The sequence below is a fragment of the Amblyraja radiata genome, chromosome 20, assembly GCF_010909765.2.
Source record: "Amblyraja radiata isolate CabotCenter1 chromosome 20, sAmbRad1.1.pri, whole genome shotgun sequence".
Lineage (NCBI taxonomy): Eukaryota > Metazoa > Chordata > Chondrichthyes > Rajiformes > Rajidae > Amblyraja > Amblyraja radiata.
The window spans coordinates 17,624,926-17,685,873 of record NC_045975.1 but is presented as its reverse complement, the minus strand read 5'-3'; the positions used below and the strand labels follow the sequence as shown (position 1 = coordinate 17,685,873).

General features: G+C 40.7%; 2 protein-coding genes across 2 annotated transcripts; one reads left to right on the top strand and one right to left on the bottom strand.

Moving 5' to 3' along the window:
• Positions 1 to 15,236: 15,236 nt before the first annotated feature.
• rag2 (recombination activating 2) lies at positions 15,237 to 16,951 on the bottom strand. Its single transcript, XM_033038586.1, has one exon. It carries the CDS (start codon positions 16,928 to 16,930, stop codon positions 15,371 to 15,373), a length of 1,560 nt encoding a protein of 519 aa, XP_032894477.1. The 5' UTR covers positions 16,931 to 16,951; the 3' UTR covers positions 15,237 to 15,370.
• A 1,212-nt stretch (positions 16,952 to 18,163) lies between these two features.
• Positions 18,164 to 53,649, top strand: LOC116984637 (intraflagellar transport associated protein). Its single transcript, XM_033038894.1, has 6 exons — positions 18,164 to 18,224; positions 38,901 to 39,045; positions 40,652 to 40,788; positions 46,203 to 46,269; positions 51,902 to 52,035; positions 53,276 to 53,649. The coding sequence occupies exons 2-6, from the start codon at positions 38,916 to 38,918 to the stop codon at positions 53,447 to 53,449; spliced, it is 642 nt and encodes a 213-aa protein (XP_032894785.1). The 5' UTR covers positions 18,164 to 18,224; positions 38,901 to 38,915; the 3' UTR covers positions 53,450 to 53,649.
• The last annotated feature ends 7,299 nt before the right edge of the window (positions 53,650 to 60,948 follow it).

Genomic DNA, 60,948 nt, shown 5'->3' with positions numbered 1-60,948 from the left:
ATTCATAGCTGCGCTGTACATTCATGGTTTTCTACAGACAAAATAAATTGCTGTCAACATATACCACTGGTTTCTTGGGTGATTTGGAAAGCTTTAAAACAAATTGGCCAGGTGTAATTTATTTCCCAAATCAAAATACAAAAAAAAATCACAGGTTGCAATGTCACCAAAATGAGATTAGGCTGCATGGACTTGATTTTGATTCAGAATGCCGTTAAATTGAGCCACAAATGACCACAATTTACATGGTAGAGATTTATTTTTTCAATGCCAGTTCATTTTTCTTAGTTCTGTCAGAAATGAAATATAAGATCCCAAAGAGTAGACACCAGTGCATTCATTTTTTTAATTTGGTGCTACAAAGTAAAGACAGAAGCTGGCTAAATGCAACTACTTCAGTCTGTATGTGTAGTGTTTGTTTATCATCTGTACTATATTGGCAACAAAAAGATGGACGCATACCATTACAAGTAATGTTATTGCTCTGGCTATTGAAGGATAGAAAAAAAATGTTTAAGGAAGAACCAAGTTTCCTTGATTGCATGAGAGCAAGGATTTAAATTGTCTTTAACTGAAATATGGTAATTTGGTGATGGGCAGAATACTTGGGGGGTTATCTGATAATTTGTATTTTTAAGCTAAATTTAATGTTATTTTGTTAAAGTGATGGATAATCATGTATTGATAATATTTTTTATTCAGACATATGTAGAATTTAATGAATTGTGTTGGTGTTAATTTCTGATATTACAGAACTCACAACAGTAGATAGACACAAAATGCTGGAGTAACTCAGCAGGACAGGCGACATCTCAAGAGAGAAGGAATGGGTGATGTTTTGGGTCAAGACCCTTCTTCGGACTGAGTCACCCATTCCTTCTCTCTAGAGATGCTGCCTGTCTCGCTGTGTTACTCCAACATTTTGTGTCTATCTTCGGTTTAAACTAGCATCTGCAGTTCTTTCCTACACAAGCTCATAACAGTCACGGGATTTGGATGCAATTACATTGCGAACCGCAATTTTACACAGTTGACTCTGTACAAAGCAAATTTTGAAGTTAAACAAATTCAATGGTTTCAATGAGAATGATTAAAGACAGTATTCTCCATGAGGTTTATGCTTGATCACAACACCTATTTATTTAAAGGTCATGTCAAGATGTTAAGCAGCTAATAAAATACAGGAAATTCTGGACGTAATCAGCTCTTCAAACAGAATATATGGAGAGAGAAATAGAGATAAAGCATGTAGCCAAAAGCACTTGATTATAATCCTGTTGAATTTTGCAGTAGGGGAGGATGTTGTGGTTAAACAATCATATGCCATAGAATACATTGTGAGGACTCTGTGTATTGAAAATGCATTTTCTTAAATTTGTTTCTGCTTTTTAACAAGAAATAAAGATCACAAGATTTCTGAACACTGGTTATGTGAATTTATTATTTGTAATATTAGTGGATGCATTAGTAATAATCTTTCAAAACTCTTTAGATTCTGGAGTAGTTCCTGAGGATTGGCGGGTAGCAAATGTAACCCCACTTTTTAAGAAGGGAGGGAGAGAGAAAACGGGGAATTACAGACCAGTTAGTCTAACATCGGTAGTGGGGAAACTGCTAGAGTCAGTTATTAAAGATGGGATAGCAGCACATTTGGAAAGTGGTGAAATCATTGGACAAAGTCAGCATGGATTTACAAAAGGTAAATCATGTCTGACGAATCTTATAGAATTTTTCGAGGATGTAACTAGTAGCGTGGATAGGGGAGAACCAGTGGATGTGGTGTATCTGGACTTCCAGAAGGCTTTCGACAAGGTCCCACATAAGAGATTAGTTTACAAACTTAAAGCACACGGCATTGGGGGTTCAGTATTGATGTGGATAGAGAACTGGCTGGCAAACAGGAAGCAAAGAGTAGGAGTAAACGGGTCCTTTTCACAATGGCAGGCAGTGACTAGTGGGGTACCGCAAGGCTCAGTGCTGGGACCCCAGCTATTTACAATATATATTAATGATCTGGATGAGGGAATTGAAGGCAATATCTCCAAGTTTGCGGATGACACTAAGCTGGGGGGCAGTGTTAGCTGTGAGGAGGATGCTAGGAGACTGCAAGGTGACTTGGATAGGCTGGGTGAGTGGGCAAATGTTTGGCAGATGCAGTATAATGTGGATAAATGTGACGTTATCCATTTTGGTGGCAAAAACAGGAAAGCAGACTATTATCTAAATGGTGGCCGACTAGGAAAAGGGGAGATGCAGCGAGACCTCGGTGTCATGGTACACCAGTCATTGAAAGTGGGCATGCAGGTGCAGCAGGCAGTGAAGAAAGCGAATGGTATGTTAGCTTTCATAGCAAAAGGATTTGAGTATAGGAGCAGGGAGGTTCTACTGCAGTTGTACAGGGTCTTGGTGAGACCACACCTGGAGTATTGCGTACAGTTTTGGTCTCCAAATCTGAGGAAGGACATTATTGCCATAGAGGGAGTGCAGAGAAGGTTCACCAGACTGATTCCTGGGATGTCAGGACTGTCTTATGAAGAAAGACTGGATAGACTTGGTTTATACTCTCTAGAATTTAGGAGATTGAGAGGGGATCTTATAGAAACTTACAAAATTCTTAAGGGGTTGGACAGGCTAGATGCAGGAAGATTGCTCCCGATGTTGGGGAAGTCCAGGACAAGGGGTCACAGCTTAAGGATAAGGGGGAAATCCTTTAAAACCGAGATGAGAAGAACTTTTTTCACACAGAGAGTGGTGAATCTCTGGAACTCCCTGCCACAGAGGGTAGTCGAGGCCAGTTCATTGGCTATATTTAAGAGGGAGTTAGATGTGGCCCTTGTGGCTAAGGGGATCAGAGGGTGTGGAGAGAAGGCAGGTACGGGATACTGAGTTGGATGGTCAGCCATGATCATATTGAATGGCGGTGCAGGCTCGAAGGGCCAAATGGCCTACTCCTGCACCTAATTTCTATGTTCTATGTTTTCTATGTAATACTCACCATTATTTTATTACTGAAATTCAAATGATGTTTTGTGATATAGAAATTTGATTTTTAAAACCAGTGGGAGGTCTTTACATCAGTCTACTGGAACTGGCTGAGGGCTTACATCTCATGTCCTGCATAGAGCCTCATTTAGCTGACACCGATGAGAGATAATTGCCGTTCAACCACCTTCCTGCTGCTTTCTGGCTCTGACGACAAGAAATTGGTTCGATCCAACACCAGAGTTTGGGAAAGAAGACAACTATACGGCGGCGGGTGCAAGAGACATGAGAAGCTTCCAGGAGGGCAGTGATTTGTCCATAAATCCTGTAAGAATGCTCCTCCCATGCCAATGGGCACAAAAGCTGAGCGCTTGCACTAATGTTTTTTGAGTGTCTTCGAGCATTCATTTTGAACATCACAGTTTAGATTGTTTGACACTGACTACAAGTGGGAGGAACATGAAGGATGTATGTTCTCCCTCTTTGTTCCTTTGAGTCAAAATTCTGCAGTTAGGATTGGGAGTGTGCTAATTAAATTACTGGTCCTGCAATTCAGACAATTGCATTAAAAAAAGATTGACCTCAATAGTGAAAGCCTTGAAACTATTAGATTAGAAAGTTGGAAAAACTCATATGTTTCACTCATGCCTGGTCTACATAGAAACATAAAAAATAGGTGTAGGAGGAGGCCATTCGGCCCTTCGAGCCAGCACCGCCATTCATTGTGATCATGGCTGATCTTCCCCAATCAATAACCCGTGCCTGCCTTCTCCCCATATCCCTTGATTCCACTAGCCCCTAGAGCTCTATCTAACTCTCTCTTAAATCCATCCAGTGACTTGGCCTCCACTGCCCTCTGTGGCAGGGAATTCCACAAATTCACAACTCTCTGGGTGAAAAAGTTTTTTCTCACCTCAGTCTTAAATGGCTTCCCCTTTATTCTAAGACTGTGGCCCCTGGTTCTGGACTCGCCCAACATTGGGAACATTTTTCCTGCATCTAGCTTGTCCAGTCCTTTTATAATTTTATATGTTTCTATAAGATCCCCTTCATCCTTCTAAACTCCAGTGAATACAAGCCTAGTCTTTTCAATCTTTCCTCATATGACAGTCCCGCCATCCCAGGGATCAATCTCGTGAACCTACGCTGCACTGCCTCAATCACAAGGATGTCCTTCCTCAAATTCGGAGACCAAAACTGTATACAATACTCCAGATGTGGTCTCACCAGAGCCCTATACAACTTCAGAAGAACCTCTTTACTCCTATACTGAAATCCTCTTGTTATGAAGGCCAACATTCCATTAGCTTTCTTCACTGCCAGCTGTACCTGCACGCCAACTTTCAGTGACTGGTGTACAAGGACTCCCAGGACTCGCTGCACCTCCCCCTTGCCTAACCTAACCCCATTGAGATAACAATCTGCCCCTTTATTTTTGCCGCCAAAGTGGATAACCTCACATTTATCTATATTATACTGCATCTGCCACGTATCTGCCCACTCACTCAACCTGTCCTGGTCACCCTGCCACCTCCGAACATCCTCTTCACAGTTCACACTGCCACCCAGTTTTGTGTCATCCGCAAACATGCTAGTGTTTCTGCTAATTCCTTCTTCCAAATCATTAATATATATGGTAAACAGTTGCGGCCCCAACACCAAGCCTTGCGGCACTCCACTCGCCACTGCCTGCCATTCTGAAAATGACCCATTCACTCCTATTCTTAGCTTCCTGTCTGCCGACAAATTTTCTCTCCATGTCCCTACCTCCAATACCATGTGCTCTAATTTTAGTTACCAGTCTCCTGTGTGGTACCTTATCAAAGGCTTTCTGAAAGTCTAGATACACTACATCCACTGGCACCCCTTCATCCATTTTGCTTGTCACATCCTCAGAAAATTCCAGAAGATTAGTTAAGCATGATTTCCCTTTCATAAATCCATGTTGCTTTGGACTAATCCTTTTAATGCTATCCAAATGCCCCATGATTACCTCTTTAATAATGGACTCCAGCGTCTTTCCCACCACCGAAGTCAGGCTAGCTGGTCTGTAATTCCCCGTTTTCTCTCTTGCTCCTTTCTTGAAAAGTGGGATAACATTAGCTATCCTCCAATCCACAGAAACTGATCCTGAATCGATTGAACATTGGAAAATAATCACCAATGCATCCACCATTTCTAGAGCCACCTCCCTGAGAATCCAATACTATTTCTCGCATCATGAAAATTTATTTCAGTTCTTCTACCCCCTTAGATCCTATGTCCTCCAGTACATCTGGGAGATTGTTTGTGTCTTCCTTAGTGAAGACAGATCCGAAGTATCTGTTCAACTCTTCTGCCATTTCCTTGTTGCCCATAATAATTTCACCCGTGTCTGCCTTCAAGGGACCCACATTTGAATTTGTTACTCTTTTTCCCTTAACATATCTAAAGAAGCTTTTACGGTCCTTCTTTATATTCCTGGCCAGCTTCCCTTCGTACTTCATCTTTTCAGCCCATATTGCCCGTTTTGTTTCCTTCAGTTGTCCTATGAAAGTTTCCCAATCCTCTGACTTCCGGCTACTCTTTGCTGTGTTATACATCTTTTCTTTTAGTTTTATTCTATCCCTAACTTCTCTTGTCAGCCACGGTTGCCTCCTACTCTCCTTAGAATCTTTCTTCCTTTTTGGAATGAAATGATCCTGCCTCGTCCGGATTATACCCAAAAATTACTGCCATTGCTGTTCCACCGTCATTCCTGCTCAGATCCCTTTCCAGTCTACCTTGGCCAGCTCCTCTCTCATGCCTTCATAGTCCCCTTTGTTCAACTGCATCACTGACATTTCCGATTTAACCTTCTCAAATTGCAGATTAAAACTAATCATATTATGATCACTACCTCCAGCGGTTCAACATAGAAAATAGGTGCAGGAGTAGGCCATTCGGCCCTTCGAGCCTGCACCGCCATTCGATATGATCATGGCTGATCATCCAACTCAGTATCCCGTACCTGCCTTCTCTCCATACCCCCTGATCCCTTTAGCCACAAGGGCCACATCCAACTCCCTCTTAAATATAGCCAATGAACTGGCCTCAACTACCTTCTGTGGCAGAGAATTCCAGAGATTCACCACTCTTTGTGTGAAAAATGTTTTCTTCATCTCGGTCCTAAAAGATTTCCCCCTTATCCTTAAAGCGCTTTCTCACGGAGCGACTTGACGCAAGATGTAACCAGAGTGAAGTGGTCGTGGTCTAGCACGATATCACACTATATAACGGGGGGTAGATAAAGAGTTCCCACGGTACTCGGCATTTCAGTTATTTGTGCGAGTGACTTGTCCGTCTCCCGAGCTTTCCCGTTAAATCTTGAATCAACATTGTGAACTACACGTGGCACAAATGATGTCACTTTTTTTTCACACACTATAAATATCCTCCCTTGGTTGAATTGGCTCATTTGGAGACAAGCCTATACTAAGTAGTTTCGAGTACAGGATGGTGGTTTTTTTCATTGACGCGCTGTATGCAGCAGCCCACTATGTGCATCGAGGACGCTTGCGTGAAGGCAGAAGGGAGAGATTAATTAAAATGAGAATTAAGAGGAAGTCTCACTGGGTGTGAAAGAGCAAAGAGGCCATCTCTGCGCTTACTACAATTCACAATTGGGGAGTGTGCCGTGGCAGGACAGCTATATTGATGGGTAGCCAACCACAGGAACACTACTGCATGTTAGCAGAAATGCATAGCAAATAAGGTGACTTTCTAGTGTTGTCCTCTGAAAAGTGCTTCCTATAAGATGTTCGTCCGCAAAACCTGCCATTTAGCACATTGCATTGTCCCTTTTAATGCCTGAGTTTAGGCTTGTTGCGGAGGTTAATGAATATAATGTGTTTAAAATAATCTAGCGTGCCTCATTTGTTGATTTTCGTGTTTGCGAGGCCCTTTTATAGACAAATGTTTGGTGTGATGCACCTTCTCTCAATATGTGCAAGAAGTCGTCTTTTTATATTGTCAAATAGGAATAAAGACTTTGTCTCACATTTACCGTGCTGATTGGCTTATTTTATTTTCTACCGAGAGGTGAAACTTTCAAACGTTTAAATAGCTCAGCAATTGATGGACCTGAACACTCAAAAATGAAACTTAATGAAAATGTGATTATATCACCTCCCTTCAACTATTTTGTGTTTCAGCATGAGAGGGATTATAACATTAGAGACATTCATCTTGTAGTGATGTGTTAATGAAGAATTGCAGACATCAAGCTGATAGTAAAAAATATATTTATTTAACAATGAGGTAAACAAGCACTGACAATCAAACTGCTGAGGTAAAAGCTTTATCACACTTCAGGCTATCATAAAATGTGGAGCCACCAACAGAAACAAAGTAATGCCCAAGAGGAAAAGACACACATATTAACATACAGACATTTATAAAGGATATTGAGAACACCTTTTTAACTCACCTTCTGCCCCCTCTGTCCAACTTCCGGGTTTACCGTTCGCAGGAGTTCCCACGGTAACCGCAAGAGTTATTACGGATATCGCACGGATATCGCACTGGTCACTACGTTTATATAATGTCGCAATGCTCAACCACAAGTGTACAAGTCACTCTTGGAGAAATTCAAGCTTGCTTGAATTTTCTCCCGAGTCACCAAGTTACACGATTACCTGCCGTTAGCGCCACGGTGGTCCACGGTGGTCCACGAATGCCGTACTGTTATCGCACGAGGTTCCCACGATGTTAAACTCTGGTTAACTCTTGCGTCAAGTCGCCCCGTGAGAAAGGCCTATTAAACTGTGACCCCTTGTTCTGGACTTCCCCAACATCGGGAACAATCTTCCTGCATCTAGCCTGTCCAACCCCTTAAGAATTTTGTAAGTTTCTATAAGATCCCCCCTCAATCTTCTAAATTCTAGCGAGTACAAACCAAGTCTATCCAGTCTTTCTTCATATGAAAGTCCTGACATCCCAGGAATCAGTCTGGTGAACCTTCTCTGTACTCCCTCTATGGCAAGAATGTCCTTCCTCAGATTAGGAGACCAAAACTGTACGCAATACTCCAGGTGTGGTCTCACCAAGACCCTGTACAACTGCAGTAGAACCTCCCTGCTCCTATACTCAAATCCTTTTGCTATGAATGCTAACATACCATTCGCCTTCTTCACTGCCTGCTGCACCTGCATGCCTACTTTTAATGACTGGTGTACCATGACACCCAGGTCTCATGGGCTACTGGGCTACTATTTGGGGGTCTGTAGATAACACCAAATAGTGTCTTATTGCCTTTACAATTCCTCAACTCTATCCACAGTGACTCTATTTCGTCAGTCTCTATGTCTTCCCTCGCACTGAATTCCACCCCTCACCAGCAGAGCTACCCCCCCACCTCCTCTGCCCACCTGCCCTGTCCTTTCTATAGGATGTATAATCCTGAATATTAAGTTCCCATCCCGATCCTCCTGCAGCCACGTCTCAGTAATCCCCACAATGTCAACCTCTAACTGAGCCTCAAGCTCATCCACCTTACTTCTTATACTTCGCGCATTCATATGCAATACTTTTAATTCCTTACGCATCTCACCTTTCACGACGATCCATATTACACTTGGTCATACCCTCCTATCCCTTTGTGAGCTTCCTTTCCCATTAATTCTGGGGTCATTAACAATCCCTTTACTCTCTTTCCCTTTAACTCCGTCCTTGACTATCCCATTTGACTCCCCTCCTACAGGGCAGTCACGGTGGCGCAGCGGGGGGGGGGGGGGGGGGGGGGGGGGGGGGGGGGGGGAGGAGGTGCTTGGGAAGCAGAAAGGGGATAAGTCACCTGAACCGGATGGACTTCACCGCAGTGTTCTGAAAGTGGTGGCTTTAGAGATTGTGGAGGCATTTGTTGTGATCTTTCAAGAATCACGAGTGGTTCCAGATGATTAGAAAATTGCAACTATTACTCTGCTGTTCAAGAATGAAGTGAAGCAGAAGACTGGAATCTATAGGCCGGTGAGCCTGAATTCAGTGGTTGGTAAGCTTTTAGAGTCCATTATAAAGGATGAGGCTTAGTTTAGTTTTGTTTAGGGAAACAGGCCCTTTGGCCCACCAGGTCCGTGCCGACTAGCGATCCCCGCACAGAAACACTACCCTACACACAATAGGGATCAGGCAGCAACTTTACCACTGCGCCACCGTGACTGCCCTGAGTACGTAGAAGCTCATAATAACATAGGACTAAGTCAGCATGGTTTTGTGAAAGGGATGAATTTGTTGGAATTTTTTGAGGAAGTAAATAGCAGGATAGACAAAGGAGAGTCAGTGGGTGTTATTTGCTTGGATTTTCAGAAGTCCTTTGATAAGGTGCTGCATGTGAGCCTGCTAAAGAAGATGAGAGCCCATGGTATCAGAGGGAAGATGATGGGTAACAGGTTGGCTGGATGGCAGAAGGCAAAGAATAGCAATAGAGGGGGCTTTTTCTGCTTGGCTGCTAGTAACTAGTGTTCCGCAGGAGTTGGTGCTAGGGCCACTTCTGTTCAGGTTCCATATCAATGATTTGGTGAATTTGTTGAATATCACTCATCTTAAGATATGGTTTGAATTTTTTTTATCAGTGTTCCAACATTATCTCTTTATTGATTCTAACTTTTGGGGATGCTGCTGTGTGGTGTGTACAGTAATACCTTGGCTTTCGAATCTTTATTTAGTATGCTTCCGAGAATAGTTTGTTGTTCAGCCAAATTACTGAATTTGTTATGACCTTGATATTACAATGCTGGAAACACTTAATAACCAGGAGACATCCATGGAAAGAGAAGCAGAGCTGATGTTTCAGGTTGGCGATACTTTATCACAGCAGGGCTTTCATCTGTTTGAAAGAGTTTGTTATTTTTCAACTTGTCAACCTCTGGTTGGGTTAACAATAATATTGAGATTGTAATAAATAACATTCTGTAGAATGAAGAGAAGGACATTCACATCAAAGGCTGTGAAGTCTTCAATGTTCTTCCAGCATTAGATGACTGCACTGTCCTTGTGCTCTCCTCTGTTCTTCGCTCCATTGGGGATTGGTTGTTAGGTCAAGGATGGTCTAGACATGCCATGGCATCAGCTAGTGACCTTCTATGCTTTTCCACGAACCTCCTGTTCACTGGCTTGCAAGATTTCTGTTGGACCTCTGGACCCAAGCCTGTCCAACATAATGTATATATGCGGAAATGTCTTCTCACTAAATATCGTGTAGTTTGAAGTTTGGTCTTTACAATATGCTCTAACCTCTGGCCATTGACCTTATCTCTCTCCTGGAATTTCTGCCCGCATGCCTGGTTCCTAATCTCAGTTAGCCTACCATTGAAACCCTTATTCATATGTCTCTTATGACCTGATCATTCCAATCCATTTGGCCAGCTTAGTATTTTTGATATGTTGTAAATTTGAAAACTTGCTGCTTTTGTCCTGAAATGTACCAAATCATCTTAATGCATCAGTTCTGTGTTCATTGAATGTCTCGATTAAAAAAAAATCATCCTTGCATTCAAACCTTCCAGACCTACAATGCTTTAAGATATCTGGTTCCTACAATTCCCGGCTCTTGCACATCCCAAATATGAATCTCATCCTAATTTGCAGTAATGCCTCTGCATCAAAATCTCTTGGCTCTGGAATTCGATCCCTAAACATCACCACCTCTTCTTGTTGTTGTCTACTTACCACCTTGCAAAATTCTACAGATTTTGAAATTGCTCAAACAAATAGGAATGCAGCAAATGTAACACAACGGCATTGTGGAAAAATGTGAAGTTATTCCCTTTGGTAGGAAAAAACATAAAGGCACTATATATATAGAGTACTATGTAAGTGTTGATGCGCAAAGGAATCTGGGTGATCTTGTACACCTGCCGATGAAAGCAAATAAGCAGGTGTAGCAAGCAGTTAAGACAAATGGTGAGTTGGCTTTCAATGGCTTTGAGGTTTTGTGTACAGGAACAAGGAGTCTAGCTACTATTATGTAGAACCTTACTGAGCACACACCTGGAGTACTGCATACAGTTCTGGTTTCTCGGTTTAGTTTTAGAGAAACCGAGCAGAAACAGGCCCTTCGGCCCATCGAGTCCACTCCGCACTATTAACACGATGCTACACACATTAGGGACAATTTACATTTATACAAAGCCAATTTACCTACATACCTGTACGTCTTTGGAGTGCACTCCACTCTTCAGAAACAATATTCTCACCATAAAGGCAGTGTAACAGAGGTTCACTAAACCTATTCCCGTGATATCAAGAAGGATTGGTTTAATTAGGCTTACATTTGCTGGCATTCAGTAGAATGAGAGAAGATCTTATTGAAATTAACTGGGCTTGACAGATGGGATTCAGTGTGGCTGTTTCCAATGGGTCAGTGGGAGACCAGGGGTCACAGACTCAAAATATGAGGTAAATGATTCAGGAATGCGATGAGAAAGTTCTTCACTCAGGTGGTATTTTCATCCACAGAAGGCATTGATATATCATGATATACTAAATATATGTAAGAAGATAGATTTATAGACACAAGACTGATCAAGATACAGGAATATGGTACTAAAATACAGAGTTGGGTACACAGGGTTAATGTAGATGGGCAAAAAGGTGAGTGTGGTTGTGGTAGGCTGAAAGGCCCATTTCTGTGCTGTACATCTCCATGATGGTGTCATCTTTATGATGGTTAATTTTCAAGGGAGAGTTATATTTGGCTCTTATGGCGAAAGGAATCAAGAGATATGTGGAAAAAGCAGGAACGGGGTACTGATTTTAGATGATCAGCCATGATCATATTGAATGGAGTACTGTAGTAATGTAGTAATGTAGTTGGCTCAAAGGGCCGAATGGCCTACTCCTGCACCTATATTTCTCTATTTCTGTTTCTATGTTTCCAATCACTTGTGCTTGTACTGATTGCTACAGAAGGCTGGATGAACCAAATATCCAACTCCTCCTCTTAAGGGGCTGTCCCACTGCGGCGACCTAATCTGCGAGTTTAGAAGAGTTTGCCCTCGAATCAAACTCGCAACATGGCCGATATGTGGTCCTAGGAGGTCCTCTGAGGTCATTGGAACTCTCCTTCATGCTCGAGGAAAGTTCCTGCAAACTTGCGGCCTCCGCTAGGTCGCGGAAAATATTTCAGCATGTTGAAAATTTTTCCACGATTAAAATTTGATCGGCATGGTTCTTTTTAACTAGTAGTGCAGTGGAGTGGGGTCGCTATTTAATTACAGGCAGTCAAGGGCAGCCGTAGGCAATCTCCTTCGCTGACCGGGCATTTTGATTGGCTCATTGGAGTTTTCAGGACCAAAGAAAACCGACCAGTAGGTTAAATGCCCGCTAAGCTTTATTATACTTCTTAAAAGTGTCTCCACTCCTTCTCTCCCCCTTCTCTCCCCTTCTCTCCCCTTCTCTCCCCTTCTCTCACCTTCTCTCGCCTTCTCTCGCCTTCTCTCCCCTTCCCTCCCCTTCCCTCCCCTTCTCTCTCCCCCCCCCCCCCCCCCCCCCCCCGCGCTCTCTAAAGGACTGTACACTGTGCAGCCGTCTTTTATCATCCTCTTCTTCGCAGGTGTGAATTTCAGACAGCGCCCTCCCGCTTTCCCTGGCCCCCGACTTTGCGATGTGTTTGTGTTTGTGTGTGTGTGTGTGTGCGGTCGGTCGATCCAGCTCGCGGTTTTCCAGGCGAGTGCCCTCGAGCTTGAAGGTCGAAGGCACTCTTCTTAACTCGTGGATTAGGTCGCCGCAGTGGGGCAGCCCCTTTATTTTTCTATGTTTTGATCTCTGTTTCTTCAAGCTGCTTGCTAAGACCAACCTTTTCGATCAAGCCTTTAGTCATCTTCCTTAACATTTCTTTCTGTGGCTCAGCATCAATATTTTTGGAATTGAACTGGTATGTCAATGGTGTTGTAATATTTCAAATTATTGTTATTAATGTAGAAGTAGAAATGGTACAGTGCAACAGGACAAATTTAATTGTCCGAAGAAGGGTCTCGACCGAAACATCACCCATTCCTTCTCTGCAGAGATGCTACATGTTCCGCTGAGTTACTCCAGCTTTTTGTGTCTATCTTTGGTCTAAACTAGCATCTGCAGCTCCTTCCTACACAACTTTAATTAAATTAACTATTCCAAACTCCTTTATAGAAAAGCTTCTACTAACACAAGCCATTATCTTGGGTGTCCAAAGCTTGGCAGATGTGTTCACGAGGGGATTCCAGATCTTAAAAGCAAGCCGTGAATGATGAAAGAATTAAAATCAGCGACGCTGGAGTTTTAAGCATGCACAAGCTTTTAGGTCACTTTGGGATATTGTTTTACTGGAGGGGTTGCAGGAATATGGAATGTGCAGCCAAGAAGGGATTTGGAAGATGGGATCAGAAATTTAAAATTGAGACATCGCTGGATCAGAAATCACATATATAGGATATATGTGTATATATATGTGAGCTGGATAGGTCACGTGCTGAATGTGAGTTTACCCAAATTAGGATTTGGCAGCAGAATTTGTTACTATGCCTGAATGATTTTGGTTTGCAGAGAATGTAAAACCTACATGCCCGTACTATGACTTGCATTACTAAACACATGAAAATACTTTGAGCAAAGTTAGAAAACTAAAACAACAACTAGAGCTGGAGACCATTACAAAATAATCTTCAGGACATATCTCCAAGGCAAGTGGGGCATCGGAATGAACACAAATGTTGAGATTCATTTATTAACTTATGTTGAGATATAATTTATTAACTTGCAAGTCTGAAGAAGGGTTTCGGCCCGAAATGTTGCCTATCTCCTTCGCTCCATAGATGCTGCTGCACCCGCTGAGTTTCTCCAGCATTTTTATGTACCTTCGATTTTCCAGCATCAGCAGTTCCTTCTTAAACAAATAATTTATTAACTTATATTTTGATGATCACTTCACTTTTGGACTTTTTGTTACCTTATACTTTTCATAGAATTGTACATATTAGTGCTCGTGATGAATTAAATTTATTGTGTAGATTTCAAAAAGTCGCAGTTCAAGCATGATTATCATATTTTTTTCTGTACCACATTAGCACCATTGATTTAATAATTGTTGTTTTACAAGCAGAGCACCAGAATTTATTTTGCTATCTGTTTCTTTAGTAATTCATCTGAGCGTCAAATATGTTCATAGGTTCAAAAGTCATAGGTGCAGAATTAGACCATTCAACCCAACGAGTCTACTCTACCATTCAATCATAGCTGATCTATCCCTCTCAACCCCATTCTCCTGCCTTCTCCCCATATCCCTTGGAATGCAGCATTCAAGGCACTAAAGCAAAGAAATAGTGACGGTAACCTTATGAAATTGTTCAAGATCAAATAATATTTAAATATCATTTAAACATGGGTTCCCATTGGTAATAAAGAAAGCAAACTCAATGCTTGCATTTATTTCAAGAGGGCTTGTATACAAAAACAGGGATGTAATGTTGAGGCTCTATAAGGCACTGGTAAGGCTGCATTTGGTATTTTGTGAGCAATTTTGGGCACCATATCTGAGGAAGGACGTGCTGACTCTTGAGAGGGTTCAGAGGAGGTTTACACGAATGATCCCAGGAATGAGTAGGTTAACCTATGATGAGCGTTTGTCGGCACTGGGACTGGACTCGCTGGAGTTTAGAAGAATGAGGGGGGGCCTAATTGGAACATACAGAATAGTGAAAGGGTTGGATAGAGTGGATGTGGAGAGGATGTTTCCATGAGTGGGAGAGTCTAGGACTAGAGGTCATAGCCTCAGAATTAAAGGGCGCTCTTTTAGGAAGGAGATGAGAAATGTATTTAGTCAGAGGGTGGTGAATCTGTGGAATTCTTTGTCACAGAAGGCTGTGGATGTCAAGTCTGTGGATATTTGTAAGGCAGAGATAAATAGATTCTTGATTAGTACAGGTGTCAGAGGTTATGGGGAGAAGGCATGAGAATGCGGTTGGGAGGGAGAGATAGATCAGCCATGATTGAATGACAGAATAGACTTGATGGGCCGAATGGCCTAATTCTACTCCTATTCCTTATGACCCATTATACAACAGGGTTTATTGCTTTTCAATGTGTTGTGTTTTATTGTATTCTGAGAAACTTGTGCAATTTACAATATAATAATAGTCACATTTGACCAAACGGCATCTTTTGTTAAATCAGTTTATTTAAACTTTTGTTCAATAAGAAAGAATTTCCACCTTGTTATCAGTAAATGACATTAACTAATCCAGAGATGGCCTTTAGCTGCCTGGTTGCTGCATTTATATTCCACAAAATAACGACTGATATCTTAATGCAGTAATAGGTCTGGAATATGCTAAAAGTCAGAACCCTGTACTGTTTATAATTATCTGCATGCAGTATTTTTGTTATAAGTTTTACAATTTCAATCAAACAGTCTCTTCAGGAAGCTTTTCTTCATTGGTGTCCTTTTCAGTGTTGCTGGTGACTTCTTACGTGGGGTTTTTATTGGTGTTCGCTTTATCTGCTTTATCTTTGGTGGAGTTTTAATGCTTCTCTCAATAAAGTGTTCATTGCAAAAGTACGTTATGTTCTCCTGAGAAAACTGGATTAGCTGTGATTCTGTGAGATTCATGCACTGAGCATGTACCCAGTGTCCATCATCACCTGCATTTGAACAGAAGATCATTGCTGGTTTATTGAGTTCTGTGGAATAATAGGGCACCCAGATCTTGATATTCATATTGCAGTTGGCACTGCATTTTATCCAATATCCTTCTTCATCACCTTCATTCAAGTTTTCCACATATTCAGAGGAATCTGGTTCCACTACAAAGTGAAATTCTTCTGAATCTTCAAATGCACTGCATTCCTCAGGATCAGTAAAGGATTCCTGGCTGGCAGACATTTGGCTCTCCTCTTTTGGCTGTCCAAAATGTGCTATATAGAAGTAGTTTGCTTCTGATGTATCCTGTTTTGTATTTCCAGGAATTCCTATTAACACTGCACCACTTCCCATATCGCTGCCAAACCAGGTTTTGCTTGTGTTTATATCACTAGTCCACATTGGGGGATCTTTATCCAATATCTGAATGCTATCATTCTCCAAAACGATGGTGTTACAAATGATTCGCTTCTTACTCTCAGATTCATAGCCGCCAACAATGATGAATTCATCTTTGCCAGCTTGGGTCACTATTGCACTTGATACAGAGATACCCCCATGCAGTACTGTACATTTAACACTGGGATGGATGCCTGAAAGATCTACTTTTAGACTAAGCAATCTTTCAGGGCGATGATTGTCTTTGATGGAGTGGCCACCTAATATATAGATGGTGTCAATTTTTGAAACAGCAACATGGAATGAAAATCCTTCTTCTATTTCTGGTAGCATGTGGGATGTGCAATGGCCGGTGTTCATATCAATCAGATAAACCTCAGGCAAACAATCGACTAAGCTGTTCCAGTTTTCTGTGGTTCTTTGCCCAGGAGGCTGGTAGGATCTACCCCCAAACAAGACACATATAGTTTGTCCCTTGCTCTGAATCACATTGATGGTGTGGCCATATCTTCCTGTGGGGACATCTCCTTTTAGATTTTTTTCACTGCAACAAAGAGATGTTCTCTTTTTGGCAGTATTGTCATAAACCCTCATGACGTAAAGTGAATTAGGCACTTCACTATTCGGAGTTCTCCCACCGTGAATGATATAATAAAGGCTTCCTGTTTCTGAGGGATCCGAGTAATGAGTTATTGCAGGCCGGCGCAGCGGTGGAAGGTAGCATGATTCCGATGAAAATGAAACGGGTTTAAGTTTCAGTAGATGGTCCTTGAGATGAAGAAGAAAAACGCCTGTGCTGCAGGATCGTTTAGGCCACCCTTTTTGCCCAAAAAGAAAGACTTCACCATGAAAATCGAGTAAGGAGAATCCTGGCTGTATTAGGTTGTTACTGCTGTTCACTGAAACCATTTGCAGGGACATTATTGCAGTCGATAGCTGGCTGGACCTTTGAAAGGAAACTGAATGTAACATTATGTTAGAAATGAAAAGAAAATCAAGACATATATTTTATTACAGACTATGATGATGTAAAACTGACCATTCTACAAGGCAATTTGCATAGTTGCTGCCATTTAGCATTATTTTAATGATAAGCCAATGATTAAGAAAACATATTTTTAAACGGAATTATTTGGGGTTCATGCTTTCCTCATGGTTTATTGATGAAAGCATTATATTCATTAATTTAAAGAAAAATTAACTGGCAAATTATTATTGCATCTCACATTGATACAGTAATTCAGTGTCAATAAATCTTCATTCAGCCAACTGTACGTTTTTGGAATTCTAGTTCAGGATAATTTTTTCTGTTTTTCAGTATTTGTTCTTTATTTGTAACATTGATGGGAAAAGATGCAAAGGAATTTTCAATCTTTCGAGAGCAGTATTGGTTGCATGTGCATCAGATGGAGATTATGACCTCAAAATGATGGTAGCAGTGAAGGCTGGAATAGGTAGGTGAAGATCATTGCTAGGCATTCCCAAATGTGTTCCTGAATTATAAAAAGCAGCCCTCAGGTAGGTCCTCGGAGGGGAGTAATGAGAATTAACGTTGGTTTGATCAAAGGAACGAATTGAGGGAGAAGGGTTTCGGCCCGAAACGTCGCCTATTTCCTTCGCTCCATAGATGCTGCTGCACCCGCTGAGTTTCCCCAGCAATTTTGTGTACCTTCGAATTGATTGTGGGATGGTTTGTAAAATAAATATTTGTGAAGGCTGGATAAACTAATCAGGAGAAAAAGGTTAAGTGGCGTCTGGCCTTAATCTACAGTTATCACTTTGTCTTAAACTGGTGCCAATTGGAGCTGAATATTTATATTTAGTTTAGTTTAGAGATACATAATGGAAACAGGAGGCAATATGCAAGAAATACTCCATAAGCCAGATGGCACTTCTGGTGAACGTTCAAAGTCGACTTCCAGCGGTTTCTATTCTTATTATTTTATTTAAATTGGTTTGAATGCAAATACAAATATTGGGATTTAAAAAATGATCTATGTTTTTCCCGCTCTTCCTTACATTTGTTTCAGGAACTAAGTTGAAGGTTTATTTTCCCAGGCGGACCCAATTCAAATGTACGTGGGTGACGCGGTACCTGATGGGATTTGTAGTTTAATCTGGGCGCAATGGACTCCATCTCCCGGCGGGCACCGCGTCACGGCGCGGCGTTGCCAGGGCCACGGGATGGGAGAGCGACGCCGAGATTGTCGGGCGAGTGAGTAAAGACCTGGCTGAAGTGAAGTGGCGGCTCTAAAGTTGGCCATCGCCTCTTTTGTAATGCTTAAACTGACCGTTTGATCTCCCCGCCCCAATAAACGCAGTGGTTGATTTTCTGGCGCAGCCCAGCCTCTTGCAGTGTTAAATCTACCCGGGGTTTAGTGAGTGAACCTTGGCCTATGATAATGATGCTCTTCATCATCTCGCCGCTCATTCACCTCTCCTCGTCCACTCCAGACCCACAAACACACACACTGACCCACCGAAAGTACCAGTGGCCTGTAGCGATAGCATGCACACTCTGCCCGGGGGGATGGGATTACAACAAAACGCACGACATCTTACATCTTGGTTCGCAGAAACTGTGGGTTTTCTATGGGCTTCAACTGGCCACTCAATGATTCAATGAAACCGATCTGCCAGATTATGTTTTCATTGTTTTGAACTAATTATCTATTTGACTTATATCCCATGTTATTTCCCTGTACTCTTTTAGCCCAAATATGTATATTTATACATCCATATTTCCCTACAATCCTTATCTTGTACCCATCATCATTGATCTGTACACTGTGGATAGCTTGATTGTAATCATGTATAGACTTTTCTTTGACTGTATTGCATGCAAACAAAAAATTTTCACTGTACCTCGGTACATAGAAAACGATAAACAAAACTAAGCTAAACCAATAGGCTTTTGAAATCTGTAACACTGTATTTGCATTATTAATATATTTATTTTTCACACCATTTTCTTGCAGTTGTCAGATATCTTTGCCCTTTGAGGTTTAGGATTATTTCCTTGCTTCACTGCCAGTAAAAAATTACACCATAATCTTAGAGAGAATGTCGATGTTATTTAATTTGTTAATCCATGTCCTTATGAAAATGTATGTCAGGGATGCTCCTGGCATTTGGACGGTGATTAAAACATGGTATTTTTCTCAGGAAACGTGCCAACAACGTGCACTAAATCTTTATATTACAGCTTCAATTTGTAAGCATGGTGTAGAAGGCAATATGTCTGAAAAAGTGATTTCCTGTAGTATGAATCTAAATTATTTGCGCAGTAAATGGGAGGGCATTGGAGAAGTATGAGACCTAGAAGTACTGGTACATAATCCCTGAAAGTGGTGACTCAGGTAGACAGGATGGTGAAGAAAGTATTTGGCACATTTGCCTTTGCATATTGAGAGAGTACAGGAGTTGCAACTATAGAAGCCATTGGTGAGACTGCACTTGGCATATTAGGCACAGTTCTGTTCGTCCAACTATAAATGGCTACTACAGGAACAATGTAATTAAGCTGGAAAGGTGCAAAATATATTCACAAGGATGTTACTGACATGGAGCCTAGGAGGCTGAGGGAATTACTTTATTGAGGTTTATAAAATCATGAGGGGCATAGATAAGGTGGATGGTAGGGGAGTCTAAAGTTAGAGGGCAGTGATAAAGAGAGAAAGAAAATATTTTAAAAGGACATGAGGGCAACTTTCTCCACACAGAGGACAGTAAGTACAGGTATACGGTATGAGCTGCCAGGGCAAGCTTTCGAAGCAGATGCAATTACAAAGATTAAAATCATTTGGATGGGTATCTGGATAGAAAAGATTTAGAGGGATAGAAGCTAAAATCATTGCAGCTATAATGATGTGAAGATGTTTTAATTTAAATTTCAATCTTTGGCATTTTGTCCTGTGGCTTTGGATGGGGGTTTCGGTCTTAATTGTGTCTATCTTGTTTAACATCAAAACATGAACAAAGTAGGAATCCACATAATCAGAAATATTGAAATTGATTTTGTCATTTTTATGGTTAATGATAAATGAGACAAATTTATTATCAATTTTATCCATTTAAAATTTCGTTCTTACTTTGATGTTAAAATATAATTTGACATTTAATCTTAACATTATTTATGCTTAGCATAGACAATACTTAAATTAAATTAATACAGTAATTAATTTGGCTTCTACTTACAAAGAATTTGGTTACTTTAAAAAAAAAATCAGCATCTTTGTTTTATTTTACGGAAAACCAACTGCTATTTAGTCTTTGTTAACTGTAGTGATACAAGCCATGTTAGTTTTGGGAACTATCTACCAATTCTTGCCCCATTTTGCTTTCATGTAGATTTGAATTAATGAACAGGTTGTCCATTAGTCCTTTGTACCCTTCATATTTCACAATTCTTTGTATATTTGAGATGGACAAGATGACAAGGGGCCAGGGTGAGAAGGAAGGTTAATTTTTGTTAGTGGACTGGTCAGGGAATTTGTCAAAGGATTAGAAATGAACTGAGGAAAGATTTTCCATTCAAAGAATTGTGGTGACAAAAACTTAAAACGCATTTTAAAACATTATCTGGTGGAGCACACAAAGCGCCTCAATTTGCAAGATTACAGATTAAATTGGAAAATTAGATTAAATTAATTATCTCTTTTTTGGCTGGCCTGCACACATTGAGTTGATCTGTTAATTTATGTGTTTCAATGAACAATTACTACATTTGTCCAAGGAGTACTCCAGATCACTAGGTGTAAGTAACTTCTGGACTTCATAACAGGAATGTGAAAAGCCTTGCACAAATGCAATTTATTCTTTTCATCTTTTCTCTGTTTCTTCTTTACCAGATGTATTTCAAGATAACTTTGCTTCTTATCAATAACACGATAATTAGGAATTACAGAATTTCATTTTAGCAACTTTTCCAATTTTGCACTTTCTTTCAATGAAACTACAATTGGTCCGTTAACTGAATTGGTCATTACAGTATAATCTGTTGTGTTTTAGCATATAGACTTCCATTGTCCTTAGACATAGTTATATTACAATTCTCAGCTACCATTGCCTACAGAAGGAAGTTACATTTTCACCACAATTATTATGATAATTATTAGAATGGTCTAATTTTCTTTTCAGTTTATTGCTTAGCAGATGTAATATAATGTTAGCACTGCCAATTAACCTTATAACCACTGGATAAACTTAATTAATACTTGTTAAAACAATTGTAGTAAGTTGACTACAAGTTTGGCTCTTTTTTTATTACACTGGGTATCACTTGACACCTTTTCTAAACTTTAAGTGGTTGTAATATAAACCTATTGTCCATACAAGACAGCTGTTAGTTAGATCAACTACTGTGACAATAGTTGTTGTCACAATAGTTCTTCTACTGCCTATAATTTGAGCATAATACCAAAACAAAATTACCTGTAAAGTGCAAGAAGTTGAAGAGACTGGAAATGCTTGCTGAAGTCGCAGAACACTTGGTAAATATGTAGTATGCAGGCAATGTAGGATATTTCTGAGAGCGTTTACAGCTGGTGCAGATGATACCAAGCACTTCCTTGATGAGACCAAATGCCGGTGCACAGCAGATGCATCAATGATGTGGTGTGTTTCAAATATGCAAGATAATAAATGTTTAGGTGTACATTACTATATGACTAATATCTTGTATATAATAAGTATATAAATAATAACATGTTATCTCCTGCATGTTTATTCTGCAAAGTAAATTCCCTTTTTAACTCTCTTAATGTTAAATCTCATTCTGAATTAAACAATGGGCTTTGATGTTCTATATGTTTGGACCCATAACATCAGCACAATCTGAACAATTTGTTAAATCAGCATGGAACAATTGATGAACTTTAAATAGGAATAACAACCATAAATGTTTATACTGGCTTAAGCTTAAATCTGCCCACTTTAGGTATCACCCACAACAATAGTCTTGACCCCTTCAAGGATTGTTCTGGTTTATCAGTCTATATCAAAAGAAAACATATTTTAAAGCTTATTTTAGTTTTAGAGGAATGCCTTATTAAATAATGCTTATATTTGGTAATAAAGCAGATTTGAGCAGAATTCTGCTCCGTGCTACCACTGCTGAAAAGATCAGGGAATACATTTTCTGGAAAAAAAATGCTGCATACTTGTGCTGGGATTTCTGATTATGCAATTTAATTAAGAATTATTTGAATTGGAAGGTAGATTGTACAGTTGGGAATAAATTGGGGACCAGTTTTTTGATTGTGGCACAGATGAATATGCCAATTTAAAATGATTTTTGCAAAATATTTCCAATTATGTTTACAGCAAACACTGCTAGTATGCTACTGATTTCAGTATTCCAAGTAACAAATATATTGTGGGTGATTCTCCCAGAATTGAACCGAATAAATTATTGGGGGGATAGTCTACATTCAAGACCTAATTGTTGAAGAGTTTTATGTGTCATAAACATCACTTGGGCTGTCCTAAGCAAGTTCTGCCTGAGTAATTCGTTAAACAAAACCAGCTTATGTCTCACCCCCAACCTTAGCCAGGGCTTTGATCTTTTAAAAACATCTTGAATGTCTTTAACACAATTTGTTATATTGAACTTCATGATGAATCATAATGGAACACAACCAATGGTCCAGAAGTGAATTGTTGATGGCACCTTTGGATTTCCACTTTTTCACATGATTTGTGTCAGTCCTGACATTCCTCTCAGTTAATGTCAAAAACTGATGATTTTGCTGTCATAATCCTTAACATTGAGGTCATGTTTTAAATGACAAAAATGTGCAGTAATCATTTTTACTATGTTTAGCATAAATCTTTTCCTCTTGATTGGTATTATAGACCTATAACGGCACCCAGTTTTAATTTGTTCAGGTAGGAACAGGTGAAATTTTGAAGAAGGAATGATGTGTGATTGACTTTGTAAAACACTTTTACTGAGGCCTTGCTCCGTTTTTACCGTTTGGATTATTGTTCTGCAACCCACCATTGTTCAAAGCTTTTGTAGTATTGTGAGTATCAGTTAATAGGTGCACTGTGGTTAATTATAATGGAATATTTAAAATATAGAATTCTTTCTCAACCAATCCTAAATTAGTATTTGCATGAGATCTAATGTGGATTCTTATAAAATTATCAAGCATTTGGATTAGAAAATATAAATAGCTATGGAGGAGGCTGCATGAGCCATGAGCATCATGAGCCCTCATTCTCTGCCATTCCATAAGATTATGGCTTATCTGCTTGTCAGCCACAACTCCACCTTCCTGTTTCATATCCCATGTGGTTAATAATACATCCATCTCAAACTGTGAATGTACTTAATAACTCAGTGTTCACAGTTCTCTGAGCTAAAGAATTGCAAAGACTTTAAGTTGTTGAAATTCTGTCTCATTTTAATCCTAAACAGGTTTCCCATTATCCTGAGAATTGTGAGCCGAACTCTCTAACTCTAGATTCCCTCTGTAGGGAAATCGACTATTCACCCTGTCATCCATCTCTACCACCCCTCCTCCTGGATTCCTATAATTCTATTATAAGGAAAAGGTAAAAATAATCATAATCATACTTTATTAGCCAAGTATGTTTTGCAACATACGAGGAATGTGATTTGCCATACTGTCATACCATTAAAAGCAACAAAACACACAAATACATTTTAACATAAACATCCACCACAGTGACTCCTCCACATTCCTTACTGTGATGGAAGGTGAAAAAAAGTTCAACCTCTACCCTTCTTTGTTCTCCCGTGGTCAGGGGCCTCAAGCCTTCCATTGACGGGACGATCTTGGCTCCCGTAGCCAACGGTGTTCAGGCCCTCCTAGTTCGGGGCGATCAAGCTCCCGCATCGGGGGGGATGTCAGCACCCCCGCGCCGGACGATCTGACCCTGGGTCGGGGCTGGTCGAACCTTCTGCGTCATATGAAGCTTCCCAACATCCATCTCTACCCGAGACTGCGAGCTTGTCGATGGTGAAATCCGCATGCCGCGGTTGGAGCGTCGATCCCAGGGAAGGGATCGGCTTCGATAGTCGGACCACGGCCCCGTGGTGGGGCTCAAAGTCAGTCCCGAGCAAGGCCTCCAGCTCCATGATGTTAGACCGCAGAGCGACCGGAGACACGATCCGGAAAACAATCGCATCTTCAGCAAGGTAAGAGATTGAAAAAAAAGTTTCCCCCGATCCCCTCCCCCACTCTCCACATAAAACAAACCAGAGAACATGAAGACAAATCTTTAAAAACACACTAAAAATACCAAAAAAAAGACAAAAAGACAGACAGACTAGACAGTTGGTGAGGCTGCCATCGTGCGGTCCCCCCTGGTGGATTAGTTGTTTTCTGTTTAGTGATGGAAAATAGGACAGCATACCTGTAAGATCTTCACCCTACGTTGCATCTTGTCATGTTTTTCTGAGAATCCTGTATGTTAATAAAAACAGTAAACTAGCATGACAGAGGAGAAGCCGGCCAAATGTCACATAAAACAGTTCAGCACAGGAACGGGCACTTTGGCCCACAATATTTGTGCCGAATATGATGCTGGTTAAACTGATGTCAACTGCCTCTACATTACCTGCCATTTCCTTCTATTCCCTGTACTTCCATGTGCCTATCTAAAAGCCTCTTAAACGCTACTATCATATCTGCTTCCACAACCACCTCTGGCAAAGCATTCTAGGCCCTCACTACTCTCTGTGTAAAAAAATAACAATAAAAAATCACCATCGAACTTTCCCCCTCTCACCTTATACCTATGCCCTCTAGCATTGGCCATTTCCATCTTCGGAAAAAAGTTTCTGACTGTCTCCCCTATCTATCCCTCTCATAATTTTACTTCCATCAAATCTTCCCTCAACCTCCAACGTTCCAGACTCATGACTTCCTGACTCATATTAAATGCCCTTAGCAATGAAGGCAAGCATAGCTTACACCATTTCTACCACCCCATCCACCTGTGCTGCCACCTTTAGTGAGCTATGAACTTGCTCCCAAGATCCCACTGTGCATCAATGTTAAAGGTTTTGCCATTAATTGCACACTCTCTCTTTACATTCAACCTCCCAAAGTACAACACCTCACACTTGCTCGATGTAAACTCCATCTGCCATTTATACGCCCATTTCTGCAGCTTATCTATATCCTGCTAAATATTCTGACAGAATTCCTCAATGTGTGCAACTCCTCCAATTTTGGTGTCATCAGCAATCTTATTCACCGACTCATCTACATTTATGTCTGGGTCATTTATGACAAACAGCACTGAGGAACTCCACTGGTCAAGACCTCCAGCCAGAATATCTACCTTCCACCGCAACCCTCTGTCTTCTATGAATAAGTTATTTCTGAATCCATATGACTAAGTCATCATGAATCCTCCAAATCTTAATTCTGGATCAGCCTATCATGAGGGATTATCAAAAACCATGCTAAAATCCATGTATACAACATGCATCGTCTACCTTCACCAAACTCCTTCGACATCTCAAAAAAACTCAATCAAGTTAGTGAGACACCACTTGCCATGTGCAAAGCCTGCTGGCTATCTCTAATTAGCCCATTCTCTTCCAAAGGGGAGTAAATCCTTTCTCGAATAATTGTCTCCAACATCCAGACGTCCCTATTCAAAACAATCTTAAAACTTGGAGTTGTGATTACTATCTTCCAATTCTTCTTCCACTGCAACGCCAGTCACCTGACCAGGCTCAGTTCTCAATACCAGGGTCCAGTATGAACCCTCCTTGAGTCGGAATGTTTAAGTCAACCTTCTTTAGTACACCTGACAAATTCTGCCCCATCTAATCCTCTTGCCCTGAGTAAATCCCAGTCAATATTGGGGAAGTGAAAGTCATCCACTGCAACAACCCTGTGAGGCTACAACCATAATCAGTGAGATGGGAGGCAGTACTACGTGTGCAATTTCCTTTCACTGCAATCATTTCCACATAGAGGAGAGATGTTTGCAGAAGCCAGCAGAAGGGCTCCTCATCACTGGAGATTTTATGAGATTCAATGGATTATCTAGGGCAGTCCAAAGGCGTTGAAGCAAGATTGATTTTTCTTTAACGCTCTAATCAAATGTTTAGTATTGGATTTTCAGCTATAGGATTCAACCCTAGATTAGGCTTGTGCAAAGAGGGCAGTGATGTTACATCCTGGGTGTGCTGTCAGATGTATTGACCCTATTGTTGTATTACAAAGCACAGTTGGGCTGTAGGCCCACAGACTGACAAGTCAGTAAGGGGAGTAATTAATTTTTATTTGTTTGGAGACACTGAGGATAAAGTTGGAGGGAAGATAGACACAAAAAGCTGGAGTAACTCAGCGGGACAGGCAGCATCTCTGGAGAGAAGGAATGGGTGACGTTTTGTGTCGAGTCCCTTTTTAAGACTGGTTAGGGATAAGGTAAACATGAGATATAGACTGTAATGTGGAGAGATAAAGAACAAAGAATTGTGGGGGGGGGGGGGGGGGGGGGGGGGGGGGAGTCAAAAACCAAATTCCTGCGCGTGCATATTTCCGAAGATCTTTCCTGGACCTAGCACACTGATGCAATTATAAATAAAGCATATCAATGCTTCTACTTCTTGAGAAGATTACGGAGATTTGATATGTCAGAGAGGATTCTCTTGAACTTCTACAGATGTACAGTAGAGAGCATATTTATTGTTTGCATCATGGCCTGGTTCGGCAATTTGAACGCCCAAGAGCGGAAAAGACTGCAAAAAGTTGTGAACACTGCTCAGTCCATCACCGGATCTAACCTCCCCACCATCGAAGGGATTTATCGGAGTCGCTGCTTCAAAAAGGCAGCCAGGATCATCAGAGACCCACACCATCCTTAACACACACTCATTTCACCCCTGGCATCGGGAAGAAGGTACATAAGCCTGAAAACTGTAACATCCAGGTTCAGGAAAAGCTTCTTATCTACAGGCATCAAGCTATTACACTACAACTTCAAATAAGCTCTGAACTATAATAGACTATTATTATTATTGCACTACCATTGTTTGTTTTTCGAGTGTGTGTATGTGTGTATATATAGAAATATATATACATAATACAGAAATATGTAAATATATGTATATATATACTAGACCAAGTGCAGACCCGTTGGGTCTGTTCCCCCAATGTGCGGTTGTGGGGGGGGGGGGGGGGGGAGGTGGTATGCAGCGTCACACACACTAACTACCCCCCCGCCCCGCACTCACGCTAATTACCCCCCTTGATATTATATTAATATTATTAATTTGCTCCTTTTACCCCATAACCACCCTATCTACTGACGCATAGCCCCCAACTTGCAGTCACATCTAGAGAGGGGGGGAGGGGGGGTAGAGAGTGAGGGCAGGGAGAGAAGGGGCAGAGACACACAGAGCGGGGCAAGAGGGAGAGCGGGTGGCGAGGATGAGAAGAGGGAGGGTGGGTGAGAGGGGAAAGGTGTGGGTGGAGGGGAGGAGAGAGAGAGGGTGAGAGAGGGGGGAGAGGTGAGGGGAGGGGCGAGAGGGGAGGGGGAGAGGTGAGGTGAGGGGGGAGAGGGTAAGGAGAGGTGAGGAGGGGAGGGGAGAGGTGAGGGGAGGGGGAGAGGTGAGGGGAGGGGGAGAGGTGGGGAGCAGGGAGGGTGGAGGGAAGGGGGTAGGGGTGTGTGGAGGGGAGGGGGATTTAGGGGAGGGACGGTGGGGGAGGGGATGGAGGGGAGGAGTGGGAGAAAAAGAGGGGAGAAAGAGAGGGGGAGAGGAGAGGGGGGAGAGGAGAGGGGAGAGGAGAGGAGAGGGGGAGAGGAGAGGGGGGGAGAGGAGAGGGGGGGGAGAGCGGGGGGGGGGAGAGGGGAGGGGGGAGAGGAGAGGGGGGAGAGGAGAGTGGGGGAGAGGAGGGGGGGGGGGAGCGGAGACGGGGGGAGAGGAGAGGGGGGGGGGGGGAGAGGAGAGGGAGGGAGAGAGAGTGCCTTTTTATTTCAACCCAAACCCCCCAAACAACCATTTGCAGGCGGTGCTTTTTTACTTTAAACGTATTTTCATTTTCAAACCACATTGAGGGTACTTACTCACAGTTGTGTGGACATGTGTTCAGTGTTATTCACAGCTCAGAGAAACGTGACCCTCTGCCTTTCTCCAGCTTGCAGACTAATTGAGGCACACCACTTCCTGGTTTTATAGTCCATGCCCCCTGCCGCCAGCGGGGGCAGCAGAGAGAATGGGGAATTTTGTAAAATCATTAATATCTCTGTCATTTTTCATCGACTGGAAAAATCCTCGGCACACATGCGGCGGAGGGGGGCTCTGAGCGAGGTGGCCAAAAATGACGGCCGTAGGTGGCGGCGTTCTCTCAGAAATCGCAGCACAGATCGCCAAAACCGGTCAAGAACAGACTTTTAGTAATATAGATATATATATATATATATATATATATATATATATTTGTGTGTGTACTTGTGAGTATGCACACTGAAATGGTTTCTTCTCTTGTTTATCATATTGTTTACAGTGTACAATGTTTATATATTCTGTTGTGCTGCAGCAAGTAAGAATTTCATTGTTCTATCTGGGACATATGACAATAAAACACTCTTGACTCTTTTTGTGTCTATCTTCAGTTTAAACCGGTATCTGCAGTTCCTTACACATAAAGTTGGAGGGAGTTGTTTCATGGAAAAGGTTGCTGGAACAGGCATTTTTTTTAGCATGAGAAGCATCTGTGATACTGGCTATTTTATGGTTTACAGAGAAGTTGATCAAAACATTTAGAAGAATGTGGAACAATGAATTGCAGAAAGAGAAAGTAGGGCAGTGGGCTGCCACGGACAGTTGTCTAAAAGTTTTCTACTTAAGATTCAAAGATTTTAAAAAAGAGACAAAAGTAAAGATACATTAAATTGCTTACCTTTTTTCTTTAAGATGTCTTGCAAGGATTCAAGTATTGCTTCTCCAGTTCATCTGAAAATGAACGTGTCTTGTTTCTTGCCTAAGCAATATTGGTACGGTTTGGTGGCTGGTATACTGTCCTCATAAAATAGAGTTCCTAATCCAGTCTGTGTTTGCTTAAGGTATCTTCAGAACTATATACTCCTCTCATACTGATCAACGTTCTAAATCTGGTTTGTACTGCACAATATTCTGTGAATTAATCATTTTCAAAATTAGGTTGTGGAATAGAATGTTTACTATTCTGTAATGATATGACTGAAAAGAGCACACACTGACTTTCTTTGATCACCTCACATTCTGCATATTGTATGTTGCCAAACATCAAATTTTTTTGTGGTTGTCACTGTATAAGTGTTCTTCCTAGAAAATAAGTTGACAGATGCCCATGGATTCATCAGTTCAAACCACAGAATGAAGAGAAGCTCTATGCTTCCTGTAATTCATCTCTCACTGAGCACTTCGCCAGAGATTTTATTAAATTTGTTCGTAGTTTATAACTACATTTTTATAAGGTACTAGACTAAGTGGGACCAACCCAGCATCACACGGGAGGGCTGGTCCCCCAACGCAATATTCCACCTCTCCACCAATTCCAATATTGGTGGGCAATGGGGGGGGGGGGGGGCTTTCTGGAGCGCTAGTATGGGTGTTGTGGGCTGAAGGGACTGGTTTCCAGAGGGCTAGTATGGACATTGTGGGCCGAATGGATTATTGGGCTGGCGGCTCAGTCACTCAAGCCTGTTGTGCTGGCAGCTCACTCACTCACGGCTGGTGGGCTGGCAGTTGACTCACAGCTATTTCTTGAAATTCCATTTCAAGCAGGGTGCAAGGCTATAAAAACCTGGATGCAACATAACTTCCTCAAACTCAATAGCGATAAAACAGAATTCCTCCTCATAGGCTCCAAATCCACACTCAGCAAAATCAATAACCCCACTCTCACCATCGACGGCACCACTGTCTCCCCATCTCCCCAGGCCCGCAACCTTGGCGTGATCTTTGATTCCACCCTCTCCCTTGAGCCTCACATCCGCCATGTCATTAAAACCTCCTTCTTTCACCTACGCAACATCGCCAAAATCAGACCCTCTCTCACACCTCCCGCTGCTGAAAGACTCATCCATGCCTTCATCTCCTCCCGACTGGACTACTGCAACTCACTTCTCCTTGGCATCAGATCCACCTACATCAACCGACTCCAACTGGTCCAGAACGCAGCCGCCCGACTCATCAACCACACCAAATCCTGGCATCACATCACTCCAGTCTTCAAACAACTTCACTGGCTTCCCATCTCCCACCGGATCACCTACAAAATCCTGGTCCTCACCTACAAAGCCCTCCACCATCTGGCCCCCCCATATCTCACTGACCTCCTCTCCTCCTACCAACCCTCACGGTCCCTCAGATCCACATCAGCCGGTCTCCTCTCCATCCACAAGTCCAACCTCCGCAGTTTTGGGGACAGAGCCTTCTCCAGGTCAGCTCCCAGGCTCTGGAACTCCCTCCCCCAACTGATCCGAAATTCCGTGTCCCTCACCATCTTCCAGTCCCGCCTCAAGACCCATCTCTTCACCTCTGCCTATCCTTAGCCCCACGTCCCCCTCCCTTTTCATCTGTGCTTGAATTGCCTCATATTGTGTTTTGAATTGAATTCTGTCTTTAATTTGTGTACTAGTCATGTCTCTACTATTTATTTCATTCCGTTTACATGTTTTTCCTCTACTTGCTAAATTTTTGTAAGGTGTCCTTGAGACTCTTAAAAGGCACCCATAAATAAAATGTATTATTATTATTATTAAGGCCACTAAAGACAGCGAGTCGTGACCTCTCCCTCCTCCATCTTGCAGAGACTGAGCCACGCCCACACTTCTGGGTTTTATAGTCCCTCCCCCTCCCACCAGAAGGGGCGTGGTCTTCATGGCATGATTGCCAGGAGAGAATCTCAAATGTTTTAAAACACTAATAACTCTTTTATTTTTCATTGATGGGAAAAATCCTCGGCACCTGATGAGTGGAGGTGGACTCTGAGTAAGATGGCCAAAAATCACAGCCGTACATGGTAGCGTTTTTTCTAAAATCAATATAAAGCGCAAACAGGAAGTGGTCAAGATTAGACTTTTAATTATTTAGAAGGCAACGCAACTTTAATTAGGCAAGGCAACTTCAATGAGGCAAGGCAACTTTAATTAGGCAAGGCAACACAGCTTTAGCATTTCCAAACCAAAGGCAACACAGCTTTTGCATTTCCAAACCAAAGGCAACACAGCTTTAGCATTTCCAAACCAAAGGCAACACAGCTTTAGCATTTCCAAACCAAAGGCAACACAGCTTTAGCATTTCCAAACCAAAGGCAACACAGCTTTAGAATTTCCAAACCAAAGGCAACACAGCTTTAGCATTTCCAAACCAAAGGCAACACAGCTTTAGCATTTCCAAACCAAAGGCAACACAGCGTTTGCATTTCCAAACTATATTTTCAAACCATATTAAGGGCACTGACAGGTCAGTAAAACCCCTCAAAGTTTAGTAGACATGTGTTCAGTGTTATTCACAGCTCAGACTGAGAGACGTGACCCTCTCGCTCCCCCCATCTTGCAGAGACTGACTGAGGCACTCAACACGTCCGGGTTTTATAGTCCCTCCGGAAGGGGCGTGGCGTACAGGAGAGAGAATCTCAACATTTTTTAACCACTAATAACTCTTTTATTTTTCATCGATGGGAAAAATCCACTTTTCCTGCGCAGCGGAGGGGGACTGAGTAAGATGGCCAAAAATCACAGCCGTAAGTGGCAGCGTTTTTTCTAAAATCAATACACAGAACAACAGGAATTGGTCAAGATCAGACTTTTAGTAACATAGATTTAATATGAATCCCTCTATTATACAATGAAATCCTTCTGTATTAAAGATAACAAGATTGTTATCAGTATAAATTGCAATGTGAGTCATCACATTATAAGAAATATCTGGTCCCAAAATGACCTAATGGATTAACATAGGCTAAGGGACACACAAGGGCTAGAAATATGCTCATGCTGAAAATCACATGTTGAGATGACTATGTGCTGGGATCCATGCTGGTTTGATGATGCTGTTTGTACCTTCTGAAGTGTTATTCATGCCATTTTTTTTACTTTAAAGGGGATCGGTTATGGGAGTTCTAACCAGCAACTGAAAGTAACATATTAATTGCTTGCACCTCTTAAAGGAAAGATGCTCACTGTTTGCAGCAATTATTTCGGGGCACTGCACAGGTTGGTGAGTTGAATATTCACAGCAGCTGTGTGAAGACAGATATTAGCTAAATGTTGCCCTCAAAACGTGGCAGCACAAATATTTTGAAGAAAGACTTTTGAAGAAGTTACGATCATTGATAAGATGATGAAGTATTTACCCTTGGTTCCAGAGCCTTTCTGGATTATCCGTGTTGCCAGACCAACAAAGGTCATGTGAGGGATGGGGGGACGGGGTAGCAGATACCGGGCCACAAAGCTGTGTATGGAAGAGTTTATCATGAGAACAGATCTGCCGATTCTGGCCGGGCTGGGGTTCCATAGCCCCGGTCGCAGGGGGCAGATTTGACCCCAAGATGTCGCGGAAGTCCCGATGAAGTTGAGATCGGCAGCCTCACCCGACCTAGGCGCCAGATTTTCAGGGATGCAATTTGTCCGGATTAGAGGGGGGGATGCGGACAGCCAGTTGCTGGAAAATCGGTGGTGGGCCTGTAGCATAATTTTGAAAACCTTAAGTGTAAGTGAGCTGTAAGGGCCAGTCCCACTTTCCCGAGTTATTCACAAATTCTCCTGAGTTATTCACGAATTCTCCCGAGTTTTCAAACTTGCAGAATGTTCATAACAAGTCCGTAGGAGGCTGTAGGAGTCCGTGGATATATCCTAGCGGCTCGTTATGCCAGCCGTAGGTACACGGGACATCAGGTAAGTCGGGACATTTCTTCCAGCCTGATGAATTAATGTCCACGAGTAAAAAAATAGCCCCAAGTATCTACGGCTGGCATAACGAGCCGCTACGATATATCTACGGACTCCTACGGCCTCCTACGGACTCGTTACGAACAATCTGCGAGTTTGAAAACTCGGGAGAATTCGTGAATAACTCAGGAGAATTCGTGAATAACTCGGGAAAGTGGGACAGGCCCTTTATGGATACAGATTTGTAAAGGAGGCAAGATAAGGATGTTGATCAACTGCATTTGGTGCAAAGTGCAGTTACACTATTTTCACGAGTATCATACAAAACTGATGTTAATATTGGTTCACTAGTTGCTTTTGAGTTGGAAGGTCCATATGTGAGGGTGCTTCTTGGGGGAGACATTTAACCAAAGTTTTTTATGCCCTTTCAGGTTGACCTTAAAGATTTCATGCCAGTATCTGATGGCGAACAAGTTGTCCTGAGATCATTTGTCCTTTGCCCATCACAATTAAAAGTGTTTACCTGTTGCTATTCATGGAATCTGGCAAATGAGATTGTTATCCTGTGCGTAGGAGTGGTACAAACACAGCAAAGCATGGTGGGGTATATAAATCACTACGAGGCCTTGATGAGCAGAAAAATATACTGATATTTTCTAAATTGTAATGATTGTTGGTATGGGAAGTTGAGGACCAACAAGGTCCAGCCTCTGCTTAGGTTTGCTTATGTTTCACACATTCTAAAGATGTGCAGATGGTAGGCTAATTTGTCCTAGTGTATGGTGCATGGTAGTATCTCGGGGAAACTGGTGGAGATGGGGATGAGGAGGTGGTTAAAAAAGGGATTTGAGTGGGATTAAATTATATGGGCACTTGAATGCTTGATGTGAACTCAGTGAGCCATATGACTTATTCTTCTTGCGTATGGCGTGCACAGCTTAAAGTTGTAGGACAACCTGTTAGCCATATGACTGACTCCATGGACCTGAAGGTTATCGTGGCACTTTCTGCAGAGGAGTGATGAATTCTTCCAGTTTCCTTGCCACTATTTTTCCACCTTGCAAAACAGAAGCAGGTTACTGCATCTCAATTGCTGTACGTGAAATCTGCACTAACAGAGACACGTTTTAGGGCATTGTAGAGGATGAAAAGCACAATATAATTACAGTTCTTTATTTCTTTCTAGGAAGATTGCACTTGTGAAAAAACAAACAGTGCAATGAAAGATTAACAAACATTCTGATTTAGCTCAGTTTGTATTCCCACACAATTATTTGTATAATATAGTCACAGCGCAAATAAATAACTTGATCACTTACTTGATAACACATATGTTCTCCAGGGGATCATTTTCAATTCCAGATGTCAGTTATTACATCAACAAATAAATTGTATAATTAATCAAAGGTATAACCTACAACTTTTTCAGAGAAGTTTTAAAATTACTGCAGCAGTTTGTATGTATACCAACTTATCAATGGTAGAAGTCAGAACAATAGATAAGAAGATTTCCTGCTTCAAAACCACCAAGTTTTGCATAAATCATGGAGATTGCCTTGTGTAAACAGTTTGTACTGGTTCATTCACGATTCCCCAGAGAACACATTTGCAGAAGTTAGATACGTGTTCCTATTGCAGATTTTAACTGTTGTGTTTTAAGATGACTTATGATGTAGCATCTCGGTTTCCAGGTTAAAAATCAATTAATTTTGGAAACATCAGCTATATTCGGATTCATAACTTGCTTTGAGTTTTTCCAGTTAAAACACTAGAAATTTATTTTTTTAACAATTTATTTGATTTTATCTCTTATAGGAAACAATAATTACAAAACTAGGCAATAAAAATATTTTCAGTAAAAATTCTCTCAGTGTTATTTTCAGCAAGATTTGTGCCATCTTTTTTGCGAGATTTTGATAAATGTTGGTCCCTTAGAAGATGAGAATGGGAATTAACAAAGGAAAATGGAAAATTTGCAGAGGTTCTGAATGATCATTTTGGACTAGTCTTCATGATAGAACACTAAAATCATCCCAATAACTATAGATAATCAGTGTGCTTGAGTCTGGAGAAGGGTCTCGACCAAAAATGTCACCCATTCTTTCTCTCCAGACTAAAGCCTGTCCCACTGCGGGGACCTAATTCGTGAGTTTAGAAGAGTTTGCCCTCGACTCATACTTGCAGCATATTCAACATGAGGTCCTAAGAGGTCTTTGTAACTCTCCTTCATGCTCGAGAGTTGTCCCCGCGTACTCGAGGCCTCAGTTAGTTTGTGGCGTTTTTTTCTGCAAGCTGAAAATTGCCTGTGAGTAAAAAAAGGTTGTCATGGAAAAAATCAATATTTTTTTACTCGTAGGTTTAGTTGAGGTAGGTTGTAGTAGGTCGTAATGCTATCGTAGGTAATCAAAGGTAATCGGAGGTAATAGCTCGTTGAGAAAAAACAAGGTAAGTTAAACGACTGGTAATGTTAAATGCCCGCTAAACTTTATTAAAAGTTGTCTGGCTTCTTAAAAGTGTCTCCACTCCTTCTCTTCCCTTCTCTCCCCCTTCTCCCCCCCTTCTCCCCTCCTTCTCCCCCCCTTCTCCCCCCTTCTCCCCCCTTCTCTCCCCCACTCTCCACTTCTCTCCACCCCCTCCTAAACGAAGTGGTTGCCGAGAAAGATGAAGTATTGGTTGTAATAAAACAAAATACCCTGCATTCTGGAGAGGTGCCAGAGGATTGGGAAATTGCAAATGTGATACCAATATTCAGGGAAGAAGGGTAGCAGAGAGCAGGAAAGCCAGTTAGTTTATAGTTTACTATCATCTGTCATTGAGAAAGTGTTGGGAATCCATTATCAAGGCGGTAGAAAAGTAGACATGCAGAAAATCATAAGACCATCAATGAGCCTTCATAGTTTTATGAAAGGGAAATTGTGTTTGACAAATTCACTGGAGTTCTTTGACAATAAGAATTGTGTGCAAAAGAGAACCAGAGGATGTAATGTTCAAGAAGGAATTGCAGATGCTGGAAAATCGAAGGTAGACAAAAGTGCTGGAGAAACTCAGCGGGTGCGGTAGCATCTATGGAGCGAAGGAAATAGGCAAAGTTTCGGGCCGAAACCCTTCTTCAGTCGATGCCGACCTAGTTTTCGATGCCGACCTCAGTTAGCATTGGCAGATTTTTGAAAAGGATTTCAATGTCGACATTCGAGCTGCCCATCGCAGAGCGCCTCCAGACCAGATAGCTGCTGTACGGATCTGTCGCCGGATCTGAAGCCATTCAACGAGCTGAGCGGTTCCGCTATGCCCCGACTGTAATGAGTGACAAAAATGAGGAGACCACCCCTCAAGAGTCTATAAATGACCCATTCTGTCTAATGACCAAGTTCAGTCACCTGTGTGAACTTCAGACCAACATGGTTATGGAACACAACAAATTCTATCAAGGAAACTAGCTCCCTGGCGAGCCTGTCGAGGCTTACATCAGTACCATAAAACACATTGCAAGCCGGTGTTGTTTTGGAGACCTGTGTGACGAGGTTGTCCGCGATAGCCTGGTGAGTGGCATCTTGAATGATAAAGTGAAAAGTAAACTACTACGGGATGCTGATTTAACTCTCATCGGAGCAGAGAATGTCTGCCGCGTTGCTGAAGCTACTGACTCTCATATCCGCCTCGCAGGGCTGGGTCCGCAGTCATCGTACCATGTGAGTGTTGCCAACCCATTCTGGGAAGCTGGGGCGCCGTCGAGTATGGCTGCTCTGCCTGCAGCTGTCTGTCCTTTTCACCCTTTTTTTTTGTTTTTAGTGCCTTTTTGTTTTGAGCTCTAGTCTTTTGTGTGGGGAGGGGTGGGGGGGGGGGGGATGATTAAGGAGGAAACTGTATTCTCGGTCCCTACCTGGTCGGAGTTGCGGCTTTCCACCGTGCCGCATCTTTGCCCCTTCCTCGCGGCCTACCAACGGGCCTGGAGTGGCGTTTCCTGCTGGGACCGACCAGAACTTCAGCTGAAAAATCATCGCGGTGCGGGCGATGCCTTATCCGGGTTGCCGTATGGTAAGCTCCAGAGTGCTGGGCTCGCCGACTTCAACATTGCAGAGCTGTGGTCACGGGGCATCCAGCTGCAGGTGGCGCTGAGTTTAAACATCGCGGCGCCTGGGATCTCTCTCCGAGATCGCCAGTGTTGGATGTCTGACCAGCGCGGCCTGTTGACTTCGGGAGCCATGGTCTCCAGGGAGGAAGCTGCCGTTACAGGCACTCCAAGCCGCTGAGAGTATTCTCCTGACCGGAACTCCATCATCCGGCCAGAGGGCCTGCAACATCGGACTGCCGTTGCGACGACTGCGGTGGCCTCAATAGGCCCGACCATGGGTGAACAAAACAAACTTCAAAGAATGGAATCCCAAGGCATCATCGCAGTCAACGACCCGTCGGATTGGGTCTCAACCATAGTAGTGGCCACCAAGAAAAACAAAGACGAAATACGAATCCGTATCAACCCCAGAGATCGGAACAGTGCAAAATTCAGAGTCTCTCTGAGGATCCTTCAGTGCTTCTACTCAGCGGCTATAGAAAGCATCCGGCAACATCACTATCTTTTTTGGGAACTGCTCTGCACAGGACAAGAAGGCTTTGCATTTGGCTGAACACACTATGGGAACTACACTCGACCCCCTGCAGGACCTATACATCAGAGGTGCAGATCCAGAGCCAGCAACATTATGGGGGACCCCTACCACCCCAGCAACGATCTGTTCCAGCTGCTATGGTCAGGCAAACGCCTCCGCTGTCATGCTGTGAAAACAGAGAGGATGAAACGGAGTTTCTTCCTGCAGGCCATTAGAACTGTATCTAATCTCACCAGGGACTATTTTACTGTACCAATTTACTATTATGTTGTGTCTTCTTAAAAATTGCTGTTTTTTTTTCTAATATGTAATTACTGATTCTGTTCTGTAGTTTTTTGCACAATCCGCAGGCATTGGCACTTTCATTTCACTGCACATCTTGTATGTGTATGTGACAAATAAACTTGACTTGATGTTTGCTTTGTTTAGTTGGTGGTACATTTAAGTCTTTAAACAAGGGAACTATGGTCTAACGTGACTCAAGTCTGAAAGTGCTATTTAAAGACTACTATATTATTGGAAGTATTATTTCATAGATGAAACTCTGCCTCATAGAAACTGTGGAGCTTGCTGCTGCATTCAGCTTGATCATGGCTGAACTATATCTTTATTTCAGTGGCATCAATCTGTTACCTGTAATACCTTATTTAACATTTAAATCTAATTTTCTCAACTTTGAAATTCCAATTTAGCTAGAGTTAGTAGCGTCTTGGTGGCAAGGTGGGAAAGTGAAGTTGAGGTAAATGTTCGACCATGGTCTTATCGATTGAAGAAGCAGGTCCATGAAAGTGTATGGCCCTCTTCTTTTATTGACATTTTCCAGCCATAGTTTTTGAATGTCACATCTTTATTTGTAAAGTTATGGACTTTCCCCATAGGAGAAAACACAGCACATCTTTACTTATCTCAGACACATCAATTAGATCACTTCTAATCTTTAGTCAATGAAGATAAGCTTCAGTGGTGCCACCTGTTTTCATCCCTATATAATTCTGGTAAATCTGTATGCACCACCATTGTGTTTCCTCTCCCCTTTAACTCACCAAAGACCAATATAGCTCAATATATCCTGAGAAACAGTGTCTCAAACTTAACTGGATACTCTAAATCTGATTCTATCTATACTTTCAGACAACAGTCACATAAATTATTTCCCTTTTCATTCATGCTCTCTAAAGATAAGGGCATATCAATTGTTCATACTTTTTTTTATTTACCACTAGTTTTATTTAATTTCTATACTTCAGTATAAATATGTTTCTCCATAATTCCTGAATTATCAATGTTTAGAAATAATAGGATGAGAATGGATTCAACCCATCACATCACCTTACACTGACTTAAAATGAATTTGTTTTTTTGTTTGAAATTATTGAATGCTATATCTCTAATTATACTTTTTTCCATTTCAGGATAATGCATCAGACATGCCATTGTTGTCAGGATCACAAACAATGGAGAAGGAAGAAATAACCTGTGATGTTTTAGAAAGGTTCTGCAGGAGCCATGAACAAACATATGAGGAATTTCTAGAATCATTTATACATCTTAAAAAAGGTAAGCCACTCCATCAGATTGGATAAAAACAAAAATCTCTTTTTATTCATTCACAAGATATTAGCATCGCTGTCCATAGAATATAGAACAATGAACAGTACACCACATGATGCCAAGATAAATTAATCTCATCCGCCTGCACATGATCCATATCTCTCCATCCTTGGCATATCCATGTGCCTATCTAAAAGCCACTTAAGCGTCACTACAGACAATAGACAACAGACAATAGGTGCAGGAGTAGGCCATTCGGCCCTTCGAGCCAGCACCGCCATTCAATGTGATCATGGCTGATCATCCCCAATCAGTACCCAGTTCCTGCCTTCTCCCCATATTCCCTGACTCCGCTCTCTTTAAGAGCCACTATCATCCATACTTAACATTTTTTGAACAAACCTACTTATTAAGGCTGTGGACTGGAATCTAAAATAGACCAGATGTAACAGTAATGGGGTCTGATGTTGGGTGCACAAATGACATGGTTTGCCCAATGTAGCGGTCTGAATGTAACAGCCTAGATGCTGGGGGATGTTGGCCTCAGCGGGGAACAGTGATGTTGGTTTGATTATCCTTCCAATTAATTTGGAAGATTTATCAGAGGCGGTGTTTGTGATATTTCATCCAGTGCTTTGAGATGTCAACTGTTGACCACCCAGAAGAATGGGCATGATCTCTTCTTCAGACCATGAGTTTTGTGGCATGTTGAGGTTGTAAATTTCAAATATCTTTTCCTCATTTGACCAAAATGAACTGGTGGTGAATTTCATCACTGATGCCTGCCTTCCCAGAGAGTTGGCATCTGAGATACAGGATGCAGTCCATCTTTTCCAGGGCCTCATGATGATTTTTTATTGTTGGAGGCTATTGTTATGCAGTGGGGATAGGTTGGTCGAGGACCTTTTGCCTTGTGGATGTGTGGGTACAGCTAATCCTCTCATGTGCTTAAGTTCATGAGTCTATGATGGTTTGCAACCACCGGTGTGCGCAAACATATGCATTTTCTGTACATCGTACGATGACTCCAGGTGTTGGAGTGATCTTTAAATTGTGAATAGTTTTCTAATAGTTCCGAAGATTAGCTCCATTCTAACTTTATTGAAGGTGAGGTGCAATGTTGAGAAAAGATTGAGAAAAGTGTTGGGGGAACAATGCAGGCCATCCTGACATTAGTTCAAATGTAGACCAATTGATGGGTACCACAGCCTCCATATTGTTATAAAGCTAAAATAAGAATTGAATTGAATTTCTGTGCATAGCTGAACTTGAGGAGTGTGTTCTACAGTCCCTCTTGAGGGTTAGTATCAAAGACTTTGAATTTGGTTTCATTTTCATAAGTGGCAGCAGGCAATATGAGTGTGGAGATTTTCTTGATTAATGATACAGCAAAATGCTGACTACTGATATTGCATTAAGAAATCCACACAAAAATCCTGACGTTGAACTTTATATGATTCAGAGTATAGATTCTGTATGTTTCTTCTTCATATAGATTATCGAATAAAAAATGCATTGTGCCATTCTAGATGCAACATAATGCCAAGCTTCATGACTTGTGAACAAAAGTAGTTTTAAAGTTTCTATCTAAATATGGTGTCCTTGTTTTCAGATGACATGAAGAAACAAAAGATAGCATCTCCTACCACTGCAGGGATAGCAGAAGATGCTGGAAAAGACCAAGATGTGAAGCAAGTATTGATGCGCTTTCATGAGAAGGGAGAACAACCACTTAAGGATGATGATGAGGCATGTTTGAGCTGGAGATACATAGGAGTTATGTTAACATATTACATTACATCTTGACGTACTAATTTCCTTCAACTTCTTGACGTATTTATTTCCTTCGATTCCTCATTCTTGCTACACTTTTGGTTATCCAATATTTTTGGCAAGATTTTTTGTCTTCTGCTAAGACTTTGACTTCTCTGCCATTTCCTTATTCCCTGTTGTAAATTCTCCCATTTCCAAGGGACCGTCATTTGCCCTTTTCCTTTTTGACATACTCATAGAGGATCTTACAGTCTGTTTTTGTTTCTCACTAGTCTACTTGCATAGTTTATCTTCTCTTTAGCTAATTTCTTTGGTCTACTTAACAGTGTTTTAAAACAGTCCCAATTGTCAGGCTACTTCTATTTCTGGCAATTTGATAAATCTCGTACTTTGATATAATGCTATCTTTAATTTTCCTTAGTCACGCATGAATCACTTATTTCCTTTGTTTTTTTTGTGTATGAAGTAATAATTTTCTTACAGTTTATGCATGATTCCCATAAGTGCCAGCCATTGCCTGTCAATTATTTCAATGTATTTTTACAGTCATTCAAAGTCAACTCTCCCCTCAAATGTGCATATTTTTCTTTGTTAAAATTTAAAACTCTATTCATGGAGCCAATTATGTCACTTTCAAGCTAAGCATCCTGCTTGATAGGCTCCCCATACACAAATATTCACTCACTCCACTACCAATGCATAGTAGCAGCACCAGTTGGTACCATCTGCAGGATGCACTGTGGCAGCTCACCGAGAATCATTAGACACCACCTTCCAAACACACAACTTCTACTAACTAGAAGGATGAGGGCAACAAATGTATTGGAACACCACCACCAGGTAGATGCCCTCCAAGTCACATATCATCCTGACTTGAAAATATATCAACATACATGATGCTGCTGCTAGTAGAGCTGCAGCCTCACAGCACCAAAGACCTATGTACAATTCTGACCTCAGGTGCTGTCTGTGTGGAGTCTGCATGTTCTCCCTGTGACTGCATGGATTTCTTCTCCCACATCCAATGACATGCAGGTTTGCAGTTTAATTGGCATTTGTAAATTGCCCCTAGTGTGTAGGGAATGGTTGCGAAAGTGGGATACCATAGAACTTTTGTGTGAACTGGTGTCAATGGTCCGCATGGACTCAGCGGGTCGAAGGGCCTGTTTTGTGCAGTATCTTTTAATCAATCAATCACCAGTCCTTCGCTATTGCTGGGTCAGAATACTGGAATTCCCTCCTTAACAATATTGGGATTATCACTACTCTTCAAGGACTGTGGCAGTTCAAGAGGGCAGCTCACTAGGAACCTCTTGGTGCAATTAAATGCTGACAAAGTCTAGATTCTTTAGATGAATAAAATATACAAAATGTTCTCTTCTCGTTGTCACTCTACCTCAAATACACCTGTACAACAAGGTTAATGACTTTTCATCAATCATCAATTTAAAATGTTAAACTTTGTTTCTCTCCTGCCCACTCTCCCAACCTATCCAAGTCACCCTGCAACCTCATAGCATTCTCCTCACAGCTCACACCAGTGCTTCCACACCTCAAAAAAACATTTTTGGAAATAGACTCCCAGATTTCCTAGAATTTGATGGTATTTCCTGAAATTTAAGCCTTCCCCAACTGCGCATGTGCGACTGCTGCCCCAACTGTGCACGTGCGGATACTGGGCCCACTGCGCACGCGCAAGGAGACGGCATCATTTTGCGTCCCTACCCTGTCACTGGCTCCATTTTCAACTCCCCCAACTGCGCACGCGCGAATGGTCGAAAAAAAAAAAAAAAACCCATATCCCTTCGCGTCTCCCCGCGCGTGTGCAGTTGGGGAAGGCTGTGAAATTTCCCGAAATTATCTAATTTCCCTAAAATTACCCGAAGACAATCGGAATCTCCCGAATGTCGGGTAATTTCCTTCAAAGTGGAAACACTGTTTCACACTGCCACCCAGCTTTGTGTCATCCGCAAATGTAGAGATGTTACATTTAATTCCTTCGTCTAAAACGTTTATATAGATTGTAAAACAACTGTGGTCCCAGCACCAAACCTTGCAGCACCCCACAAGTCACTGCCTGCCATTCTGAAAAGGACCCGTTAATTCCTACTCTTTGCTTCCTGTCTGCCAACCAGTTCTCTATCCATGTCAATACCCTGCCCCCAATACCATGTGCTCATTAATCTCTTGTGCGGGACCTTGTCAAAGGCTTTTTGAAAGTCCAGATACAGACTTTCTATTAAAGGATATGGGTCCTTTTTTGTATACATTGTTACATTTTGTGATTTTTTTAAATCAATCAAATCTCCCATCATTTGTACTAATGAAAACAGCCCCACCCTTTCCAGTTCATTCTGTGCTTGCTGTATAGACCTGTTGCAATGGGATCAAATTCTAATTCTAACTAGATAATGCCTGGAATACAAAATTTCAAATGAACATATATCAATAATTTTGCTCACAATTAATTTTATATGGATAAAAATATGTCTTATTTTCTTATATTTACTGCAGAGAAAAGACAGAAATAAGATAATATTTTTCAAACAATTTTAATATTCATGTTAAATATTTTTCAATTTCAGTTTGGTAATGTGGCATCAATGTGAATGACCAAATATTTGTAATTTCCTGAAGACATTGATGTATTATCAAAATATGTTAACTGTTGCCGTCAAATATATTCTCAACCAGATGGTGAAAACATGTTGCTCGGATTGGGTAGCAGTGTAACCCTCACCATATTTTTAAAGTATTTGAAAAGTTGTAATCTACAATGTGATGCCTCCTTCCTCAACATAATTTTTCTGTGATACTTCGCAATACATGCTCTGTGTTAATTGCAATTAGGTAAAGCCTGGCTGTTAAAAGCATGATATATATTCTCCAAAGATGTGAAGGATTGTAGATGACTATAAATACTACACATTTCTGAATTAATTTTAATAATTGCAGTGCCAACTAAATAACTGAGATCACATTAGTTCAGGCTTTCCTCATGTGACATGTTACATTCTGGCTTGTGTTTTTATGTTTCCTGTTTTTTGTTAACCATATAGAACAGTTGTTATTTTGTTAATGGTAGACTGAACAGAATGCATTCCATGGTGTTTGGAACAAAATATATTCTGTACTGTGAATTTTATTTACATTTGGCAGAAGTTATTAGGAATGATAAATAACATTCAAATTAAGTCGGCTTAAGAGAGAAAAAAATGAAGTAATGCTTCTGCCCACCTTGTGACTGTTTATCATGGTGTGCTCAATATTTTTATCCTGAAACAATCAAATACACCACCAAAGATAGTGAGTTTCACAATGTCACAATTGTCAAACGAGGTGTTTCCTTTGTACTTTTTAATCTTTCAGTTTATTCATCCATGACCCAAGGGCGAACAGACCACCAGGGCTACTTTTCAGGGTTAGTGGTGAAAAATCACCTATGCTAGTACGGTTATGCCCCCTGCAGTCAGATCTGAAACTAGTGTGTAGCCCAAAGTAGGTTGCTTTGGTAAGTTAAGCAATGCATTCACTCTGAACAATTTGTGTCCTAGTTTGACTAAATCGTGCAATGTCAAGATTAGTGAGCATTTTACAGTGGTGAGTTTGATTTCATAAAAGTTACAATGTGCTGAAAAAGCATTTGCAAAATAATTACTAAGTTAAGATTTTTCTCCATAATTCATCAGAATCCACAAAATATTACTACGATTATTTTGAAATTAACTAAAAAACCTAAAGAATAGAGAAACTAGCAACTGTAGATGCTGGTTTACAAAAGAAGACACAAAGTGCTGGAGTAATTCAGCAGGTCAGGCAACACCCCTGGAGAATGTGGATAGGTGAAGTTTCGGGCCAGGGTCGTTCCTGACCCAAAACATCACCCAATCATGTGGCACATAATTCTGAGTATGAGAATAAAGTGAGTGAAATCGATTTGAGACTGATTCATTAATAACCTAGAATTTTGAATTTTGATTTTTGAAAATAACACATGAATGCCTCTTCAACCCGACTTTCTGGTTGAATCAACATACGTTAATTGGTACACGTGACAATAAACAGACCTTTGAAACGTTTGAATTAAAAGGCCTATATATTCATTCACCATGTTGTAAGGTGCTACTAATTGTCTGTGGCATAGTTTCCTTCCCTTATGAAATGTACAAAGCAAAGATACTAAAGGTATCGAAATTTCGTTTAGACTGAAAAGTCTGAATGACAATAAAGGAATACAATACAATACAATACAATACAAAACAAAGGGAAGTGGGATGATTCCTGGGGCTGGGAGAGAGAGAAGGCCCAATCAAATCAGGACTTGATCAGCTGGCGGTGGGAGTGGTGGATGGATATCTGAGCTTGTGGCAGAGAGGGGTAGGTGATGGTTTTAGATATGACTTCTCAGTTTAGAAGCTTTCTTCCATCCTTTCCATTTGGTTATCTCCCACATATGGCAAATGAACAAATGTTACAAAATGTGAAAATCAATCTACTTGAATTATTTCAAGTTTATTCATGAAAGGTTCCACCAGAGAGGAGAATAAGAGGTTATAATGTTTAAACCAGGTTCTTTTCCTTGGATTTTGGGATCCATCTGAACTTAATTCCCAGGATCTGTGAATGGCAGCAGCTAAAGTGAGATTGGAGCTGCCAGATCCAGCTATTTGAGTGTTGTTTATGCGGCAGGACGTGTGGATGGAGCTGTTTCCTTTCTCCTCATGTGAACCTATTGTAATTTCTCCTGCTCTACAATCTTGCGAATTTCTCTGCAACTTCTTGACATTCTGCAATGTCCTTCTCTACTCCTTATGTCTCTGCATCAAGGTCACCGCCCCCTCAACACCCATTGTGGGTACCACCCAATGTAGTCTTTCACATATGCTTTACGGTCAGACTATTGGCCACTTTGCCGACCTATGCAGTTGCCAGGAATGAAAAATACTGAAAAATACTTTTATGATGTGCTGCCATTAAATTTGCCTGAAATAGATTATGGTTTCTCAGTCATATGATTTTCTCATCTCCCAGGAAATAAATCTTCAGGGAATAATTATATTTTTAACATTGTTTAAATAACCTTTGAGATTTGCAGAAATTTGAAATGTTTTGTCTCTTTGCCCCTTGCTTCCCATCACCTGTTCCTGGTCTTCTTGGGAATATATATTTCTTGGAGCATTGTAGAGTAAGCACTGTTTACCCTTTCATATGATGCATCAATGCTTTCTTATCAAACATCTGTTTTTCAAATTTTATACTATAAAGGTTTAATTTATGGTATTGTACAAATGGAAGATATTTTAATAATTGGCTACATATTAATTTAGCAAGGTTATGGTTTGCATTTAAAGATTTTTTATTAACTTTTGGTTCTCTTTAATACATTTAAGGAGGACAATTACATTAACATTGAGGACATGGACAGCGACAAAGAAAGTGAGCAACAATGTGGTGCTGGTAGGTCCTCAGATATGCTGTAATCATTTAAACTGGATAAATGGGCAGAATAAGATTAGAATAAAGACTATTTTCTGGTGCTTAATAGTCTATTCCCTTGCTATTTATTTTAGCATGAGCTTATAGATTTCAAATTTTCATATTTGCAGAAATAGTTTTCAGTCACTGTGGGACAATTTGTCCAGAATAATTTCAAATCCAGTATCTGGCAGTTCAACTTTCCAATATTTTTTAATCGACTTGTAATTTATTATTTGTTATTAAGAATTTAAATAATGAGAACATTCAACATACATAAACACAATTAACTATAGTAGTTAGAATTATTGAATCACGTAGCTAAGAAGGAAGCCATTTGGGCTACACAAAATTGCTGGGGAAACTCAGCGGGTGCAGCAGCATCTATGGAGCGAAGGAAATTTGGGCTATATTTGCCATTTGGGCTATATATGCCATTTGGGCTATATTGCATACACCAGTTCTTTGAAGCAGCTATATAATTAATTCCCGTCTCTTGCTTCTCCTTTGTAGGCCTCTGAATATGATATTTCTTTTTTAATTAAATCTTCTACATGTCTGACAATGTTATCAATTTGTTACTATCTCCTCATTGCATACTACATTGCTGAATCTGGATTTGCTAACAGATTGTGAAAATATGGAGAATTATTCCACCTTAACCTATCTACATTTCTTACACCACACTCCAACCCTTTGTTATCCTTGAAAACTGTAACCCTTAAGCTCTTCCTCTAGTTCCGAGAAAAGGTTGATGTCCTGAAACTGGTTTCTCTTTGCACAGATACCACTTGCCTGGCTGAGTTCCTAGGGCACTTCTTTTTTAAATGTTTTTTTAACTTTAAAATTATATCCACTGTACTTAAATTCAGGGAAATTAAACAAAAAAAATTCTGAAAAGCATGCATGTTGATGAGCTACGTTGCCAAACCCAAAAATCGACTTTCATTTCTGAGTCTATGCTTTACAAAATATCAAGTAATTATGTCCTGGACAAATGTCTCAATTGGCTAAGTGGCCATGTTGTGCTTTTTCTGTTTTAAAAAGCGTTGTGAGGTTAAGAAGAAACATAAGAGCAGGAGTAGAGCATTTAGGCCCTCAAGCCTATTCTGCCACTTAATGATAATTGTGATGTAATGTTATGTATCATCCTTTGTTTCTGGTTAGTGTCTTTCAATTAACCAGGAATAATTGCAAAACTATATTTATTTATCATGGCCAGATCAGCACCACAATATGAAATGAATATGGTATAATATTGTTCTTCATAACTATATTAGACCTAATCCAATCTGGCACCAGTGCAAAATACTTCAATTGATAATTAATAAATTTAATGTATTTGCTTGCAAATTCTTCCTTTTAAGTTAGGTCCTGTTGTGAACTTCCATTTGCAATTCAGTGAGCAAGTTCATATATTTTAAAACAATATCAACTGCTTTTATTTACTGAACTAAATATGGTTATGTTTTTATTTTTTAACTGTGTGAACTATTTAGTGACCTTTGTATATAAATGCAAGTTATCCATGATTAGTGTAATGATGATTCTAGCAACTGCTACCCAGGGACAGTCCCTGCTGCGCCACAGTTGCCTCAGACTAAGCTGTTCTGCACCAGTGCTGCTCATTAAACTGCAGCTGGGCAGATAAGTAACAAAACAGCAGAGAGCAATAATGAATACGCTTACAGGTACAGGAATTGAGGCAATATTATAGTTGGAGCATTATGATAAAAAGCGTTGTTCCAAAACAGAATTTGTAACTTTTCAAATAAAAGCAGGAAACAAAATAAATATCAATATTGTGTTGGATTCATGTTATAATTTTTTTGCAGATAACTTTTGCTAGTTAGACTGAATTATGGAAGCATTTTCCAATGAGAAGAAGGGTAATTTATTGAATGAAATTAAATTAAAAGACATATCTCTGTAGATCTGTCCTGAAAACACATTGATGCAATCATAAAGAAAGCCCATCAATGCTTCTACTTCCTTAGAAGATTGAGGGGATTCGGGATTCGACGAATACTCTCTTGAAGTTCTACAAATGTATAGTAGAGAGCATATTAACTGGTTGCATCATGGCCTAGTTCGACAACTCGAACGCCCAGGAACAAATTGATTACAAAATATGGTCTTCTTCTTCTTGTGAATAAATAAACCAAAGGAATAGTTAGATGGCGAAATATGGTGATCACTGCTCAGTCCATCATGGCTACTGACCTCCGCAACATTGAAAGGATCTACAGGAATCGCTGTCTCAAAAAGGCAGCCAGCATCATCAGAGACCCACACCACCCTGGCCATCCTCTGATTTCACTCCTGCCATCGGGAAGAAGATATAGGATCCTGAAAACACTAACATCCAGATACAGGAGCAACTTCTTCCCAACAACTATCAGACAATTAAACACTGCGACCTTCAACTAAGCTCTGAACTACATAGTCTTGGGGCATTGTTTTTTGTCTTTGCACCATCATTGTTTGTTTCTTTTTTGTGTACTGAACTTTTTTGTTGTTTAAAATGCTGTTAACAGTGTATTGTTTTTACATTTCTGTTGTGCTGCTGCAAGTAAGAATTTCATTGGTCTGTTTCGGGGCATATAACTCTTGACTCTTCTACCATCAATAAGGGACAAGTCAGAAACATGATAGAATTCTCTAACTTGCACTGCCAACAATTCTCAAGTAGCTTTACTCCATCCAGGACAAAGCCGTTCGGATGCACAGTGCAACGTTGCATCACTCCTGATCTAAGAATGGAGAGAAGGCCTTGAATGCAAACTTTATTTGGAGTGCACAATCTACAAAGTTGGGTATTGGCAATTTGGCTGTGTTTCCTTCTGCCTTGACTGCAGGTATGGTGACTTGTTATATGCAGATGTCACCTTGAAGATCCCCTCTATATCTGCAAGGAACCAATTTTTTGAGCCAGTGGCTACAGGTGTCAGATCCTGTAAGGAAGTGTTGTTTTCCCTCTTAGCCCCTGTTGTCAGACCAAGTAGATGTTCTTGGGTATTACAAAGAAGTAAAACTCACGGTAAGATTATAATGTGAGTAAACAACAAACAAGAGGTATGTGATTCATTGCCAGCAGTTTTTAAAAATCTTTAAATAGGGCCTAATACGATTATAGAAGGAATATTATACTAAATATTAGGAATATTATAATGTTTATAATATTATAATGTTTATACATACCGTTACCTCTGCATCATTGCTGGGTATGCTCAATGGCAGTCGCACCAATAACCCCAACAACAAGTTAGCTTGTCAGTGGAGTCTGGCATTCAAGCCCTTCCTTTCATTATTAGGCCAGGTGAAGCAGTTTACACATATTTCTGCCAAATAGCCCATGCACATATAGATCAGAACCTGAACAACATCAGGCTGATAAGTGTCAAATAATATTTATGTTTTACAAGACAATGACTAACTCCAACAAGAGATCCTTATTATTTCCCCTTAATAAATCACTGCTAAAAACACACACAACCTGCTTGACATCACTAATTGAAAAATCAACCGGATCAGCCACATAAATGCCCTCCACTAGTCTTCACTTGTTGGTAGCTGTTATTGTTTCCTTGCAACCTAATACCCAAGTATCTCTCTCTTTATTTTCATCTTGCCACTAAGGTCTCTCATCAGCTGTTGCAGACATCGCTTCACTTAAAGTCACTTTCTGTGACTGATGCTGGCCATTCCTTAAATTTTACATAATGAATGTACCCAGTTATAAAGTTACAAAGTTATAACAATATGTTTAAACAGTCTGAATATTGAGATTTTGATGAAATGGTGGGAGCATAGATTTGATGTCCACCTTGCACTGTCCTAGATGTAAAGGGTCAGACGTGTAAAAGATATCTTGCTATTATTTTCCTGGTATCTGTGAGGCACAGCACTAATTGTTATCCCATACCTATAATGAAACTTATGCAAAGTTATTTCCATGTTTTCTTACCTTATAAAATACAAAATGTTTTAGCTGTGAAGAACGTTGGAATGCAATGGGAGTAGGTTTGTGAAGACACTATGTGGATGTATGTTTAAGAAGGAACTGCAGATGCTGGAAAATCGAAGGTAGAAAAAAATGCTGCAGAAACTCAGCGGGTGAGGCAGCATCTATGGAGCGAAGGAAATAGGCAACGTTTCGGGCTGAAAACCTTCTTCAGACTGATGTGAGGGTGTGGAAGGGAAGAAGAAAGGAATAGGTGGAACCAGAGGGCTGAGGGAGAGCTGAGAAGGGGAGGAGATAGTAAGGACTGCCTTAAATTAGAGAAGTCAATATTCATACCGACAGAAAGGTCAGATTCGGAATGGGAGGAGTTGAAGCGCTGAGCCACCGGGAGATCAGGTTGATTATTGTGAACCGAACGGAGGTGTTCGGCGAAGCGATCGCCAGGCTTGGAATCCGATCTTTCTATCCTGGGCCTCCTCCATGGCCAGAGTGAGGACCACCGTAAATTGGAGGGGCAGAAGGTTTGCACCCCAGGGGGGAGAAGGGGGGCAGAAGGAGTGGAGACACTTTTAAGAAGCCAGACACCTTTTAGTAAGCCAGAAATACACAGCTGTGAAGTTTAGCGGGTATTTAACATTACCGGTCAGTTTTCCTTGGTTCTGAAAACTCGTGCTTACGTTTTATTTCCCCCAATGAGCCAATCTCTGGTAATTTAATAAAACTACCTACGGCTACCTCGACTACCTACAACGACATAGTGACCCCTCTACCACTGCACCTACGACTACAAAAGTATCGATTTTTTCCATAGCGACCAATTTTTGGTCGCAGAAAAATTATCAACATGTTGAAATATTTGCTGCGACCATTCTGAGGCCGCGACTAGTTCCCAGAATGCGGGAACTCCTCGCGACCATGAAGGAGACACACCAGAGACCACCAGCGAACATGTGGCGTTCATGAGGCGAGTGCAGAGTCTCCTGCACTCGCCTAAAAAGTTGCCTAAGTGCAACACATGCACCAATTAAGGTACAGTGATGCACCTTAAGGTACAGGCCATTTAGACTATTAAAACAGCAATAACTGAGACCAATATTGACGAGAAATACAATGGTGCAAATATGATTGACATTGGCAGCATTCTGTGGCATGCATATCTTGACAGTAAAACTCATTTAACAAAATTCTGTGACTTAAAATTATCATGTAATATTGGGAGCATCATTGACTTAATGCAGTATTGAAAGAATATTAGGTAGTTCAAAAATAAACCTAAAACCAAAATGCTATTTACTTTCATAATTGGAAGGGACTATATTTGGTTTATGGGTATTGCTAGTCATTTCACATTAATTATGCAAACTTGATAATGGGCATTTTATTTGAACCTCTGATGGTATGCTCACAAAATACTGATCACTGTGTGTTCAAAGGTTTTCGTCAAATCAGTTATTTATGAAGAAATTGTCTTTCATAGAAAGTATTTACAAAATAAGGTGAAAATTGTATTCCAGTAATGCACACCGTTTAATTGTATGTGGATGGATATTTTCACTTCCATCTTAATATCAGTATAGCCAAAATTTGGTTGGTTATATATTTATAAATATAATCAGCATGTTATTTACTGTCACTGTCCATTTAATCTAGGAGGAGAAATACTCCCAGGTAAAATAGAAGAGGAGATTCCTGCAAATTATTCTTATTGTGAATACAAGCACACAACCCTTGACTTCAAAGTGTATGCAGGTGTTGAAGAGTTTAATAGCCAAGCACATGACCAGGTATGCTGATTGTTTAAGATATTTGAATTATTTTTGAAACTTTATGCTGCTGCAAAGTAACTATATTGCTGTTGCCTGTAGATAATGTTTTTTTTGTGATTGTTGATTATTATGATGTTATATTTGGATATTGTTCAAATCCAAAATGCATTTACTTCTACTTGGCTGAGTACACAAAGTTCCAAATACTCAGTTTAGTTTAGTTTGGTTATTGTCATTGGTACCAAGGTACAGTGAAAAGCTTTTTGTTGCAGCTTTTGTCAAGCTGCCCATGGTGTGCAGATACAGGGTAAAGGGTATGATGTTTAGTGCAAGATAAAGTCTGATTAAAAATAATACAAAGGTCTCCAATGAGGTAGATGGGAGGTCAGGACTGCTCTGGTGAGATGACAGTTCAGTTGCCTGATAACAGCTGGTAAGAAACTCCCTGAGTCTGGAGGGGTGTGTTTTCAAACTTCTGTACCTCTTGCCTGATGGGAGAGGGGAGAAGAGGGAGTGAAAAGGATGAGACTGGTCCATGATTATGTTGGTGGCTTTGCCAAGTCAGCGTGAAATGTAGATTGAGCCAATGGAAAGGAGGTCGGTTTGTGTGATGGTCTAGGCTACGTCCCCAACTCCTTGCAATTTTGGATGGAGCTGTTCCCAAACCATGCTGTGATGCATCCTGATAAAATGCTTTCTACCGTGCATCTATAGAAGTTGGTGAGGGTTGTTGGGGACATGCTGAACTTTCTAAGCCTTCCCAGGAAGTAGAGGTGTTGGTGTGCTTTCTTGTAGACCAACGGTTATCCTTTATTCCCAAGATCTTCCAAATATTTTACTTCTTGGCTACACATTGACAGTTTAGTTTTCAAAACAGATGGTTTCTTCTAATTAGTAATGTAAGAGAAAAAATAAGAGAATGAAACAGTCTTTGATTTTGTTTGCACTCTTATCTATTACAATATGTGATCTAGTTAGCAAAAATATGGTGACATTTCACATTTGTGTGATTCCAGGTAAGTTTCAATCTTAAATGTAAAAAACATGGAGGACTTTTAAGCAGCTTGCGATTTCATATATGTATTTTATCTTTGCTGTAAGTACTAAGCAGCACTATTTTGTGTTGATACAGAGCACCACTGATGTTAGTTCATGCATCTATATTTTCCACTTTGCAACATAACACATGTGATGTTACAAGATGGCCATGTTTTCAATCGTAGTTTGCCAACATGAAATCTACTTTATTTTTCATCAGGTATTGACAGATGAAGTTCAGCCTTTCAAGTTGGATGAAGAGTTTGACTATAACTGTGTCTACCTCAAGCCCAAATACACGGAGGTTGAACTTGCTGCTATTTCTGCCTTGTCACAACACCAAAGAGAAAGTGGAGAATGTAACACAACAAAGTTGAAAGATTCTGACTTGTGATACAGTTGTCATTTTCTGGTGCAGTCAACCTGGTAGCTTGACATTCTGTCTAAAAGATAACAATTGTTATATCTAAAACAGAATCTGGGGATGAGAATTTATAAATCCCAGAAATTGAAATCATGGAATAAAATTAAAAATGTCATATTATTTTTAATTACATTTGTTCTTATTTTGTATCATTAAAGTAGACGAAGATATAGATGTCTGATTCGTTTGTTTTTTCTAACTGGATTATAAAACATTTCATCCTATTGCTTTTTATGGAATGTAATAAATACCTGCCCATTTTCACGGTCATTTTTTTGGATTCAGGTACAGAACAAGCAGAGCTTGTGCCTTGAATTCCCATAGCACAGGTCCAAATATAGAATTGCTGGATTTAGGAACAATTTTGTAGTCTTGGTACTTTGATACTTTAATATTCTGGTCAGTAGTAATCTCGGCGGTGTTGATGATGGTGGAATCATGATGGTCGTGCTATTGAGTGTCAGGGAAATGCTTAGATACCTTCATACTGGAAGTGATCATGCTCTGTATGTCCTGAATTTGTTTGTCTCAGTAGTGGTGCATAGAACACAAATGATTTCAGCATCAGTGCTCTTGGAAGTGGAACTGTGAACATATCTATTTCTGATATAATGGAAAAGGAGTCATTCATGAAACAGCTGAAAATTGTTTTGCTAAAATATTGTTGTAAACAGCATTGTCCTGGGGGCTGAGATGATTGGTCCGTCAACTATAACCATCTTCCTATAAACTAAATGATGAGCTAGTCTACCCAATGGAGAGATTTCATTGTTACTAAGATTTCACAGCAATGTGAAGGGCAGTGTCCTTAATTTCACTTTTGGAGGTCTGTTCTTTAGTCTGCACCAAAGCTGGTTTGAGGTTTGCTTCTAAGATATTCCTTCTACCATGCCTCCTCCGAACTAAACTAAATCAAATCAAAATGATTAATTGGTTACTTGGCAGTACTTTTGATAAAAGTTTCTATACCTTTGCCACTGATTGAGAGTAGATTGATTGGGCTGAATTTTCCCAGACATAAAATACCTGGAGACATTTTCACTTTTCCATTTTCACTGGATAAGATTGTACCCCTTTCTGTAACATAAATTTTAAAATCCTGCGGCTGGAATGTTAGAGATCATAGGACGTTTTATATCTAGTGCACTTGAGCATTTATTGATATTGTGGAGGATGGCTTATAATGATGCCAAATTTAAACAGGAGGCTAATATAGTGGCAGATTATTATATCGTTCAAGAGATCGCTCCCTCTAGCCACTTAGGAGAAAACATGGAGTTAGGAGAGTGTCGTTTTACGCATGTGAGCTCGCCACGAGAAATTCAAAGTTTCTCGAAAGATAAATCTTCATAACACAGTCTTTTGACTAATAGTTTCTTTATTGTTGAAGAAAAACAGTAAGATATTCACCCAGCCTTCTTCTTTGACTCGTACACTTTAATCTACATCAAATTCCAGCATGTCGCTTTTAAATGTTAGAAAACTCTTCATGTTGGAAAGTCTGACCCATGGTCGAAAGATATTCCTTCTACCATGCCTCCTCCGAACTAAACTAAACTGCTAACAGCTTCTGCGCAAGAATCCCAGCAGCAAACACGCCTCTGACTACGTAATATAAATCTCACCCTTTACTTCTATATTCTGAGAAGATACAGTAGCTTGAAAATTTGGATGTCCAGACATTAAGAAAACTCTCTTGCCCACATCTATCAGATTCCTGAAACATTCATCTTTCACATCACCTTCTCTGATGTGCTACTCTTTCTCTTAACTCCACCTCATTCGGTTATTCCATTAATGTACTTTATATATTTTGCACTACTTCGGGTTGCACTACAATTTGCATTGGACTATAAACTTGCACTATTCTGCTGTTTTACACTCTTTGTTTTATTTATTGTTATATTTACATTTACTATATGTTTATTGTTTACTCTGAGCTTGATCTGAATATGGATTTTCAATGCCCTTTGGTGTATTGACAATAAACAAATATGAATCTGAATTTGATTAGGTGGAATTTGATTACACTATGAAATTGTAAATGTTCTTTGTTTTGATATTGCACAATGTATATATTAAAGTGAGTTGACCTATGGAAATTTTATAAAGTACATTAGTTAGGTTTTACGGTAGACAAAAATGCTGGAGAAACTCAGCGGGTGAAGCAGCATCTATGGAGAGAAGGAAATAGGCAACGTTTCGGACTAAGTTTTCGTCATTTATTGCTGAATATGCATGCAATCATAGAGTTATACGGTACAAGCAGACCCAAGTGCTCAATCTAACTCAGCACATTGAGGACGACTTTGAGAGGAATGAACCAACTGGCGTCGTCTTTGTTGATCTAACAGCTGGCTACGACACTGTGATCCACCGACTGCTCCTCAACACACTCCATGACTTGACCAAACTGATTCAACAGTTACTGGAAAACAGACGCTTCTATGTTGAGCTAAAGGATAAACGCAGCAGATGGTGGAAACAAAATAATGGCCTACCTCAGGGCAGCGTCCTTGCTCCGGTGCAGTTCAATGTATACACTAATGATCAACCAGTGTTCCCAGGGATGAGAAGCTTCATTTACGCTGACGACCTTGGAATAGCAGCCCAGAGCACTCACATAGATGAGGTAGAAGTTACCCTCTCATTATCCTTAGACAACTTGACAAACTACTACAAGGACAACCAACTGAAGGCAAACCCTGCTAAGACCCAAGTTAGCCTGTTCCACCTTCGTAATCGCGAAGCTGGGAGGAAGCTGTCCTTAACATAGAATAGTGTCCCTTTGAGACACTATGACTATCCTGTCTACCTTGGACTCACTCTGGACAGAACCCTCTCCGTCAAGCAACACATCGAAAGGGTGAAGGGCAAAGTGAGGACGAGGAACAGCCTCCTACGCAAGCTGGCAAACTCGTCATGGGGTACCAATGCATCCACACTGCGGCCAACAGCTCTTGCTCTGTGCTACTCTGCTGCAGATTATGCTTATCCTGTTTGGGAGATATCATCTCATGTGAAGAAAGTTGATGCCACCCTTAATGATAGCTGCAGATGCATCACTGGCTGCCTAAAACCATCGGATATGGATAGCTTGCATGTGTTGGCCGTCCATGGCAGTGACTGTGGAGGGTTCAAGGCCCTGATCATGGGTGAACAAAGGAGGATGATTGACTGAACTTTATCGCCTTCCATCATAATGAGGAATGCTGATACCACTGTGATGGATGTTTATGTTAAACTCTATCATGTTTGGGTTATTTTTACTCGTATGGCTGTATGGTAACTCAAATATCAATGTACCTTAATTGGTGCGTGTGACAATAAATGTGAACTTAAACGTATTGCTCCACCAGATCAGTTGCCGGAAGAACTGAATGTAGTAGGCAAGTTGGGGACACCCGCCATTTCTGTCACTCCAATCACCCAGCCCAGAAATGGCTGAAGTCGAGGAAGGGCTTCCTTCACACAATCCAACCAATGTCACAGTCTCCTCAAGCAACCAGACTAGCCTTGTGGGAAAAGAAACGCAGTGAAAATCACCACCACGTAAAGATGCCAATCCTAACCAAGGAACAGTTACCACCTGGTCACAGGAGTGACTGGAAGACCTGGAAGTCCCACACAAATGGGCCGATGCAAGACCAATATGAGCAAATGGGGCTATGCAGATGCGGCAGACACAGAATGTGAATGTGGAACATCCGTACAATCCATGCCACTCCTACTAAGATGCCCACTTCTTGGTGAACAATGCTGCCTGGAAGATCTAGCGAGAAGGCTGTCCACTGTGCAAGAGCCTGCCCGAACATTTGAAACATAGATGATGGACACGAAAGAAGAAGGCTCACCCTGTCCTTAACGACCATTATTCTTATCTAGGATGCTCTGATTTACCTGTGTGTGTTCTTTAGCCATCTTTACATTGGTGATTCAAATGCAGTTTCCTTCAAACTAGATGTAAACAGCACATAGATTATATGCTACACAAGGCAATGGAATGATTTGAAAGCATGGATAAATCTCTAACGATCAAAGTGTTGCTTAACATGGAACTAATGTCAATAAGGGAGCATGAGTGATTGGTGAATTTGACATTAAGAGGACACATTGACAGTTCTGCAGCATTGTTGCCATCATGCAAATTCCATTGAATAGCCTGGTAGCCAGCATTTACACTGACAATAAAAGAACTGAAAATGAAGAGAGCTACGACACCAAACACCATGATATTCCTGCAGGTGGACAAAAATGCTGGAGAAACTCAGCGGGTGAGGCAGCATCTATGGAGTGAAGGAAATAGGCGACGTTTCGGGTCGAGACCCTTCTTCAGACTTCAATGATTTTCTTGCATGCACATTGTAGGGATGCTTATGCAACAGAAAATTGGAACATTTCAGAGTGACCTTGACAACAATGCTTGACCATCTCTGCCATGAACGGTGTAATAAAATTACCATTTAAAAATATATTTTGCATTTCCTACTTTGTAAGCACAGTACCCTTGTATTGTATTGACATTTCAGCTTTGGTGACCAGATTTACAAATGCCTTTTTTTTCATCTTTCATTTTTAATTACCACAGCTCACTTTCATGAGCAGATGCTACATTGCATAATCAACAGCATATATTTTTGATTACAAAACACAATTTTATATTGACTGCAAGCAGAGTACCAGATAGAAAGGAGTTTGCAGTTAAAATCATTGTGGCTAGGGTTTTGTACCACTGATAGTTGGTATAACTAAACTTTGCAGTTTTTCTTTAAACTGCATGCAGAGATGTAAGATAATTACAGATGGTTCAATCCTGTATTTGAAACTAAGAAGCCTAAAACCAAAGAGAAGACCACATGAATTTCAGTTAAGTGTACCGCAAAGATGTATATGTGATTATGGGCTTTCCCACTCCAAGCAGCTTAGAAGTGGGTTAAAATGGCAGTTGCCACAGGTGGGCGAAGGTATAGCACATGTGGTAAGAATTACCTCAAGTTGAGGTTGCTCTAATGCGATTGGATCATTTCTAGGCCATTTGAAAGAACTGCATCCATCATTGTCAGGTGCTCACTGTTATACATGTTAAAACTCACCATTGTCTTTTTCAATGTTTCAGTTTTTTGCAAAGGTATTTGTTGAGTTAAACACATTTATGTAAAATACTAACATAGGTCCGTTCCAATTTTTTTAATTTTCTAGTGTTTTGTAGGCCCAATGTAGCATCCATATGTTTGTCAGATTTAGTGTCTTTTATAGGAATTTGTCGGTGTAATTTCTGAGATATGATGGCGTTCTCAAAATTTCCAAAATGAAATCGGGACAAAAGGCCGTCTGTTAAAATTGTATTGGTAAGTTCAGCCTTGGAATCTTGCAGTTACAGATGTGCCACAAATCTGCATTACAACAGCAATTAATTTTCATATATCTCCAGTGCCAGTATTTTTAGGTTAGGTTACAAATGGGATGCAAGTATCACAGGTCTTAATGTACTGATCCCAAGAAAAGCTTGTTTTGGGCAATATGAACCAAGTTTGAAGCCCAGAGAACAGTAATGTTCATGGAATCACAAACAGGTGACAAAGGTTGTAAAATAATTTCACAAGTGCTAGAAGCGATAACATAATATACATGAGATAAACAATACCTGAGTGCCTCCTGGATAGAGATTCTTAGACGCTGTTTGTGTTAGGTATCCAGTGGTGGCGTATTATTTCCAAGAGTTGCAACTGGCTGGTTGTGGGTCTTGCTAGGTCCTAGGAAAATCAATGAAGGTCTGTTTTGGGAGGGGAAAAGGATGAGGTAGGAGGAAAGAGAGGGTGATTGGGAAGGAAAAGAAGAGTTTGGGAATGGTCTTTGAGACTATTTGCAACTTAGCACTCATGAATGTGGATCTGCTCAAAGCTTGGTTGATTTTTTTAATTAGTTGCATATTTTAGTTTACAACTATGTACCCTGCAAGCTAAATAAGTTGCGTAAAGTATCATTGAATCTCTTTACTGAAATTTATTTTATGTATTAATCAAAATTCCCTTAATTGACTTAATTGATAATCACTTTAAATTACTTTCCAACCAAAATTGCAGTGATGCTGATGTTAATGGGATTGGCATCATGGTGCATAATACAGTCCAGAATCTGTCATTGCCAAAAATGATCCAATATTAATTCTCATCATTTATGAAATCCTATGAATCCCTTCATTTGATCAGAATGCCCTCATTAGTTCTGTGTATTCATTATCTTCCTGAAGATAATCTGATTAAATTAAGACATGAGAAACTATATGGAAATGGAAAGTGCTGTACGATTAATAATAATAATAATAATAATAATAATAATAAATTTTATTTGCGGGCGCCTTTCAAAGTCTCAAGGACACCTTACAGAGATTAACAAGAGAGAAAAAACATATAGTCGGAGTAAAATAAATAATAAGGACATCACCAATACACAAATTAAAGACAGAAATCGCTCCAAAGACAAAAAATCAAAAACACAATGTGAAGATTGCAATTAGGTCCCAAACAATATTCAATGTGTAATCGAGAGAGACAGAACCAGGATTTAAATACTTTCTTGAATTGTGCAGTAGTCCATATCTCTGAAAGTTATTTTCTAAAAGACAATTCCTTGAGGCGGCACGGCGGTACAGCCTTAGAGTTCCTGCCTTACAGCGCCAGTGACCCGGGTTCGATCCTGACTATGGGTGCTATCTGTACAGAGTTTGTACGTTCTCCCCATGACCTGCGGGGTTTTCTCCGGAAGCTCCGATTTCCTCCTACATTCCAAAGGCATACAGGTTGTAGGTTAATTGGTTTGGTAAAATTGTAAATTGTCCCTATTGTGTGTGGGATAGTGTTAATGTGCGGGGATCACTGGTCCTTGCGGACTCGGAAGGCCGAAGGGCATGTTTCCACACTGTATCTCTAAACTGCCAGTTTATCATTGGAAATTTGGGATAACCTACCTGAACTCCCGGTGGCTCAGCACTTCAACTCCCCCTCCCATTCCCAATCCGACCTCTCTGTCCTGGGTCTCCTCCATTGCCAGAGTGAGCAACAGCGGAAATTGGAGGAACAGCACCTCATATTCCGTCTGGGGACCTTGCGTCCGGATGGCATTAACATTGAATTCTCCCAATTTTGCTAGCCCTTGCTGTCTCCTCCCCTTCCTTAACCCTCTAGCTGTCTCCTCCCCCCCTCCCATCCGCCCGCCCTCGGGCTCCTCCTCCTCCTCCCCTTTTCCTTCCTTCTCCCCCCCCCCCACCCCCCATCAGTCTGAAGAAGGGTTTCGGCCCGAAACGTCGCCTATTTCCTTCGCTCCATAGATGCTGTTGCACCCGCTGAGTTTCCCCAGCAATTTTGTGTACCTCCTATGTTTGATTTATTGAGTGAACAGTACGGGAAAGTACTGGAATAGAACTGCAGGAGATCAGAAATACAATGAATTTTAAAGATTGATGTCTAATC

Excerpts from the sequence above, each read along its gene's own strand:
- rag2 (XM_033038586.1), bottom strand. The coding sequence starts at position 16,930 with ATGTCCCTGCAAATGGTTTCAGTGAACAGCAGTAACAACCTAATACAG.
- LOC116984637 (XM_033038894.1), top strand. The coding sequence starts at position 38,916 with ATGCCATTGTTGTCAGGATCACAAACAATGGAGAAGGAAGAAATAACC. Across the intron at positions 39,046-40,651 it reads ATTTATACATCTTAAAAAAG|ATGACATGAAGAAACAAAAG; the intron begins GTAAGCCACTCC and ends CCTTGTTTTCAG. Across the intron at positions 52,036-53,275 it reads ATAGCCAAGCACATGACCAG|GTATTGACAGATGAAGTTCA; the intron begins GTATGCTGATTG and ends ATTTTTCATCAG.